The sequence below is a fragment of the Cyclopterus lumpus genome, chromosome 17 (genome assembly GCF_009769545.1).
Source record: "Cyclopterus lumpus isolate fCycLum1 chromosome 17, fCycLum1.pri, whole genome shotgun sequence".
Lineage (NCBI taxonomy): Eukaryota > Metazoa > Chordata > Actinopteri > Perciformes > Cyclopteridae > Cyclopterus > Cyclopterus lumpus.
Window position 1 is genome coordinate 15,132,084 of NC_046982.1, and position 70,789 is coordinate 15,202,872.

Consider the following 70,789-nt stretch of genomic DNA (forward strand, 5'->3'; position numbering starts at 1 on the left):
CTCATTTAATGGAAGGTCAATATTAGTGTAGCGTTTGCAGTGTGTCCTTTTCATTTTTACACCTCGAAGAATGAATGTAATTGCAGTGGTGCACTTAAGAATTAATGCTGCGTTATTGTGTTTCCTCACATTTTCAATCCAGTCGGGCAGGATCCTAAACTGTGGAACGTCGAGGAGCAAATGCAAGACCTAAAGGACTGTATATCTCTACTTGACTGTTCCGTGACTCATGAGGGCTTTGACTTGTGGTTTACTTTGTGCAGTCAGACATGATACGCAGCTTTCTGATTCTTTATTAACTTAATGGTTAACTTCTATAATGTAAACATCTTCTTACATTTTTTGTTTAGCCATGTTAGCTGTGTGGCTCTCAGGATAGCAATGTTGGCCACTCCAACACTTTGATCCAAACTAAAATACCTCAACAATTGACAAATGACGTTCATGGTCCCCAGAGGATAATTCCTAATGACTTTGGTGCAACTTTTCCAATAGCGACACCAGAAGCTCAATCTTTTAAGTCATTCAGTACGATATCTGAAGCCCTAAAAAATGGTTTGGTCACAAATGATTGCACAGACATTCATGGTGCCCAGACAGTAAATCCTAATGTTAGTGATCCCCTGATCTTTCCTGTAGCTGCGCCGTGAAATTTACATTTGTGTGAAAACCTGCAAAACAATTTGCTTCTATAGTGCTAATAAGCCAAGTTAGCATGCTAACACACTGAACTACAATAGTGAAAATGGTGACTATTAGCCGGTGTCACTGTGTGTTGACATTGAGGTTCTGCAGTTCAGAGTCAAGCCAAGAGAGGATCTCTTGAGCCCTGTGTTTATACTGTTGGTTTCCTGTATGGCTGTTTGGGAGCCTGTGAGGGAAGAAACACTACAGTCAGAGACCACTCAAACATAAACATTGAACAATGGATGATGGACGGGGGAGAATTTTGCTCCAAAGACACAGTTATCCATGCTATCTGTGTGCGTGCTATCGGCTCAACTCAACTGTCGAGCTTTGCCACAAACATACACAGTGAGAACAAATCATTGCATCAGATCCTTCTCTACTACTTTATCTAAATGAGCTCTGCCTTTTCCGGGTGAATTAAAGTCATTACGAAATGTGGTGATAGCCTCCAGCCATATCTGGAGTGAAAGTGACTTTCATGACACAGCTCTCTGAGTCTCTGGGGGTAATTTCACTAAGTTGTATGTTTATGTTGACTAATAGGCCCCATGATGTTTGCCAATTGGCATCAGCTGAAGCAGTGATCAACCAACAGGCACATGAGTTCAACCTGAATGCCAGGGAGTCTTTCGGACTTTGATCTGGTAGCTATCAGGGCAACCTGGCTACACTATCAAAGCACCATCCCTCCATAGAGAACGCTTTCTTATCTCAACAACAACCCTGCCTCTGCCTCACACAACTGGACCCCAGCTCCTGGGTGGTCTCAGGGCTTAGCTGGGTAATAACGCTGCCTAGCTGTTCCAAGAAAACGTGAGATACAGCGGGAATGCTTCATTTCAGCCAGATAAGAATCACATGATAACCTTGATGGAACTGATAAGGCAAGCTGGTGTAAAGCTTAGTTTCTAAAAATGAAATACATTTAATGCTTGTGAGGTGAAGACATGTGAACCCGGAAAAAAAATCCTATGTATTATCAAGATTATAGTGATTTCATAGGTATAAGCATCAAATCCCACACATTCTTTCCATGTCCATGTCTGAATTGAGTGGAAGACTGTGAGAGTTCCATCCTTGAGAGGTAATGAAGAGGAGCACAGTAGAGCTGGAGGGAGATGTGCAAAAACAGCTTTGAGTGGGATGTTGAATGCTAAGTTCCACTCTCTACTGCTTTTGTCCCGTGACCCGTATCCCCGACCTGGACCTGGATTCTGGACCTGAACGTGGACTCTTTGCAGGAGTGAGAGAACGGGGTGTGGTCTCTTCTTGTCTACCCCATTTCCTGCCTTCCACACCAGCTCTAATTGGAAATTTGGGTGGCCCTGTTTATTTACATGGTTGAAATGCGGCGAGGTTGTATTTATATTTTCATGGCGCGTTCTCAGCAGTGCTGCATTACACGGCCTTCCCTTGAGAACGCTGTGGGAGAGGGAGAAGAGTGTAGAGTCGCCCAATGGCTGAATGTATGTGTGCAGGAGGGAAGCGTGATGGAGGTTGTATGAGGTCTATTGTCCTTCGCTGTGAATCTGCACTTTATGATATTTAAGGCAAGATTTTTTAAATATTCTGTGTTGCCATGTTTTTTTTAATTGGGTTTGTCTGTAGACCTAATAAAAAAGAAATACGACACTATAAAAAAAAAAATATATATTTGATTTTGTAATAAACAACCATACACATAACACTCAAGAAAAAAACAAAAACAAAAAAAACTAGATTCATCCCAAAAAATAATCTGAGCTGTACAATTTTAGAGTATCAGAAAGCCCATAAAAACACTATGCATAGTGCTGAGTCATCAAACCCACATTTATGCAAGTTTTAGCATAAATGACAGAAATAATCTGGTCATCAACTAGGATTCAAGGGTTCAAAGGCATAAGTAATGTGTTATGTGAAATGGATTCTGATGTTTTTCTAAAAGACTAAGGATTAGTGCAATATAATTATAGAGGACAAAAAGTTAGAAGACATGATAATTAATATGTTAGTTAGTTAAATAGTTAATTGACACCTATCACAAGTGCAAATATGATCAAAATCTATGAATACACTTTGTAGGTAAGATTAAGGAATTGTGTCAATTTCTAATCCAATAATATTCTGAAAAGGCAGTCAAACAATTATATACAAGGCTATCGTTTCAGAAAACACACTAGACTAAGACCCTCCAACCTAAAGGTCTCTCAGGTCTCATATGTATACATGGATAAGAATGATCCTTAGATGAGCCATGTCAGAGCAGTGGCAGTATGTGTTTATCTTTCAGACCGGGGCTGCTGAGTGGCGGAAGGCAGAGCTTTCTAGTCAAGCCATGGCTACAGAGAGCCCGGACACATACACACACACACACACGCACACACACACACACACACACACACGCACACACATACACTCAGAGGGTTCTCCCGTCCACCTCCCTGCCTGTCAGCTGGAGACCACACACCCAGACCACACAGAGTCTGAGAACAGCCCGAGTCACTCTCACGCAACACAGCCCACGAGCTGTCACTCTCTCCGTCAGCACTGGTTCTGCCCGTCACTTGACACACGGAACAAAGCAACTGTGTTTAGAAAGAGGGAAAATGAAAGAAGTGGAGTCACAAACTCTTTATTTTGAAAGGAAAGTGTTAAGAGGAGACCTGGAGAGCATTTATGTTCATGAATACAAATCAATTGAGGGAATTCAAAATACATTTGTATGTGCGTGTGTTTGTCTTTGTGTGCACGTATGCATGTGTGGATGTGTGTTTGTATGACATGGGTGTTACAGAGAGTCACGTCCCTGCATCATCAAGAGTGATCAAAGGGTTCGTGAATGTACTGATTACTGCGACCAAATCGCCCAAATGTGTGAGCATCATTGTTTTGTATGTGGAGAATTCATATTTCCACTCTCTCCAGCTCAAGTACAGCAACCAACTAATGATACATCACTCCCTGCTGGTCATTTATTTCACTGCATATATCCATGCACAGTGCCTTATTTTAGCTGGTTGGTAACATTGTACCTCTGTTGTGTATCTCTGGAGGAAATCTCGACTATGTTGAAAATGCAGCATTTCCTACTTTGTCCAATGACGTTATTGTGTAACATCCTTTATCTCCAAAACCTCTGCGAGTTCCAAGCCAAACTACACAAGCAGCCCTGTCCTTGCATCAGTGCCGGTAGACCACCATATTGTTCTGCTTATCACCCTCATCTGTTTACACTGATGTCCCGAGTCATCCGATTGTTTTCCATTACTTTGCCGCTCCTTATCCGACAACTGTTATTGCTTTCCTGACATCATAATGTATTCGGTCAAGTGCGCTGTTATCTGAAGAGTCTCAGATAAACAAAGGCATCTGAAAACAATTGAAGCTGATTAATTGTGGCGATAACAGTTATATTTACTGGTGAAGGAGAGCGATTATCAGGGCTTATGGGTCATATCCTGAGAGTTCATAATAATAATAATAATAATAATATAATGATAGTCCATCCATCCATTATCACCCGCTTATCCGGGGTCGGGTCGCGGTGGCAGCAGGTTCAGCAGGCCGACCCAGGCCTCCCTCTCACCCGCAACACTTTCCAGCTCATTCTGGGGGATCTCGAGGCGTTCCAAGGCCAGCCGGGAGATATAATCCCTCCAGCGTGTCCTCGGTCTTCCCCGGGGCCTCCTACCAGTTGGACGTTCCCGGAAAACCTCTAATGGGAGGCGTCCAGGAGGCATCCTGACTAGATGCCCGAACCACCTCAGCTGACTCCTTTCGACACGAAGGAGCAGCGACTCGACTCCAAGCTCCCCCCTGATGTCCGAGCTCCTTACCCTATCTCTAAGGCTGAGCCCGGCCACCCTACGGAGGAAGCTCATTTCGGCCGCTTGTATCCGAGATCTCGTTCTTTCGGTCACGACCCAGAGTTCGTGACCATAGGTGAGGGTTGGAACGTAGACCGACCAGTAAATGGAGAGCTTTGCCTTCCGGCTCAGCTCCCTCTTCACCAAGACGGACCGGTACAGCGCCAGTTTTACTGCTGCAGCCGCACCGATCCGCCTGTCGATCTCCCGCTCCACCTTACCCTCACTCGTGAACAAGACCCCGAGATACTTGAACTCCTTCACTTGGGGTAGGCAGTTTGCCCCCACCTGGTGGAAGCAATCCGCCGGTTTCCGGCAGAGCACCATGGCCTCAGATTTGGAGGTGCTAACTCTCATCCCTGCCGCTTCGCACTCGGCTGCAAAACGCCCCAGTGAATGCTGGAGGTCACGGTCCGAGGAGGCAAACAGGACCACATCATCCGCAAACAGCAGAGAGGCGATCCCGAGACTCCCGAACCGGATCCTCTCCGCCCCCTGGCTGCGCCTAGATATCCTGTCCATGAAGGTCACAAACAGGACCGGTGATAAAGGGCAGCCCTGGCGGAGGCCAACACCCACCGGGAACGTGTCTGACTTACTACCGAGGAGACGAACACAGCTCCTACTGCAGGCGTACAGAGACCGGATGGCCCGTGCCAACGGGTCCGGCACCCCATACTCCCGCAGCACCCCCCACAAAAACCCCAGAGGGACCCGGTCGAAAGCCTTCTCCAGGTCTACAAAGCACATGTAAACTGGTTGGGCAAACTCCCAGGACCCCTCCAGTAATCTTGCGAGGGTAAAGAGCTGGTCCACTGTTCCACGACCGGGACGGAATCCGCACTGTTCGTCTTGAATCTGAGGTTCGACAAGCGGTCGGAGCCTCCTCTCCATATAATATATAGTGACAGACATTATAATAGGAGGATAATTGAGAGTAATGATATGTGCTCAGCCACACCTCCACAAGTCAGTTGTATTGTCCTCTGTGCTGCCGTTACAAAAGTCTTAACATAATCATCTGTCAGCAGTTCATATCAGTCACTGCTTCATGATGACACAGGATCTGCAGTGGGCCCGAGAGTGATGATTGGTGGATTTGCAGCATCATTTTCAGGGGTCAAAATTTGTAGAAAAAGGAGAATGAGCTCAACACCTTCTTTACCACGGGGTCAACAAGCAGGAGTTGACTCGAGTTAAACAGGACTGTCATCAAATCCAGGGCGAAGGTCTGACCCTAAACAAACTGGGGTCATGGACTCTGAGTCTAGTGTAGAATTACCAGGTATGTTCTCAGTCAGCAGGGAATCTAACCAGCAAGCAGAGCAAACAGATTGTTTAATTTATTTTATATTACATTTTTAGTTTTAGTGTTAACCGCTCAACTCCCCTTTTTATGTCTGACACCATGCGAGAACCAAAGATGACTATAAAGTATTCTCATGTCCAGAGTTCTTAAAAACTATTATGACCAGTACTGTATATGTAACACTTAATGACACCTAATGACACCTATGACCGGACAATCCAGAACGATAAGGGAGGTTTTTATTAACAGGAACGTAGGTGTGGAGTAGACAACTTTATGTGGGGATAATTCAGCCCAGTGTCCCAGTGGTTCCCGACAGTACTCATCATTCAAGATTACATAATTGTTAGAGGCCTGACATTTTTGGGGGAAATAAACTGTATTTTTTGCATCGGAAACATCTATTGGATTTTTTTCTGTTCATTTGTTAATTATCTTGCCACCATTCAAATTCAGAGCTTCTTGTTTAGATACAACTCCACTAACCAGCAGGTGTCAGCAAAACATTGCTACAGTTTCACTGCGATACACCCTTGATGCATTATTCATCAAGCATTAATAGATAAACAAATCAACAATGATTTCTGAATCTGTCGCTTTCAACAGAATCATTTTTAAAATGAACATCAGAGAATCTCAGACCAAAAGTATGAACAACCTTTGTGTGAACAGTAACGATGCCGCTGTAGTTGCAGTGAAACCACCAAAGGATAAGATGATCCATGTGTGAAGGCTACTAAAAGTAGCATTAACGGAATAAGATAGAGATACGTGTACAACAGATTTTCATTACTTTTTGTAATTGACTAAGATGTAAAATAAAATAAAGATTGACACAGTGCACATTAATAATGCATCAATATTTTGCCAAGAGTCAAGATGTAACTTGTAACTGTTCGCTGTAGTTTCATTTCTGTGTAAAACCTTTTTTTGTGGTGATGTTTGCGGCATTAGAGAACTAAACTGTCCATTTCAAGGCTACGACTGAAGGACTGAGGCGCTGTCACTTGGAGTAACGGCTCATACAGGCGGAAAACTGAAGCCTGACTACAAATGATGTGGCTTCCTGCAAAGGGGGAAACACCATGATGTGTGAATGTTTTTTTCTTTTTTACCAAATAGTAGTCATCTTAGTAGTCATCTCATTCTCCCTCCCTTTGTTTGACATTTAAAAAGCTCAAAGACAAAACAGCAGATCAGACATAAGAAGTAGAAGATTAATACGTGTATTTAAAAATAAATCATATATCCATTTATTAATCCATCTCCTTATAATCTCAATTCCTTGTGATTATTCATATGTTCTACAAGATATGGAACAACTTTCAGCAAAACTCTCTATTATGCCAATGTCTATAATGCTTAATAATCATACATACATAATTATAACAAAAAGATGTGTGACCAGCAATTATGAAGAATTATGATACTTGAGCTAACAAGTCATTTGCTAAATGCTTTATGTTTTTATAAAACATTGTGAATATTTGCAGTTTATAAAACATTAGAAGAATGTTCATAACACATTACAGACATGGGCTCCAAAGAAAGTATTTTCTAATTTTCTATTCATACATAATATCCCATATTTTGTGATTTCCTGTGTAGCTTGCCTTGAAGGTTTTACTCTAACTGTAAAGTATGATGTGACATGGGTGTGCGTGTCCGTGTTTGAGTCACTGAGGTTGTAGGCGGAGGAGTCACATGCATCCTGAGTCCATAAATGTACATTCCTGATAACAGTAATAGTGCAACTGTACCCACCTACACACACACACACACACACACACACACACACACACACACACACACATGGCCCTTCACTACACACATAGACACACAGTGTGTGCCACAGCACACTGTACATGGAGTTAGTAACATTTTCATTATCAGGTTTTTAATTTGAACCTTATTTTGAGTCAAACATCTGACTGTGTGTGAAGAAACACAATTTCACCCAGCACAGAATCAGACTGACTAAGATGTTTGAGGGAAATGATTTATGGTTCAGACACACACACACACACACACACACACACACACACACACACACACACATACACACACACACAAAACCATTCCCGCCTGTGATTTTGGTCAGACTTTGTGAAAGTGATGTGGTTTAAGTGAGAAGGAAGTAAATGCAGAGATCGAAACTCTGGACCACAGAAGGGAAAACGTAAAAAAAACATTTATCCCTGCTGCTGCAGCATCAGCCTTTATTACCTCAGCAGCTTGAGGAATTACATTATCCTCTGCACTATTTATGTACTATTGGACATATACATCCTATGGTACGTACAAACTCCTGGGTAGGTTGTTAGGGTCTTAGTTTCGTGAAGACGTTACATCCAGTATGTGAACCTCTACAGTATCAGCATGGGAACCAGAGAGCTCAACTTGCTCGATGACCACAAAGGTAGTTTTTCTTCCCATTTGGGAGGCCCGAAGTTTCAGGTCAAGAGGAACAGGTAGGGTTTCCTTGCAAGTTACAGGATGAGTGTGATTTTTAGTCAACCTACTTCAGTCCAGTCGGTTTGAGGCAACCCACTCTTTCTGGTGACACAGACCTTCAGGCCAAAGCTTCTCTCTGATCATGAGTTGTAAGTCAGTGGTCCCCAACCTTTTCTTGCTTGTGAGCATCTAATACGAAGCCAAGTCAAATTTCTTTCTGACACCTGAAGAAATAAAACTATACAGTGTTTTGCAAGACAAAGCAAGAAAGAAACAATGAATCGAGAAGATTAATGTGTACAACGTCTGTAATCATCTTAGATTATCGTGTGACCCTTTGTAGGTGTTTTATTCAGTTTGATGTAATTAAAGGAATCACATATTTCTAAAAGCGGACCAGATTCAGTAGATCGATAGATTTCCCTAAGTGCATCCTGTAACATACAGTCAAAGGATAAACCATTTGTACAACAGCTTCCTTTACTACACCATCAGAACAGATTGCGGTCTACAATGGGCTCAGATATTGTAGACACTTGCTCACCAAGAAAATGTTGTTATTCTGCTCGTCAAGAACTGTATTCAAGAAAAGTTTTGAATCACAGAAGCAGCTGTGTCAACTGAGTTTAAAAAGCAGAGTTTGTATTTGTGCCACTTTAGTGTGTGAGTACACCAATCATACTAAATATTCATTAAGACTCAGTTTTGTCATAGGGGCCATTCTTCCTGTGCACATGTGCTCGTACTTCCTGTCTCACTCGCCCTCCGCTCCCCTCATCCCCTCACCCCCTCACCCTCAGACCGCATCCTTCACACTGTCACAATAATACTTGCAGAAAAAAAAAAAGAACATAACTCCACAGTCACAGACACAAAGACTACGACGCATAGGTGTGCAAGTGAAAACAACAGGGTCTTCCCCATCTCTACCCCTCAGTTCCATGACATCTTCAATTATTTACAGTACACCCTCACGCATATGTGTCTGTGCACGCACGCGCGTGTGTGTGTATGTGTGTGTGTGTGTGTGTGTTTGTGTGTGTGTGTGTGTGTGTGTGTGTGTGAGATCGTCACTCCTGAATATGCTGTAGCGGTCTCTGGGAAGGATAGTCGCTTGTTGTCGATGTGTTCTGTTCCTGGATGTGATCAAGAGCCCGCAGGTAGTGGCCATTGTTCTGCTGGTAATAGTACACCAGTTTTCTGGCAAACACTGGCTCCACCTAAAAATGAAATTAGGTCATGTATGAAACATGTCTGTGACTGATGAATTACAGTATGTTATCCTATTGATACATATGAAGGAAGAATCTGTGAATTTGAGTGTTAGAAGTGCATGTTCTGGTTGGCTAGCATACTGCACACCAACGATGCCTTCATGTAATGTCTTTTCAGTTTTATTATGTTGGATATAAAGACAGGGTTATTACCATACAGGGGAACCTACATAATACTTAAAATGTGCATGTACTGCACATATAGACTCTATATATAAGAAGGGGAATAACAAACATGTCAGTCCATGTTAAATGAATATCTTCAATTACAGGAACAAGAAATTAGGGACAAGAAATTAGAACAAATGTTTGCCACCTGAGAATGTGATAGCGAGTGGATGGGTACCTGTGCTGTGATCATCTTCCTCGTGCGCTGTGGGTCGGGGTACTCGTCTCCAAAACACAGCACCACCTGGTGCCTCGGTAAATGTCGGCCATTATGGGCAAACTCTTGGAGCTCTGAGAGAAGAGAAGCAAGAAAAGAAAGGGGGATGAGCTGCAGAACAAATCCCTTTCGTGCTACTTATCACACACTCCAGTACAACACTTTTAAATATACAGTAAAGAAACTATAAAAAAAAAACTATATGCTCACACAACACTTGTCCCTTATCATTGTAACTTTTCTGGAAACCACTGATCTTGATGATGGAAATATCAGTCTGAAATGGTTCAGAAAACACCATCTTGTCACAGGAGGTGGGTGGTGACTTCACACACTTTGCCCCCAGACTTTTAGCGCTATCCTGCAACACTGTGTGGGATTTACCTAAAGCAACTGCAGACTGTCCTTCATCATTTTCATGAACATCACAGCCATCATCAACATGACCGCAACCATCGCCATACTGCAAATGGCTGAAGTAGCATGGTTATAATGCATTAGTTATTTTATATATATATATATATATATTATATTATTGTGATCGCTGAAAGAGTAGAGGCTGGTGTATGAACAGATAATGAATGACAATGAACGATAGCATCACTTTCTGCACGACGTTGCACATGTGTTCCTTCAATTTCTTCCAAAGATGCAGGTGTGAACAGAACACAACAGAAACATCTTTGCTTACCAATCAGGAATTGCTGGGTGTCAAACAGTTTGCATGGCTGCTCCTTCTCCAGCTTGTTGGGTTTATCCATATGAGGAGCCAGAGGTCCTTCCCAGTAAACCCGTCCCTGGCAGAGGCGCTTAGCATACAACCCATCAGGTGTCATCCACAGCAGCACCCCCCTCTCCAGTACATTAGGAAGCATCTCAGCACCCTGCCTCTGAGACTCAGGGTACGGGAATGGAAAAAGGATGATTTCTGCACCGCTGTGAAGCTTGTCCTCTAGGCATGGGGAAGAGGAGGAAGAAGAGGATGGAGAGGAGGAGGAATGAGAAGTGATCCGACAACCTTCTGGGCTGGTGGTGGTGACCTCCTTCACCAATGACTCTCTGTAGTATAGGGACACATGCAAGCTCAAATCTGGAAGAAAGAGACAAGCATTTAGCAGATACATCCTTGTAGCAAACAATTTGAGCTTCACAGACAGATCTGATGGCAACACTGAAATAACAAGCTGAATACAACTCAATAATCTTGGCATGCAGAGAATTGCTCGCTTCTCTCTTATCATTTAAAGCATCTTTTAAACCCTTTTTTTTAGAATATCATCATGTGATAGATTGAAAAAACTCACAATTCACTATCATGGCCTGAAGCCTTTCAAAATAGGGAAGTAAGTAAGTGTTGTACAAAGTAAACAAGCATGTGAGTGAACGACTGTGTGCACGTGTCTCTAAATGAGCCCCAGCTGTTTCTTTACCTGTTATGCCATTGTTTTGGTTGATTGAATACACAGGTGGTTGGGACTCTGAAAAGTAGGTGTGGAAGGAGAGCTGAAAACCTGTGCAGAATAAATAAAAAAAATAATGGTCATAATTTGAGAATGTCATTACGTCGCTTTGCAAGGGTGAGTGTGTTTTGTATTATTATTGAAGTCAAATATATATATATATATATACACAGTATATGGCGTTGAATCATTTATATTGGCCAATTTACCTTATCCAACAACTTTACACAGAGTATATTAAATAATGGTTGATAAAAAATACTTTTTAGTGTATGGCTGTGAGGATTAACACCTGAAAGCAACCACAGGCATTCAGGGGCTCATACCGTCTTCTTCTTAAAGCATAAAAATGTTAAGAACAAATGTGTGGTTGTGGAGTTTATTTCCACCTGAAAGATTAAAGTTACATTTCACTTTAAACTAAAAATAGTGATAACTGTTGACATTGACCGGCCTCCAAGTCACTGATACTACCCGAAAGCTATCAGAGTTAATTATTACATCCATCTATTCCCTTCTATCTCTAGTTTTGTAATCCTGGACATAACTTACCATTTTCTGTGTGTGCCCCGGGCCAAGCCCGGCTGAACGGTGACGGATAGTGGAGCTGACCGTACTGCAGCTCTGCATGGGGCCCGTGCTGATGTGGAGGAGGAACAGGTTGCTGTTCTGTGGGTGAGTAATCTCTCCAGTCCCTTCTCTCCTGAGAAACCATATAGCCTGATACCTGAAAAAGAACCACTTGGATGGTCAATCAGATAACTTGCATTTGCAAGATATTTGCTTGCTACGGATTAATGTATGTGCTCATGACCAGCATGCTGACCTGGTCATGTGAAGACGTATATGGAGGAATATAGCCGAGGGAATTTACATGTGATGTTGTCTCCTCCATACTTGTCTTCATTCCTGTAAATGTACAAAATCAGAAATGCAGATAATTGGTCCACAATATTGTCCATGCTTTGTTTTGAGAGAGAAAAAACAGAACTAACATATTTAACCATAATCCATGCCCATTTCATTATCCAAACTGCTTATCCTATTTATTAATGTTAGCAGGTTAAAACTGTGAATATGTGTTGTGCACTTTTTGCATTTGAGTGACAGGGTGTTTTGCAAAGTGAGAGCAACAGACAACTGAAGCTGAATCCTGTTGATTTCGACTTGTTAGCTCAGAGACCAGAAACTGCTCTAGTGTGACGATAACTGTTGTATGATGGGAGAGACTTAGTTATGCAAGACTGGAGGTCGCCTGCTTGTGTTATGTGCACCCTACACTCAGTAACCGAAGCCCTCTAAAAAAAGCACTTTGGCCTTTTTGGTACATGCTTTGGCTTCCTTTGTGCTTCCTGCCTCATCAGAAACAACTGCAGTGGTGCATGCACGTGAGCAAATTGCCAATAGTCTGCAAACAACGTGAGAATCTGTGTTAAAGGGAGCAGTGTTCTGTATATAATTGACCCATTGCAATTTGCTTTACATTTGACATTTTTTAAATTTCAAATTTCAACCATAAACTATTTTACTCACCATATTCCATCCGACGCCTCATACACTGGTGGCTGAATGTCATTTTTCACAAACACTGCAGTTTTATTGGATGATATTTCCATGCACTTACCTCTTTTGGCAGCTTCTGGAATGATTCTGTAGACTTTATAGGGGTCTGAGATGTCCAGTTGGCTTCTTTCCACTAACTCATCAAAATCATTGCTTTTATTAAGAGCACAGCGCAGTCTGGTTTTCCATGTGGGGGGATCCAGCTTGTCCACTCCCTCCTTATATTTCCCCTTAAACATTGCCCATGCCTGAAATAATCATTGATTAGATTAATTTACACTTCCTCTTTAATCTTGCCTTTATATTAAAAAAATTAAAATGTTAGGGTTCTGAGAATGGAGTATTTCATGAAAATTCAAGTAAGTAAAAAGAAAAAATAGTCAACAAAATCGAAAAATATAAATACATTACAATAGTTTCCGGTAATTCATATTCAATAGTGTGTTGAAAATGGAATTGTAAGAGGATTCAGGTGCAGTGTGAGAAGATGTAGGTGGGATGGTCGGACCTTGAAGAGCGCCGCATCCTCGTCTCTGTTATAGTCTTGTTTTCCTGCATGTTTCCACGGAATCCTAAAGATGCTCTTTCCATCATTTTCCCAAACCAGGCCGGGATATAGACTGCTGTCAATCTGATCTATCAGCCACTGTCTCAATTTTCCATTGCCACAGCTGACTGGCAGCCCACTGTCCTCATCAAGGTTCATCTCTGCAAAGCCAAATAGAACAAAAGCAGAACCGTGAAGGCACAGTTAGCTGACACAGTTCATTTTTACTTTTTATAATGTAAGATTCATTCATTGAAATTAACCTGAGAAAGACTAAAATATTTAAGGTTCATCTTTTCAGATATTACAATTAGTTACAATTCCACGTCTTTTAGTGATAACATAGATGGGTTTGTGCTCCCCAACTTCTCCTCAGCAGCCCTATCGTTGTAATATTATAAGTCACTTTTAATACATTTCATGCATGCTTCTGACACTTTTAATCTTGCTGATTTATAAAGGAAGGCTATATGGTCAAGGTTCAAGGGGTACTTCAGTGAAAAGAGATGTGACTAGTTTGAATTGCAAGACAATTAAAGAAATAATGTTCACAACAATACATGGTGGAATATAGGCTGATAAGACGTATCATATGTTTCTTACAATAATTCAACTTCAATAAGATTTTACATTTATGTAAATGCAAGAATTATAAAGCTATTTTCTCCTGAATAAAACTATTCTGTTCAATCGGTACATTACAAGTTTTTATTAAATTCAAAATGTAGTCTTTCATTTAAAAAGGGGCTGCTGCCGCTTACCGTCAATCATGCGAGCTATCCCCACTGAAATCTGTTCTGAAGCTTCTCGGTGTCCTTTATCTCATATTGATTTGTTACAGGGAGGAGGAGCTCCTCGGGCTCTGAGAAGTTCAAGAGGAGATGCGCTCAGTTCTGTGAAACTCATCGCGGCGCAGCACTTCGGTGGGGAATCCCTCCAGTGACACCCTGAGCAGCCCCACGGTGCAATGGAGCAGTTACCTGTTCACAATGCATAATGCATAATAGGAAAATGTCCCACCCACATATTTTGCTTTTCAAAAAAAGCCTAAAAGTGGTCTAGAACCTAATTTCCAGTGACAACAATGTAATCATTTTGTTATTGGGGAAAGATTGACTCTTTAAAATGAGGAAGCAATGTCAGAATGGTTGCTCATAATCATAATCACATGGCTACTTTAGTAAGACTGCCCTCCAGTGGCCTTCCATGCACGTGCCCAGCTATCTGCTACTGGATGCGATAGTCATGCTGAAATTCATGTTTTTTTTTAATGCTCTATACTCTTAAGCCACTGTTGAAGAAAGCGTGATAAAAGAACATGATCTTGGTGTTTTGGATATCACATGCATGACCTCCCTCGCACATAAGACACACAGGAAGACAACCAGGAAACGGTGACGTAAACACGGCACACAGTGTGTTCTCATCCCCTTCAATGCGACAAACAACCCCACGTAACACTTGACTTTTCTCCTTTTATTTTTTGCAATTTGAAATCATCATGACACAATACAAAAAGAAAAAAACATAACATTCATAAATTAGAAGAAGAAAATTCCATAAACATCAACCAAAGCTAAAACGGTATCTGTGCGTCACATGTTAATTGTCTCTTTCAGTGTTCATGTCCATGATATTTTAGAGGATCACTCCAGCTGTGATAAACATCCTGACAGTCCACTTCTAATCAAATTAGACTTCCAGACAGGTCACTGTAATCCTCCAGGCTGAGCAGCAAAATATATCATCAAGAGATCCGATCAGATGCCTCCAGGTGGGGTAGCGGCCTGTTTATCCACCCCCTCACCATTGACTTTAGACGTCCTGGCAAGCAAGTCACGTAGATCAGCCTCATCACTGAAGGAGTTGTCCTTATATTCCTTCTGTAGCCATTCTCTGAACTACGGGAAAATAATAAGAAAAAAAACAGCTTTTATTTTGATGACAATGTTAATCAATTGACAAAATGCTAACTGCTGATGGTGCATTCTCTCCATGTCATAATCATGTCTATTCAGTAACGCATTGATGTCTCAGGACTGACCTGGTCAGCGTGAGTGGCCTCAAACTCCTGGAGTTGGCGTTGGAAGCCCAGGTTGGGGCCAGCACAGGGCCGGACCACCCTCACTGCAGCCAGCGCCTCCTGCCAGCCCAGTCCCGTCACCGTCATGATGTAAGCCACCACCAGGGTGACACTGCGGGACACACCTGCCAAACTGGAAGAAGAGAGGGATGGACAAATAGTACGATGCATGAACTTAAACTTGTAAGCATCATTTGTTTTCTCAACACTTGAAGATAAAGGAGTAGAGTGCTTTCCATTTAAATGGATGAATACAGTAATCAATAAGTGTGTCAGCATGCAGGTTATAGTCAGGTTTTACACTAGTCTATTCTGGTTATGTTTTGCACATATAAGTAATGTTGGGGAACGAGTTACATATAACAGTTACGTAATTAGATTACCAAATAAATGTAATTGTAATCAGTTACTGGAGATCTGATTATAATATTTTCAGTAAAAGTACCTATATGTAAAATATAACATTGATACAGTACTTCTGTTTCATTCTTAATTTATATTTAGTTATATAGAATAACTTTTAATACAAGTTTCACAGTAATCATTGTGGAGGACTGCTGTGAGGTTTACAATGCCTGGTTAAAGTTGATGTGTTTAGTACTTTTCAGCTTAATCGCCCAGTTTGAAATATTTGATAGAAAAGTCACTTTAAAAAAGTAATCAAATATACTCATGAGTTACATTACTTTGATCAAGTAATTAAAATGGTTAGATTCCTTGTCAAATTGTATCAGGATAACTAGTCACTGTAATCTATTACATTCCTAAAGTAACCTTCCACTGCATGTAACACATCATTTCCTGGTTTTAGAAATATGTATAAGTCCCTATCCCGGGTTTGAGAAACCTAAAATAGACTTTTGTCAGAAAGCAGGAGACATTAGCATTTCCTGAATACGTGTAAAACTAAACTCAATCCCAGAATACAAATGTGCTTGTAAAATACAGTATGACAACTAGAGGCGGAAACCAGGTCACCACCTAATTGAGGATTCTGCAAAATAGCCCAAAGATTCCTAGTAACGCTTATCATATTAAAAATCTACAGGATGCAAATACCATCCACACTGCAGACAGCGACAGATATACAGAGGATTAAATACAAGACTTGTTCGGTAAACATCGGAATTGAGATGTAGAAACTGATGAGACACACTTTCATCTCTGAAAGAAATACTGTAAATAAAACCTGTAGCAGTACAGCGCTTATAAATAGCCTTTTGTTCCCCTGCATTTCTGAGAAGACCCCCTCTGTCTAACCAAATATAACTTTCCCCTGTGAACACATGTTTAGGTACCCAACGACACAAACACAATGTGGGTCAGACCTTTTACTGTTCTCGCTTTTAGGATGTTCAAGAATAGGCTTTTGCTTATCATTTAATCCCTTTTGCGCAGCAGTTACACACAAGTTCACTTTTTGACTTGGTTGATCTCAGGTAGTTTTTTTTCTATTCAACACATCTAGATTGTATTATAAGATAGACGGAGGAAAACTATCTCGTTCAGCTACTTGTAGTATCTATCGTTTGTGTGAGTGAACCTCGATTCTTAGCTTCGCGGTAAAGATACAACAAGATGTCTCGCTCTCACCAGTGAACAAGGCAGCCTTCTCCTTTCAGGCGGGACTCGTGCATGAACATTATACTTTGTTTAAAGTGCTGAGTCCTGTGGAGCATAAAGCATAAAGTATGTTCGTTATAATAGGCCACATTAAACCATTATGAGATCACAGCTAGATCTGCTAGACGAGCTGAGACGATATGCTGTTATTCTGTCCTCACTGGCACTTCAGAGCCCCTGCATGCATCTAAAGCTACATTGGTGGTGTACAAAACCTTTTTTGTAGATGCCGTTGTGTATGTTTTTAGCACCCGGCCTGTCAAATAATTTTATTTCTCATCTATAGGGGTGAGCTCATGTCAAGTTTGAGAGAGATGGTGTCATATATCGCATAACAGGTTTCAAACACCTCGCAGTCTGAACCAAAGCGGTATGAGGCAACCGGGGCAGTAATGGTGACAAGGGCTTTAGTGTGCATATGTGTGTGTATATATACATGTGCATGTCCATGCGCAAATGTGTGGAGGGTAGGGTGGGGGGTTGCGTATAAATAGAGGCACAGCACCAACCACAGATGTTAAAACTGAGCTGCGAGACTTCCTTCCTGCTACAAGGCCGCCTGATATATGAATGTGGCCATAGAAGATGTGTGTGTGTGTGTGTGTGTGTGTGTGTGTGTGTGTGTGTGTGTGTGTCTAAAGCCGGGTGTCATTTGGTGATACATGCTCAACCCATGATTTTTCTTCCCCATCTCCCACGTTACCCAAACTCAACTGCATGGGTTTGTGCACGTCATGTGCTCATGTCAAAAACACAACCATGCACCAAGAGCGGGATCCAGCTGTGTTACTGTGATCAGGTTCACAGTTAAAATGTTGAGCTTGTGAAAGCATATCATTCACACGTTAGCGTGAAGAAAATGAACCTCAGACGCCCACACAGCGCGGCCTCAAATGGATGTGTTCCTCTCTCTCTGCCTCGGCCTGTTAGCATTGTGCTGTGTTGCTGCGCTGCTTCTTGGTACTTACAGGTTCTGTGTGGGCAGGTCAGCTGCTGAAATGCAGAGATAGGTCATCTCCTGAGGGACAAAGTACGGCTAGTTACCTGTCAGCAGTCACTTGCTCTGAGAACACAAATCAATAACCAGCAGCTGGTGAACAGCACTGAACATCAATGCTCTCAAGGTGTCACGTGCGTGTTGCTGATGGGGAACACATGCTGTGCCGTATGTGGAAGAATGAAGGTGCACCTGTGCATCCCTCCTTCATTTTCTTTGAGCTGATTTTATACTTGCAGCAATACGAGAATATTTTACATCAAAATAAATAACCTTGAGAAATAAATAATGAAGCGAGACAGCACAGTCCACACTGGCTGAAGCAAGAACAACCGCCTACTCTCAAACCCACGCAGGCACACAACTCTGCACACTGACCCAACCGACTGTTTACTGACTTGCATTTCGTCATGGTGCTTCAACTATCACATGAGAATAAAACTCTCCTGCTTATTGTGTATTCATTCACCCGGGAAAGACGACTGTTTGTTCAAGAAGCACGGCGCCTCTTCCCGACCGACCTGACAGACCAGTTCACGGTCTGAGAGCTCAAGTCATGTGCACTGGACTAACACACACGGAGAAGGCCCAATCAGATCCGCCTCATTCGCTTGAACTTTTTGCTTCAAATATGAATACGAAATGTAAGATGCACACAAGGGCAAAGGTGTTGAGTCTATATATAACAACAGAGAGCTTCTCACCTGGAGTATGGGAGCAGCACTGTCATGAATGGACAGGATGTGTGTGATGTTGTTTTTGGCTAATTGTTCTCGGTCTTTGGCATCTGACACAAACAAATGACACCACAAAACAAATATAACGGGTTTGTGTTGTCATATGCAAGAACCAAATAAAAATGCAAAACAAAAAAAACACTGAGACAAACCTTTGAAATTCCCCAAGTACAAGTCAGGGAGGACCTATAAGGGCAGAGATGAACATGTACATGTAGAAGACATGGTAAAAGCACTATCAACATCATTGGGTTTTTTTTAATTTTCTTTATGTATTTAACATTTTCATCTGTAGTCCCTGGGTAGGAAACAGAAAACAACATATCTGTTATGAAGAGAGTATTAAAAAAAGAATGTGTTCAAGTGTAAACTTGAGCTGATGTGATACACAAATAACCAACATACAAGGTAAAACAATCACCATTGCGTTACATATTCATAGTTTGACTACTTAAGTTGATATGGTGTATGTTTGAGTCTGTTAAAGGTCAGGTAACACTTTCTAACAGAATCCTGTCAAAAACAATCAGCACAACTTCTCTTCATAAACATCGAAAAGACTCTCCCGAAGGGGACACGTCCTTAATAGTTGCACTCGAAACACCGAGGACCGCTCGTGAGTGTGAACTCACCACAGTCGCGTGCAACAGATGGGGGATCCTACCTTATTGATGCCATTCCCCATGCTGAGAGATCCCGTCTGAAGATCAACCGTGAGAAGAAATGCCCCGCTGTGTGTTCTCTGCTTGTTTCAACCCGCTGTGGAGGAGCAAATGCAGCTCCGCCCGAGCCTGGTCCGAGCGAGCCGAGCACCGCTTTCCTAGCTCCCGCCGCGTTGAATGCTGGGAGTCGTAGTTTGAGCGACTTATTAGTCAGAACAAAGGTGAGGTCCAAATCCAGCCCTGGATCTTATGTGAGATATGATGATAATATGAATAGCCGGTCCCCCAGGCTCGATGACAGCACATTATTAACCCTGAAATGCAGACTGTTAGACTACATACCAGAGCAACATTAGCCAAAACCCCTTGTGGAAATATTATAGGAATGCAATAGACCACCATGAAGTATAAACGCAAAGAATGAGGGTTTTCACTTTCGAGATTTTGAGAAAATAACCAAGGCTGAATTGTATGTATTCTATATTAAATCAGACACTGATGGAACAGTGCTGTGTATTAAATATTTATTTCATTTATTTATTTTCCCTGGTCAGAGGATATACTCATCACCACAACCAGATCGATACATCAGGACGAATACTTCCATCGAGAAACATGTCAAACCTCACCGGAAAAAACTGGGACTACAGATGAACAATAGCCTCTTGGCTAACTCTGGCACATTTACAGAAATGTTTATATTAATGTGCACTGTCCATTATTAAATAATAAAATAATTAAAAAAACACAGACAATGGTGCCTTTGGACACGACTGTCCCCTCGTCTTTTAAAACTACGGAGCATAACTCGGAAGATGGATGGTGTTACATTACCCTCTCCTGTGGAAACAGACAATTCTGGAGAGGAACATTGGATCAGTAATCTCTCCTGAGTTGTGGCAGGTAATCTAAGACCTGTGGATCTGTGGCAGGGGACCAATAACGTTCCCCTGTGCCAGTTCCTGTGGACCCTGCTAGTTGCCAAGAACACAAAGGTCACCCAGACCAGCTTATTGCAGCAATGTCACCTTTTGGAGAGGCACTATTCATCCACCTTCATCATAAACATTAACACACTATGTGCACGACAGGCGTTAAGAAGCCAATTGACAGGAAGCTCCTGTAGTGCTAAAACAGATGAAGAATGGCACCTGGCAGTTCTGTAGTGCATCAACACATTAAAAACATCAACAGGAAGTACTGCTACCTACTGCCCCACATTGGCAGCACATTTACACTGCAGACACCAGTTGTTTTATTTCATGGTGACCTGCTGTTGTTCTATATGGGGCAGTGTGTGACTACCAAACAGCAGCTTGTGAGAGGAGTGCTTCACATGGTAAATAGGCCTCTTTCACCATGAATGGAGCTGGTTATCAGTCCACTTCCTGCTGAAACCCTGTTCCTCCAAGACAATACTCCTGTTATTCTGGCCTTGGTTATTCTAAAACAGCCATTGTCTCTTAGTTGAATACTTGAAATAACTCATGCTGTCAGTAATAGTTGAGTTCATGGAGATTTTATTTTGTGACTGCAAGACCCATCATTTGCCAAATATTTGTAGACAACTATTGCCAACGCGGCCTGATAATGCACCCTTAATGAAAATGGGTCTGGCCACCATTAATCAAACCATTTTAAATGTAGATGGAAAGTAGTTTTCACGCAAATGAGGCAGGTTTATTCACACTGTGCTCAATTTACTGCAAACTGTCACAGCTGGGAAGTTTTACCAGCAATAAACGTGAATAAGAAAAAAAGAAAAAACATGTTAACCAGAAAACCGAGACAATACAAGACAAATACAATCACATTGTTGTGGCTTTAGTGTGCAAAGGAAGAATTGATAGTGTGGGCGTTCATAGGCAGCCCGAAATATGGATTTACATGTCATACATCGCCCACGCTGTCAGAGCCTACAACTCCTTCTCTAGTTTCACATGAACACTTGTTTTATCAATGAACATATTTGTTTGTTTTAATTGGAGAAGGGGATGATTCTATCTATTATTGTTATTGTAATTGTGTGTGTTGCTTTATGGACTCATGAGTCTGGAATATAAGAAATATATATATATATATATATATATATATATACTGTATATTAATGAATATGACATTTTTCAAATTATGATTTGTCTCTCTTATTCTCTTTGGTTCTGTTAAAGTTTTGATTTCTTAGAGACAGATATTGTTCAGATACAGCTGAATGGAGATGGTTGTGGATTACAGGAAGAATGCAGCCCCACCCGCCCCTCTCATCCTGTGTGACTCCCCCGTCGACGCTGTGGAGTCCTTCCGCTTCCTAGGATCCATCATTACCCAGGACCTCAAGTGGGAGCTGAACATCAGCTCCATCACCAAGAAGGCCCAGCAGAGGATGTTCTTCCTGAGGCAGCTGAGAAAATTCAACATGCCAGGGAAAATGATGGTGCACTTCTACACTGCCATCGTTGAGTCCATCATCTGCTCCTCCATCACCGTCTGGCACCCTGCAGCCACGGCCAAAGACAAGTGCAGGCTGCAGCGCATCATCCGCTCGGCCGAGAGGGTTATTGGCTGCAATCTGCCATCCCTCCAGGTCCTGTTCACTTCTAGGTCACTGAAGCGGGCCAGAAAGATTGTCACTGACCCCTCCCACCCTGGACACAACCTGTTTGAGTCCCTCCCCTCTGGTAGGAGGCTGCGGTCCATCAGTACAAAGACCTCACGCCACACCAAAAGTTTTTTCCCGTCGGCAGTCGGGCTGATCAATGGAGCCCGGGTCCCCCACTGACTGACTCTGTCACCCCCAGGACTACCTCCTCTTCTTCCTCCTTCCTCTCTCCTCCTTCTTCCCCTTCCTCCTCCTCCTCCTCCTCCTCCTTCTCCTCCTCTCTCCTCCTTCTTCTTCCCTCCTCAGGCTCCTCCTCCACACACGTCACTTTAACATGCACTTTAACTTAAACACACATGTCACTTGAAACACACACCTAAACACTTTAGCGTTATTTGTTGTCTGAGCACTTTATCTGTATCTTTATCTTATACTTAATACATTGCACTGTTGCTGTCACGTTGATTGTTGTTTGTCATGTCTATTGTTGCACCTTCTGCCAAAAAAAATTCCTCGTTTGTGTAAACATTCCTGGCAATAAACGGTTTCTGATTCTGATTCTGATTCTGAATATTGTCTCAAGGCAAAGACAACAGTGTGTCAGAGTCAGCATACATTCTCAAATTGACAAGCTAAAGTCCGACAAGGTGATGCAGGTCGCAATAATTACTTTCACCAGTAGGTGGCGACAACACCATACGATTTACAATAGCCCTGTTTCCGAGGAATTATGTCTCTAAAAAAAGATTTAAAATAAAAATGGTATGAATTATAAATTGTTATGGAATGTGTATTTCCACCACAACAATCTGAGGTTACTAGCATTGTGTGTTTTTATGAGTGTAGGCTACTTATTGTTAGTACATTTGAAACACTGTGACTCAGTACACACATAACGCTGTCACTGATGGAACATATTATTTGAGATTGCATGGAATTATATTTCTGAGTGAGCAAGATCACGGTGCAGCTGCAGAATGTAGTTTGGCATGAGTTGTTTAAAGATGTGCTCAGTCTGAAAGTGCAAGTGTTTACAACATTTCAGTGTTGAAGTATACTTTTTTCGAGTTCTCTTCCACTTCCTCTGCATCCATCCATCAGCTCGATTTATTTCTCAATGGCAGACACATCTTGGAAGCGCTGACTGAATTATGTCACGAGAGACGTGATGAAAGACACATATTTCCCCTTTTTAGCAGAAAGGTTGACCTCTGATTTCAGGCAGCGTGTAGGGAAGTGCGCAACATTGAAGTTGCGTAAAGTTGTGTCTCATAGAGACGGCGCATGGCACAGCATGCTTTCGTGTGTGCGTAAAGTTGTGGGATGGAGAGGTCCGCCCTTCTCTGTCAAAACATTTTCAATTTCTGATTTCAGGGAATAAATGACCGCCAGGAGCCAGCCAGGTCAGCATCAACATCAGAGAGGAAAAGCGTAATACTCTCCGTGGTGGAGCCCTCGTGCTAGAATTATGTTCACAGTTTTCACAACTGTGTTCATCACATGGCCACGCTGGCCTGCGTTGGCACAGGGGGCGTCTTGGTGGATGATGCGGTGCATTTGGACAGCCTCGCCTCCACTGTCCCGCACCTTGGCGCACGTGACCATTGCGGCCATTCCTTTGCGCTCGGCTGTCACAGACGGAGCCCCGTCGGTTGTGACCGCACACAGCTCGTCCCATTTAAGTCCGACACAGCTTCAAACATGTCGTCGTCCCCAAGCAGCTCCTCCGAAATGCAAAAGTGATCAACTCCTTCGCAACAATAAAAAAGAGAAGTGAGTCTGTATCCTCGTCCCATGCAATGGAGCACAAATAAATGATCTGACACTCGGATGTGTTAATTAGCTGACAAGTCTTCGTGTGTCTGGACATGCTCACGTGGTTGAATCCCTGCACCTGGAATGTGTTATGAAGTCGCCGTCTGAGTTGATGCTATAAGGCATTTTCTTGTGTTTTGTTCGGACGGCGACGAGCCAGGAGTCGAGCTGCCATTTGCTTCACCGAGTCCTCGCTGAGCGCGTGGACGACGTGCAGGTCGATGCTCGGTTGGTTTGTCGTCGTGCATTAAAATCTTTCATTGCAAACAGACCCGCTTCCCCTTCACTTTTATGACAACATATTCGTTTCCCCACCGTGTCTGAGATATTCCATTATATTTTTGTCAAAGTTAAGACACCCATGTGCTAAAATATTACCCCCCCCCCCCACACACACACACACACACACACACAAAAATAATGTAATTTGGCTGCTGCAGTTCCCAGCAGTGTACAGACGGTAACCTTCAGGACAACCTTTACCTTTAAAGTAAAGATATACAACAACAAAAAAATGCACTTTTATGGAATTTATAGTTATATTTATAGTTAGGCATTAAGACGTTTACAAAGTGATAAAGATGTGCCAACATGCTCTCACTCATTTTGTTTTTGGGAGAAAGAAATGTGGGCGGCTGGTTGATTGAATGGCAAAAGGTGAACGAAGGCGCAGTCGAAAAGGGGACTGGAAGCTGGAGCAGGAGCTTCTTTTTTTATTAATTAACTGTAAAAAGTGGAGGGGTCCATGACCCCACACAGATATCACCTTACTGTGCGCCATCTTTTATGAAACATTCTCGTGACATTGCATAACCCTCCACAGGATACATGGGTCACAGAGCATGATTATTAAGACTTTATTGCATCTGAATACCAGGGCCTAGTGTTGCACCCCGCTGCTAATGTGATTGGACAAGTGCACTTGATGCTCGCAAATGTTGCCGGGGGGAGGGGGAGTTTGTTTTAGGCCTTATTGCACCTAAGTGGAAAAGATTAGTTTATTAAACCGGACACAGACATTTTTCATTGCACTTCATGTCTTGCTTTCATTTGGGAGAAGCAAGCCGTAAGCAGGTACTTCCTGCGGTTTAATCCGCCTGTCATGTTTTAGAAACGACATCCCGGTTTGGGTTTTTCTGTTCATCTAAAAACATAGAAAAATAAATACAAATTAAAATTTAAAAAAAACTAAACTAAAACTTAAAGGAGCAAAGCGAGAAGATGAGACACCCACAAGTTACTGTTAACTACTCCCACGTGTCCTTTATCTGACAGATGTGCTTTGCAGAGTCCAGGTTGCCTGTATTTCAGAGGGTTTATAATGTCACAACAACGTACAGGTAAGTGTTATATTTACAGGACGACAACATTTGGATATATCCACTTGATTTCTAGCCGCAGTAACTCATGCTGCAACACCTCCAACTTGGGAGCGTGCCCACCTCGACATGGCAGAAACAGGTGCGACCATTCCTCACTACACAGCATACTGGGCCTTTGCTCCATATAATGTGTTGGATTTGTAAATAAACAAAAACCTATGTAGCCATGAATGTTGGTGGCACAAGAACATGTTGCACACCCCAAATAGCACAGTGTGGTGTGGTGTGTGTGTGTGTGGGGGGGGGGCTGTTTCAGAAGAGGGGCTATGGAGAGTGTTCCTCTTAACACAGTTCAAGTATGCACATATTCAAGGCAAAAACCATTCACACATTACAAACTAAAAGCAAAATTTATAGCAGCAAACTGAGAACAGCTTTCAGGAGGAAACACAAATTGACAGTGCAAAGTGAGACACTGGGAAGCAAGGATAAGCCTCATTATGTATTTGCGAGTGAGTGACTATATTCTGAGTCCCGAGTCTTTGCAGTACAGTAACAGCTGATCCAGTCACTCAGTTCATGAAGTCCAACTCTCTCCAGGCAGGTAGCTGAGGACATCGATGAAAACATGGTACTGTAATACTTTAGACTCTTACCTGAATAACAAAGATGATTAAGACCGATTCACAGACCCACTTCCTGTAAACCCAGCAGTTGCTCTGAATTGCTTTGTAACAAAAGAGAAAATCTGAACGGAGGACTTGGCGATTGATAAGTTCAGAATTCGCCCGCTCTGTAGTACTTCATGCCAAATGTGCGAGACCAGATCACCACAACCTGGACCGGAAGTGCAAATCAAGCCCAGAAATGTTATCTGGAACTTTTTTTAAATTTTTTTACTTTCTTTTATTTAAATGGAGTCCCATTAAGGTTATGTCACTTTCAAGTGAACCCCATCATGTACAGAAGGATTATATGGGTAAACTCATTCAGATGTAACCATCATGTTGTGCCTTATAACAATGGAGTGCAGAGTTTACTTGAGTAGGTAGCCCTTCTCTGCAATGCACACCTGTTTGCCCTTTTTTAATTCAGTTTCCCATCAGTCAATGCCACCCTCAAATCAACATCTACAACAGCGGCTTTAGGTTGAACAAATCCTGAGCCATCTTGTGAGATGTACTATGGAATAGAGATGAGCGATGTGGGCTTGAACACGGCATCTAGGAGCTCCTATAGCTGTTGAAATGTCTCCTAAAGGGTTGTTTTAATAAAGTCCAAAAATAAATCCAATAAATCTAAACAAGGATGAGTCGCTTTCAATTCTTGCCCTGCTCTCTCTCCCTTCCATTCTATTTTCCAGTGATGTTCTTTCCCCCATCTCACACGGTTGAGTTCTAGGGCACAACTTTGGACAACATGTGCAAAGGGAGTTTCACTCTTCCATCTTGTGTTTTATTCTGCTCTGTTGCTTATTCATCCATTTGGGAACAGCTCGGGTAAAAAAAACGGCTGCATCCATTATCTTCAGATTCCAACAATCCTGCCTCGAGAGTGGCCAAAGGGTCCTGTCAATCATGCAAGCCAGTCAGTAGGACGGGAGAGACGAGGAGGCGGGCTGCAGGGTGCCGGAGGAGTTTGAACGTCTCATGTGAGGGAGGAGGTAGGAGTCCGAGCACAGTTGGTGAACATCAAACCGGTCCTCCTTGCGGTAAGCCAGACAGCGCCTGATAAATGCCTGCAGATCAGAACATATATCATAAAGTGTGCTTTTGTAGACTCAATATATTTACTTTGAAAAACTGAACATTTTGTCTACTTGGAGGCAAAGACTGTACTTTGAACTGTTATTTGTATAGCAATACATTATTGACGATAAGAGATGTTCCAGCATGTTTACATGTTATTAAATAGCCAACATGTTCCAAAGTTCTGGTTGACATTAAAACTAAAATTATGGTAGAATTGCATAACACCAATGTCTCAACTCGGTTAAGAAAGGGTTGGGCCGAATGATGATAAATACCCTGAGACGATTCATTTGCCAACTGTCACTGTGCTTTGATGTTACCATCCCTTTATTATCCCCGCTTTATACTTTATAGAAGGACTCATACAGGGCTGCTTTGTGGAGGTTTTGGATTTGTTAATATATACACCTTGATGTTTCGAGTATTTAAATCACAGCTTAATATCATATAACCATGTGACAAAATGTACGTGCTATGTGCTTCACTAAATAAGAAATAGCCAGCTGCTGTTTACCTTCAAATAACAGTTTACTTGTATCTGCCTGACAAGAAACCATGAACTATGATAGGGAACACATTTTTCGGATTATTCCGACACTACAGCACAAATGTCATTACCTAATGTCATTGACATTTCTGTAACATCGTATTGAGATCACATATACATAGGTGTGTGTGTGTGTGTGTGTGTTACCTTGGCCTCTGTGCTGGCCTGTGGTTTAGCAGGGAACTGGACCTCTGTGGCTTTGAGGATGGTGTTTTCCTGGAGAATATCCTGCTGTGACTGGTTGTGACCAAACGGCTGGGAAAACAAAACATAAAATCACAAATAATGCGATGTCTTTACCATTGTCCCAACTCTTGTGAGTGGAAACTGAAAAAATAATTTACTAAGAAAAAATTGCCTCTCAGAATTGGCCCAATTGGCCCGTCATGGTCATTGAATCCATTTTCAACAATCTACTGCAGGTGTGTATGGTCTTCTGAGTTTGTTTGCTTTCTCCAGTGTAGCAGGTGATGTGCAGTGTTGTACCTTGCGTCCGTAGAGGCACTGGAAGAAGATCACTCCCACAGACCAGACATCCACCTTGTTGGAGATTTTAGGTGGCTCCTTCCCCACCACAAAACACTCTGGAGGAAGGTACCTGAAAACACACAGAATGCAATCAATTTAAAAAATGTAAAATAATAATCAGACTCCTTGACTTTTATAACATAAAAGTAGTGAGAATTTGCGTAATTCTTTGAAAAATACTGTCACAACCCACAGTTCATAAGATAATGAATAAGGTTGTGCTACAAGAAAATGGCCAAGAATACAAGACGGATAACGTGTGTTGAACATTTCACATTGACCATAAAAGGAGGCTTTAACACATGTTACCATGAGGGGCGTTGCTCTGTGTGTGTGTGTGTGTGTGTGTCTTACCAGTAGGTGCCTGCCCCCTGGGACGTGAGGTCCATTCCGTCCACACCATAGTTATCATCATCCATAATCTTAGACAGGCCAAAGTCTGTGATTTTGATCTCTCCACATGCAGTACCATCCACCAATAAGATGTTACCTGCGCACCACACAAGACTATGAGACTCAGGAAAGTGTGCGAGACAGAATGATTGACACCAGATCAGGTTCACATACAGGGAAGGATTTGTTTGAACTACAGCATTATCAAGAAATGCCCTGCATTGCAAACGAAGCAGTGTAATTATTCATCAGATTATTATTTATTTATCTACATCTAATGACATGTTCGAATCATCCAAAACAGTTTTGAACACATGACCCACCGGGTTTGAGGTCGTAGTGGATGATGGGGGGTTTGATTTCGTTGAGGTAGCGCAGGGCGCTGACAATCTGCATGACAATGGAGCGGGCCTCCTTCTCTGACATCAGCTTGTTTTTGCTTCAGGTAGAAGTCCAGTTCGTTGCCTTCACAGAACTCTAGAACTGTACAGAACCTGGGAGGGCAGAGGATGGAGAGTGTATTCTAAGAGCTGGAAAGACTGAAGGTTAAGAGGAAAAATTGCACTTTCTCCTCCTCTGCATGGAGGTCAGGGGTCAGAGTCAGGACTTTCTGCTACCGGGTGAGAATGACTTAGTTTCCAGCAGGGAATGTGAGCTGAAAAGTCTTTGCGAACATGGTACAATAGGAGCGGGGCCCACGCTCAACCTTTGTACATATAGGTGTTTTCATCTGTTTATCTGACAGATATACAGTATCGTAACATTAGCTAGGAGGAGTTTTTATGTCTCTTTGAGTGCAGGTGACTAAAGTTCACCTGCTTAGTTAACAATTAAACCTTCAAAAATAACTTCCATTGTCCGGGCATGTTAATGTTGAATCATACGGTTGGTAAAGTGCTTTTACCACATTTAGTATTTCCCAATCTGATAACACCCCTGTGATGTTTGCTCTTACACGTAGCACCCACTGACGTAGAGCCCTGAGGCAGAATACAAACAACTCCTGTATTATTTCAATACTTACTGGGTAGGGCCTTTTCAAAGGTTTGGATCTTACTGAAGCGCACCATGTTGTTTTAAAGCCACTGTACAAATGCTTTTAACCCAGTGCCGAGTAATAAAGAAACCTCAGGATATGTCAAACAGTGCTGCAGCTGTCAGAGGTCAGAGGTCAGAGGTGACTCACGTGTCAGTATCCAGGGAGAAGTAGTCATACAGCTTGACTATTCTGGGATGGTCCAGCTGTTTGTGTATCCGGTACTCCCTGCATGCATGCCTGGAAGGAAATAAATGTCAAAGTAATGAGCAAGTTACTGAAGAAATATTTTGTCTTTGATTATCTTGTGTGTGTGTGTGTGTGCGTGTGTGTGTGTGTGTGTGTGTGTGTGTGCGACCTACTTGTGGTAGTTCTCCTTTTTCTCCTCTCTCCCAGTTTTTGTGAGCTGGTGGATTTTAACAGCTGCGTAGCGCTGCTCAAACAGGTCAAAAGCCTGCGTGACAAGAATACACGCACACATTTTGTCTGCCTAAACATATTTTACAGGGAGAGGGAATAGAAAACCAAGTCCCAACCACACAGACATTACCTTATAGACTTCACTGAAGCCACCCCTGCCCAGCAATGTGCAGCAGCAGGTACCTCTCATTCAAGGTGGGATGGTCTTTAAACCTTTGAGGAGGCACAACATTGTTAAGTTGCTTCTACCTGATTCTTGCGTCACCTTTAAAACAAGCGCTTCTCAAATGGATTTTATCGCACTTCCATATTCAAAAAGTCTTTTAACTACAAAAGGCTTTCTCTAATAAATGTTTGAATTGACAAAATAAGCAAACACATTTTGAAAAGCGGATTTATGATTTACATTCATAAAGCAGATTTGTAGTCCAAGTCTTAACCATTAGGCTACTTGGCCTGTTATGGTGCTGTATGTAGAACAGACTTACGCTGAGCTGTCCTCGTTGTTTATCCTCTTCAGCTCTCGGATGTGGAGGTTCCTTACCCGCTCCAACCGCTCCAGCTCTGCCTGGATCTCTGCTTCCTCCTGTAAAATTATGTGAAATTGTTTCTTTCCCTGTTTGAAATTTCATGGACTTAAAACCCATGTATGTAATCGAACAATGTAATATTACAGCTGCCATTTAGCAGAATTAATAATCTTCTATGCATTGTTTTAATTACAGTCTAAATGTTTCAATGTACATTTCAATAGATAAACATGTCTTATGGTCCAAATATGTTAAGTCAATTGCAAAATAATTCGACCAACCTTCTTCAGATGTCCTAGGCGAAGCTTGAAGATTTCTTCCTGCTCGTGGTACTCAGCGAGTGTCAGTCTGAACAAATATGTACTATTAGAAATCTCAAACTAAAGAGGATTTGTGAAGATCTAAAAAGGGGCCTATGATGTATGGCCACTAAGTTCTACAGACAAAACAATACAAACAGGGGACAATCATCCCTCATTATTTATGGCCCAACATCTACGAGTGTTACACTGACAGTATGGAGATATTTGTACTCACAGCTGGGGCAAGGAGGGCTTGAGAAACGGGTCAGAGTCGTTGCCGTTGACCACCTTAGTTTTCCGCTGCTTGGCTTCAGAAGTGGAGGCAACCGAGAGGGAGGGAGATGCAGGGTTAGGAGGCTTCCTCTTGGCCAGCAGCTTCCTCTGTCGCTCTATGTCCTCCCTCTGCTGGTTGATGCCCTCCTGTTGCCTGTATAGTGTGGTATAGGGAAAGAGTCATGTGGGAAATACTGTAGCAGGCAATAGACAATCTTTCATATGCTTTGCTCCTGGCTGTGAAGTGAAGCTTGCATAATAATTCCATTTAACAGCCACTTCATGTCTGACCTTATAACATGGTTTAGCGCTGCAACACTTGTCGAAATCTAAAACGTTTAGTCTGTTAAAATGTGTGAAAACTGTGCATGCGTTTGCCGTCACTCACTTGATCAGGTTCTGGAATGCGTATCCGTCCGTCCACTGCTCTGTGTAGGACGCTCCGTGTCTGACAGTGTGAAGTGACCGAGACGGGAGACGGTCCTGCATGCTTTTCTCACGACATGACTGCTTCTCCTGGGTGCTCTGTTCACAAAACAGGCAAACATTAGACAAACATGTGACAAATGACACAAAGCCCTCCCCTAGAACTTCTCTCCACCCAGACTAAATGTGTCAACACCAACTCCAACGCACAACCTTCTTTAAATACCTTTAAGCATACGTTAAATTAAATGGTGCAAATGTAAACTGGTTCACGTATGAACTACACTGCGGACTGAAATCTCTACTAACAGAGTGACGGCTGACTAATCAGACGGATCCAACGCAGGTTGTCCTCGCTGCACTGCAATCATATAGAAACTATGATAATTTGGTCTCTCTCCAGTGTACAGGTGCTGTCTGACTCCGTCCTGCTCTCCTTGCAGTTCTCATACCCAACACCACAACAGAGGTTACATATTACAATTTTGCCCTCAGGAGTTGGACCAAAGCAGAGCTAAAACACCAGAGAATATCAAACTTATTATCGGAAAAGCTGTTTCTCTATGCAAGTAGCAGGTGCAAGTTGCGAGTTAAGAATATGAGACAATAGTCTCCGTTAGGCTTATACAGTGGGATGCGTCTGTCAGGTTGTTTTTCCTTTCTGCCCATGAGGGAACAAAAATGTCTCAATACAGATGGTTTTCTTTCAACCAAGTGTATGATGGATACACAAAAGGGTGTGCATGCATGCAAAGACAGATACCTTCTCTATAAGCAGTTTCTTGCTCATGGTGATGCACTTATTGAGCCTCTCCTTGTATTTCTCCAGGAGTTTCTGCTGTTCATCTATCTGCCTCCGCAAGTCACAGTTAGCCTGATAAGGAAAAACAGCAGGACTGCATTAAGTTTGGATGTGTAGTTATGAACACAGTACAAACCTGCTGTACATTAGAAAGTTGTCCTTTCATGCACTCTCCATCAAAACTCAGTTTATGGATGCTGAACCTACTCTGAGCAGGTCATCGATACGTCCCTCTTTTTTTTCCAGGTCCAGACTCTTGTTGCTCTCCAGAGCGGCAAGTTTCAGGCCTGTTAGCTCTGTCTAAAGGATTCAGACAAAGATGAACCAGTCAGAGGTGTATTAATAAATATACAATAAAGTATCTCATGTGAGTGTTTAATGTATGCATGACATTACCTGGACACACTTGCTGGAGGAGGCTTTGGGATTGTGTTCTCCAAAACACAGACTCGTAGGAGAGGAGCTATTTTGCCGGATCTATAGACAAAGAGGGATTTTTAAACCTTGTAATGAAACACAGAAAATCACATCCACCTCATGTGCAACTACCTCAACCAATAAACCATGTGTAAGCCATTCTATTGTTTGTGAAAAACTCACGATTGAGCCCGGGGCAGAGTGAGAGTTCTGTGGAGAGCGGCGAGCTGATGGGAGGCCTCTGACTGGACTGGAACCATTCCCACCCTGAAACTTTGCAGCAAAAATTGTCAGACTTAAAAACCCATTGAAAGAAAATAATACGGACTGACTTTTTGGAATGAGAGTTGCTTTCATACTCACATCAAAGTAGTCACTGATCTTGGGCCCACGTGTGGAGGTCTTCCCTGCATAGAAAAAATTAACAAAGATTTACTTTCCTTGAAGCCATGGATGTCTACGTCATACCAATTTATTGCATGCAGGTGTCAGTCATACCTTGACTGCTCTCTGAATAGGTGTCAGCTTTCCTTTTCCTCCCCCTGGACGATTCCGAGTGTTTTTTCTCTGGGGTCTGTGAATCGATATGAAATAAGAGAGAGAGAGAATAAAAAAGGCATGAATCCCTTGTGTTTTACCTAACAAAGCTGGTTCGAGTGGCGGTGTTCAGCAGGAAAGTGCACCAGGAAGAAAGAGTACATACTGAGTAGGCAGGGGAGCTCCCTCTTTTCAAATCAGAGTTCTAGGAAGAGAAGAGAAGGAGAGGTTGAGGTAGTGGGAGGGACAGAAAGATGAGTGGGCAGAGCAAGGATGTACTGAGAACATGCAACTTTGTCTAACCAGACTGCATTCTTGTTATCTGTGTAATAAAGTAAATATTAAATTGCAATGTCTTTTGTTCCGTCTTATCAAAATAAAGTCATCTACACCCATTGCAAAAATGACTGTGTGCGTGCGTGCGTGCGTATGTGTCTTTTACCTCGGATTCCTTGTCGCTAGATGAGCCCAAACTACCATAGCTGTGGTTAGAAGACTCATTGGCCAGACCCTGCACATAGTGAGAATTCAAACAAGTGAGCACATATAATAAGAACATATTGTCCACAAGTCTGTGGTGCTATCAAAAGTTCAAACTAAGACTGAGGCAGGCCCATAGTATGACACGTCTAATAGGAATCCAGATCTTCAGTTATTAGGTGCGTCACTCGGCTCTTTTCCACCACATAAATATTGATGAGATCCTGCATCCTTTTTTAAGTTACACAGGAGCTTTTACCTGCTTTTCCATCACGAGACAAGGTTGGGTTTTATTATTTCCTGCCTACGAAAGGTCTCTGTTGCTGAGGCAGTACGTTCTGACGGCCTAGGAACTATCACTGACTAACACAAGCTTCAAGGCTGCTACAACTTGTCTACAGCATTCTTTCTGCTGCAAGCAAGCACTGGTTTTTGCTAGTGTTGATATTAGAACTCACGGTTGGAGATTTTTTGTTATTGATGTCTAAACGATGCATCCGATATCTGAGTAGTCTCAAATAAGTGTTGTCTTTTGGACAAAGAGTGGGAGGTTTTCAATCCATCACTGGTCAAACAGGAATGCACAAAATCAACATTTAGCTTATGAGGCTCTTTAGATCCTGTGCAGACTGTGTTTGTGTGTGGTGTGCAACGTATCTCAAAATCAAGGTTTCAGTTTTTCTGTATCGCGGTTACCTTAGCACCTCCACTGGTACTCCCAGTGCTGCCTCCTGTGTTGCCACTGACTGCTCCTGTGAACCTGGCCTCCAGCAACTCCTGTCTCCTGGGGTCCAGGCTGTGCAGCTCCTCCATGGGGCCTGACATAAGGGGATCAACAGCGTACGGTTAGACACTTACTTTATTGCCAGTAGAAGGAAACAGGGATGATGCAATTGAGCCCAGAACATGTTTCCATGACCAAATAACGAGAAAGAAATACAAATGGGCACTAAGAGAAGGAGCAGAGGACAATTCCTTAGGCAGGATTAGAGAAAATCAAGTGATCAGACAATGGATTTAATTCAGTGGGCAGTAGAGGTAGCTCATTTTCATGCTATGATGGAAGATACTGCAGATGAGTGACACTGCATTTCTAACATAAGCAGGAAGGTCATTCTACCACTGAGAAGTCAGGAGGGAGAAGTCGAGGCTGGGCTGAGCGAGCCTCCTAGTTTGTCATTACAAAATCTTCAACCAGCCCTTCTATAAGTTAGACCGTCACAATGGCCTCATTGCACGGAGCTAAATTACTTTGGGATATTTAGGGATCCCAATACCTCAGACACATTGTAAATAGAGCCCGACACCGGCTGAGAAGATGTATAGAGCTCCAGAGGCAGTGAGGAATAGAGTTTGGCCATTTAAAATACTACATATCTGCATCAATGTTCCTGACGCTATTGAGACAGGAATTAGCTTTAGTTTAACAGCCTGAACAGACTTTTGCAGAGTTTACATTTCCTCACTATAGCCAGATGTTCAGACGCCTGAGTGTTATACCTTAGCACTGCAAATCTGAACCACAATGTTCATACAATGATTATCACATAAGCATGAGGCTAACACATATATGCTGCCTGACTGGGCCTTGTTCTATGACAACCAGTTTCCAGGGAGAGACACACAGGGGTCCTCTGCTCCCTGCTGACTACTGCTGCAAGTGTTTGTTTCCTTATTGGATATTTCCTGGCTGTCATCTTTACATAGCTTCTGGCACAGGGGCAAGCCCTAAAAAGGCATTATGGACATTATGAAACCCCTGAGCAGGGAGACAGAGAGCACATAACAACGCCCGTGTGAGGTTATCTAAGGACAGGGGGGGGGGGGGGGGGGTGATTGAGCGTATTTTATCTATATAACCTTAGCTAGAGTTTCATATTACAGCAGTATTACGATGTCTTAGGTGGGAAACTAATGATTACACGATGACCTCCGTAACGGTACAGTCCATACAACGCAGATCTTCTTTCTCAGCGACGTATTCGCTGTCTCAACATTTGCAGTATGTCCTGTAAGCAACATACGTAACTGGAAGAGTAAAACTAATAGCTCCCACTTGTGATCACTGTTTTGTCACATCACATCCAGCAACTCGGCGAAATGGAGTAAATAGTCTCAACAACACGTCGAAAACAATGTGGAAAAACAGATGGATCCAAACTGACCAAAACATGCAAAATCCTGGGCCTGTTCTCAAGTTTGTAGCAGTAGGATCGTGCATTTCAATGCATTAATGGATGCATGCATAGCCATGTTGTTGCATATCCAACTAGATGCTATTGATAGGGGGCGAATGTTACCAACTGCTACACAAACAGTGACCGCATCAACAGCTACAAGTAACAAGAAACCATGTAAGCTGACAAACAAACCAGCTAGCGCTTCCTTTGTGCAAAAAGGATAGCTTGCTGCTCCTTAGACTGGCCATCAACTGAACTGACAGCTGACGTTTGGCTTCCAATTCACGGCATCACTGAACTTGTCATCCATTTTTACTTCAACAAACGTTAGCTCGACAGCGCCATACAAATCCTCTTCTCCTGTTAAGGACACACTTTAAACGAGGATACGAGTCAGTTGTGCACTTGGCGAGCTAATATACCTTCCTTGCTCTTTGCGGTCGCCGTTATATGTTGTTGAGAAATCGTTGGGGACGAGGAGAGCTGCGACCAAGATGGCGTCGCCTCCAAACTTCCACCACCACTTCCACTGTTACTTTGGACACTCATGAAGCCACTTTACCGCTGATAGGAGCCAGCGTACACACTGCCGTTTGCGGAAATCCCAAACTTTCGTCCATCGTTTGGCACCTGCTGGAGCCAAACGGTCCAGTTAACGTGAGTCCGAGCGTGTTTGTGTTGCTAGACGTCTCGCATGTTGCGCTCCGTGCGGGGTCCGGCGGAGAGAAGCAGCTTCTTTAGAGACTCGCTGAAACGGATCCAATGTAACCTTTGCATGACGACCGACCGCACCGCGCGCCTGTCAGCATCCAGTTCGCCAACGAAGCTTTGATTCTAGTAGGCGAGGCTATCGCGAGGCTGCCGTGCACCTAGCAGCGCGATAGGGGACGGCATGACACTGAAACAGACACTGATCTGGGATCATTTTACCCTCCTCCAAACCAGCAATAGGTTGACTTGTAGGCACGTCTCAGCGTCGACCTGAGAACAGCCTCTTGTTTGGGTGAAAACAACAAACACCCCGAAAAAATGGCCGAAAGTTCTTGTCTGCTTCTGCTTGAAGAGAAGAGAGCCACAAAAATAGGAACACACACATGCGTGCGCACATTGTGGTGTGTATGTGTCTGCGTGTGCGTGTGTGTGTATATATCTATATATATATATATATATATATATATATATATATATACATATGATGTATACATATATATATATGTATATATGTATATATATATATGTGTATGTATATATATATATATATATATATATATATATATATATATATATATGTATGTATATGCATATGTTGTATGTATGAGTAAGTAGATGTGTATGGGCCTGATCTTGATATGCTGTTTTTCAGTCTGTTTTCAGTCTTAAAATACAATGGGGGCTAGGGGGAGGAGTGTGTGTGTGTGTGTGTGGGGGGGGGGTCGATGCAGGTGGGAGGATAGTGATGTGGTCTGGGCAATAAGGTCTTTTGTTCCAAATTTGGTGCAGTGCATCAAAATGCCTTTGCCTTCTTGTAGGGCAGCATACTCAAAACATACAGACTTTGACATTCAACTGATTGACCTACACCTTATTCTTACATTCCTTTCTAATTTAATGTAACCGCCTACATTTACTTTAACCCAGACCGTGAGCTGAGAGTGAGCCAATGTGTCTTTCCTACAGAAAGACTGTTTAACCTTTTTATTGTCTGAATAGTAAATTGTATCTTAATTACATTGCTTCAGATGAAGAGTTTAAAATGATAGTAATTACACTGTTAAAGGGTCTTGCGTCTGTCTATCCCCTGCTCCACTTGCGATCGGATTGCATCAGGAAATAAATGTGAGGCATGGATGATAATACTGCACCTCATATGCACCTGCCCATGGTAACCTGTTTTTTGGTCACATGGTTTCCATGGTAACAGAGCAATATTCTTGACAGGCAATGAGGAGGGTTGTTTAAGTAGTCTACTACATTACACTACTTTGTGCTACACCACACACACACATAGAGTTTGTGATTTCATTTCAGGTATGACATTTGAGTTGTGTTACAGCAAAAGAGTGAGCATCAAATGTTTGATGGAAAACTGCGAGTGTTGGCTGATTTTGTCTCCAGCTTGTGTATAAGTCACACAACTGTGGCCTACAACAACGATAGACCTTCAAGTATGAATACATGTTTGGAAATACAAACTAATTCAAGAGGAAAAGAAGAAGACGCACATTTACAGAAGGTATGATATTTCATAACTGTCTAAAACACATATTCTGTTAATAAACATTGAACCAGCGTTCAGCTAAGAACACTTAAGCTATTCAAACTTCAGAAATGCAATACAAAAATAAAACAAAAACTGAGACAATGTTTTCTGTTGAAAAAGTTTCATCTGTATTTTGCGGGCATCAGTTAATAACCTTGTCATTTTGAACAATGTTTGTCTGTCGTTCTGGATTTCAAAGAAAAGCTTTTCTCAACATTTATGGATGCTATTTACTGTTTTGTAATAGCCCCTTTCCTCTTATATATTTTCAATGGATATGAATAAACAAGATAATTAAATGTGGTGAATTTAGATGATAACCAAACATTTAATGAAAATGTCTTCATGCAGGATTTTCAGATAAAATCCTATATTTTGGCATATTTTAGGCTGCATGTATGTACAGAAAGCTGTGAGTCTATAAAACAGGAAAGTATGTTGAGTATCATGGTATGTTAATATAATTTTATTTCTCTAAGTAAAATTTTAAATGGGGGTCGTATTGTACTGCAGATACAAAAAATAGGGAATATATTCCAGTGTAAAGGGCACTTTGGGATGAATGGTGAAAAGGAAAGCTCACCACCACTTCATGCATTTATGTCTTGAAAACAATGCAAAATGGTAATTATCGTCATTGAGTGTGGAATTTTAAACATATAATACAAACCATATGAGTGAAATTAGATGTAATTCAGTCTAACAAAATATATGAAAACATCAAATTAATGCTACTAATCTACTGTAATCTAATTTATCTAGATGTGACTGCAATAGTTATTAATAAATCACAAAAAAGTCAATCGTATTAATCTAAAGGACACAGATTGATACCATTCATTTTACATGAACTCTCATCGACTCTCCGCAGTTCTCACAATGGCACGCTAGGAATTGTAGTCAAGACAAAATAAATTATAATGTGACAAATTTGAATAAAACTATCTTGTTTAGTAGAAGCAATCTGTATTCGTGCCAATTATGTCATTGTCATTTGTCATCACTGAAAGATGCAAATACATGAACGTAAAGGTATTGATCAAAGTGCATATAAATCACAGCTTCTCAGTCTATGCGTTTGCTCTTGAAGCCTCAGGAAAACATCTGGTTCCTCGGACGAACGTTCTGCCTCTGCCTCTCGTACATGGTGATGTACGATCTAAGAAGGTCCTCCATAGTGTGGGCCTAATAAAGGAGGAAATGTATTTGTCAGAAAATGTTTGAATTCAAAATAACCTGAACAGATTTATAGAATACTGTGTACTGGCGTGTGCACTGTGTATTTGGAGATTATGAAATTAAATTGAAAAGACAGCCATTTTACCTGTAAGGTTTCACAGACAAAGATGTTTCCCAAGGTGCCGATGGTCATCTCGAAGTAGCCGCCTTCGCTTTGGTACTCTGTGATGCGGCTGAATGGGTGCATGACAAGCAGCTCCTAAAAGGTTTAAAGTATGATTAAGATACATTAAGATGTAATCCTCCACTCCCCCTAATCGGTTATTATAAATATATTATATACTGAGATTACAAGTCACACACTAGATTTGATTCACAGTGAAATAAAATACTAAGAACAAACATAGACTGCACCTATATTATTACTGGTAAGGAAGAGGAAACATATTAGTACACATCATTTAAAACGTACCTTTGTATTTGGGTCTATTAAGCCAACCCCTTGCTTGCTGATGGCGATCAAAATTGTATTTGGGTAGCTATATTCACACGTTTGCTGCAAAGTAAATGCAAATGAAATCATAATGAGACAAAACAGCTTCCTCAAATTGTTGCCTGCCAACTTTGCGGTCTTTCCATCCTGATGACTCACTTTAACTTCAAAGAAGCCACAGCCGAAGGTTGGCCAACTGGAAATGCCTTTCAGGAATGCGATTTTGGCCTCCTGCACCGTGATACCACTCTGCTTGTTATAGGCAGAGATGATGTGCTGCGAGGAGGACAAAAAGCAAAGAGAGAAATACTCAGTGCACTCCACTTAACATGGACACATTCATGTAAAAGCCAGTTCTCTCCTGGTGCTTCTCCGAAAGAGATCCCTTTTTAGAAGAGGAATTGTCATACATTTCTGCCTGCCTCTTTCCTTCCTTTACCTTCTTCCATTCTTCAGGGGACATGATTTTTAACTGGTCAGCAGGAACAAGCTCCTTCAGCATTCTGGGGATCATGACAAACTGCGACCTGTCTGAATCTACTTCGACTCTGAAGAGCAGCCCGCCCAGGTCGGCCATGTCCTCTTTGGTGCAGTTGTGGTATCCACGCAGGTACCTGGGCTGCTCCTATGTGGCAGCAAAAAAAAAGAAGATGTGTCAAGACAATTCTGCGTGTGGAAAAAGTGTAAAAGCCAGCAGAATAAAGAGAGTGTTTTGGTGGCACACCTGTGGGAAATGGAAAGTGAGGTCTGCAATCAGGTCTTTCCCCGGGCTCACATTGAACCAGAGCTTTCTCTTGAAGATCACCCTGTAGGGCGTATTGGCCTGGTGGCCTGGGACACAAAACCTCAATTATCCATATGGAAAACTACTGACTGTGAAAACACAAAGGTGTCAGTATAAAGCATTACCTTCTTTCACTTTTTTTCCTTTCTTAAGAGTCTCTGAAGTCAGCCTTAAACTGTCAAAAAAATACTTCTGCTCGTCCAAGCTTACGACCTGAGAATTAAAAACAGAATGATATCAGTATGTTATACAGGTTCGAAGCACAGCCTTGGTTGTTCCAGTCACTAACTGTGAACAATTTTAGAGCTCATTGTCTCAACGTTTTTTAATTAAAGTGAGTCATATCATCAATGCAAACCAAAGCACAAAATGTCCCCTTAGGCTGTTTAGAAATCAATATAACATCTTTTTTGGGGGGTCAAAATACAATGTAATGAATAGCAAAAAAAAAAAAAATCAAACTGCAGGAATATTCCCCAACCCCACCTTGTTTGGTGTTTTCAGGTACAGGCCGTATCCTTCAGGGGAGCTCAGTTTGAGCTGAGAGGCGATACTGTAGCACAGGTCTTTGCTTGTGGTTGTCGACTTCACCTCAAATATCTGTAAGAACAGTACACATAGAAACCTTTACTGATATCTAAATGGTCATGTGATATGTTCATTAAATCAGGAAATTGGAAGCCATTTTAGAACCTCATCATAAAAAAAATATTTGGGAGAAAACTGCCCACGAATGGATAGACCCATAATAATAGAATAACCAAAAAGTGACTGAGTTTATTTAGCTCCAACTCCCCTCCATTAGAAAACAGAACAAAATCCTGCCAGTTAATATCAGTATCATGATCAAGTGCACACTAAGGACACCTTATATCAGTGTTTAGAGGCGAGTGTCTTACATCACTTGTGTCATTTGGAAAGTGGACTTTATGGAAGATCTGGGTGCTGTTCTGTTGGATGGCGTCCACTTCTACCGGATGGGGAGGAAGCTTCCTGGGTTCCTTACTGAGGGTACAAAGCAATCCAATGATGTATTGTACACACTATTGAGATATACTCCTCACTGATAATTCCTATTTCTTATTATGTCTAATACAGTAATGAACTGACAGGAATGAATAAATTACAACAAAAATATTTTTTAACACATTTCCATCTTCACACTCTTATTTTTCATTAAAGAATATTTTTTTGCTACAAATATTTGAATCTCAGCAGTGGTAGACACAAGAAAGCTTTGCAAAACTAATTTAAACTAAAGGGACGTATTGAAAAGGTAACACTTGGAAGACACTGCCAAGTTGCATTATGGTAGTAGTAGGATTGTAAAATGTTTGGAGCTTGACAAGAAAAAAAAAGGAACATCTCGTCATCTGAATTATGAGATTTTTGGTGTACCCCTTTAAAATAATATAAAAAATACACAGTTCAATACAATTTACTGTCAGTTCAGTAGCATCATTTCCTTAATATGTACTACCAGTTTTTCAAGTTACAAAAAGTCATGATGCATTCTGGACCTACCAGTAACAAACCCCTTGTACAGGATGTTGCAAGCATCACATTACATTCTACCTCTATTATTGCTTATTTCTGTATCTAATTTCAGCCTGACCTGCCCATCCCGCGCAGCCTCTGCAGGCAGCCAGGAGCCAGCTGGTCTCTGGGCCGAGACTCCAGGAAGCGCTGAGTGTGTCTCATCAAATTCTGACTGGGCGAGAACAAGCCCAAACACAGCCACATGAGCTGCCACCCACGCTCCATACTCAACCTGAGAGTGAGGGAGAGCAAGAAAAGCAAGGGGGGGGGGGGGAGGGGAGGGGGGGTCATCGAGTATTAGATATGTAGGCTCTTGATTATGTGTGAATGCTTTAACGTAGAGAAGTGCACACGGAGGGAGCACCTGCTGCTGTTGTTGGTCATCTGTCTCATAATCTGGCAGTAAATCTCGTCCTGCAGAGCTTCGTGCTGGGTGGCAGGACCAAAGATCTGGTCCGTCAGCTCTAAAGGGCTGCGAGCATGTTTGATGGGGTAGTCGCCCATGTACTTCAGGATAGGTAGCAGCCATGGTTAAGGATTCACACAGACAATACGCAACTAGACTAACTTCTGTATCACATAGTCCTTTATGTATTCCAGACCAGGTGTGCGAAACATACGGGCCGAGGGCCAGAACCGACCCGCTAAAGAAAGTCCAATTTGGCCCACTGGATGACTTTGTGCAGTAAACAAATACAAGAAAAAACAGACCACTTCCTACTTCTTCACAGTGGTAAAGGGGGAGCAAGTGCAATCGCTATGTTCAGAGCACCTTTCAGTGCTCAAGGAATATAATATTTGGCTATCAGGCTCATCGGGCAAAAGTACAATAAATTGCAAGGACAACTGTGAGCAGAAACCATAAATTAATTGTTTGAGGTTTTTGTTTTTAGTTGTAGCAGACAGACATTTCAGGCTGTTTATCATATGTTTTGTAAATTAATTGTTCATTAATTTTGTAATTTTTCAGAATATACTTGTACCTCTTTACACTTAAATAAATAGTCAAAATAGGAGGCGTTGCTATTTATAGGTTATTTTGCAATATTTGTACTGGTCTGGCCCACATCAAAACAACATTATTATCTGACAAAGCTGTTTTCTCAACATTAGCAAAACCCAAAGAAAATCCTTGCAACAGAATACAGTTTAGAAAATCCCCTGAACCAGGTGGATAGTTTGGGGTTTTAACAAGGTCAACATTATCAAATGTTTCAGCTGTTACTGAAACAGTGATGTGTGGAACAGCCTCCAAACTGGCCCTCATCTGCAAACGGGAAGCATTAGTTTTAAGGATATCAGTGAAGGTGCTGCAGGCCAGGTTGCTGAGATCAGAGTTGTGGGCCAGGCTCCTCATTAGGGGCTGTTTGAGAGGTTCTCTGGAGCTCGCCCACAGCCTCTCCCTGTTCACCCCTTTGGAGGCACCCTGTCGACCGGCATCTCTAACTGCAGGCCTGCGACATGGAGAAAACGGTGTGAGCACCTCAGTCCTGCTTGTTTCCTGAGATTGTTTTGCTCTTTGCAACACTTAAAACAACCTGGCATTCATATAGAGTAAACATGTTGTCATGATGTCTGACATGTAGTTAGATGAATATTCATAATTTTCATTTGAAAAATAACTATATATAACTCATATGATTATTAATACCTGAAGTTGTCAAATGCAAACTCCTTTAATGAGGTAGGAGCCACTGTTTCGTTTCTCTGTGTGGCATTTTGTGTTGTTGAAGGTTTCCTCTGGCCCGGACTGAGCAGCTCCTGAGGGGTCAGAGGCAGGTAATTAGTGACACCATAAGGGGGGCTTATCCAAACCATCATACCCATGGATCCAATGCTGCATCCATAGACCTGAAAGATCACTATGCAATATTTGCATGTGCATGTAGACTTGAATACATTTAATTAATGTTTTTTTTGTAAATTTGTCTTTATTTTTTGATACGTTGTCACATTATGCAAACACAAAACAATTTTATAGGCTATTTTTATATACTGATTTAAAATGTCCTTTTTTTATATAGTGAAGTTGAATGGTGAAATATATACATTTTACAGTAAAAGATGGATAACTCTACCAGCATAACGTCAGTGGGCTTCTCGAGAGTCGGCAGAAACTGCACCGTATCCTTATGGACCGCTCCGCTGGCACTGGTCCGCTGGTTGGTAACGTTCATCCAGTCCTTACCAGGAGAACCTTTTGCATCTTTCTCTATGAACAGAAGGTCGCCTTGTTTACAAACCTGAAACGTGGGGTCATCTGTAGAAGGAAAGAAAAAAGAGAGGCAGATGTGTTTTTTGTGCATGTATGGGATATTCTGCATGCGTCCAAGTGTGTTTGAGCCTAATACTAAACACAATGTAGTCTTACCTAGTCTACTGGCATCCTGTTGAGCCAATGCGTACACTGAGCGCTGTCTAAGCCCATCCAGGTTTCTCTCAATAAGTTCGGCCATGTCCTCAGCTTCACCAGCTTTCAGGACAAACTCTCCATTGACTGTGGCCAAACTCAGGGACTCAGGGTCACGGAAATGGCTGTCACTAGACAGGTTATATACATCAAAGTATTATTTGTTTGATACTTTTACCCAGTTAGACGTTTTTGCAAGGGAGTACATTTAAAACAAAAATAATTATATCAGCAGAACAACATAAATTGTCCATACCTAATCATGTGTACTGCCTTTACTTCTAGGTAAGGAATCTCAAGGAGGCACTTGTCTCTGCCATCCATGAAGAAGATGCCACTCCCGTTTAGAGCCACAAAAAATCTGCTTTTGGTCAAAGGAGGTCCTGTGGACAGATATGGGAATGCAATGTTTCAGAAGCAGGGTTGTAAGCGGTCTGCCATTTCTTAAATTCTAACTGCTGAGTTCAGTGTGGGTGCACACACATATGAATAACAATAATTTGTGACATTCATCTGCAGTAAACCCAGCTGCAATAAAAATACTTTTTTTCAACGTTGTTTTTTTTTTTTTTTACATTAAGTCTAAACCTCTCTGGGTGTTGAGGATGTGTATTACATGTTAAATACTGCAGGTAATATACGCTGTATGATAACTGACCTGACATCAATGTAGCTTCATAAAACTTGGAGAAGTGCAGGGGCCATGTGTGTTGGGCGTTTTTGACCAGTTCTCCTTTTACGCTGTCTGTTTCATGCTTCTTGTTGACATATGGACCCTGTAGGATCAGAAGGTAAGAATGATCCCGAGGTGACTCGCCTTTATTGTACTGTGAACAAAATTAATCAGCTTTCTTTTTTAACATTGCACATGGCATACACAAATTAGTGTCATGTTTATATAATGCATTAAGTATCTCATTTTGGCCTGTTGTGTGATTGTATGCACTATACCTTTAAGTGTGCTGCGCTGATGAGCTGGACCCACTTTGTCATCGATTTGTGCTCAATAAGTGTCGTGGCGATGCATTCCTCCACCACCTTATGGACGTTGTCTTTGTTGTATGCAGACCCAAACTGGATGTAATAGTGCTGTGCTGCCAGCTGGACGTATAGATCCTCCTGAGAGATGCAATACATTTTTAATATACATAGTTTCCAGAAATCTAAACAAATTGTTGCTTATTTTAGATTGGTAATTTATATCATGTAACATGCGGCAACAGTCGCTAATTTACATATTTAGCAGATAACGAGTAACATTATGATGCTAACCTCAAAATTGTTATTGGTGCCTCGTGTAACACCAAGCAGTGGATATAATTAGCCTGTTAAAGAACTCTTACTTCACCATATAGAAAGGTGGAGAGAGGAGGACTTAGGGGTACACATGTTGTGCTTTTTCAATATTAAATAAATCCTGTGACCATACAAATGTTGGGTTCTGTCTTTTAGCTTCACACCAGAAATGAAGTTATAATAAATATGTCAAAGTAAACAGTCCTCTCACTCCTGAGCCTCACCTTCTCACTGCTGTACTCTCCCGTCTTGATTCCCTTGATAACCTGTTTGTAGATTAGATCTGTGCTGATGGGGTCTACTGAGCAGTCATGCCAAGGTGTGAACTGTTCCTTGCGGATGGAAAGTGTCCAGGGGGTGTCCTTCTCCTCCTTGCCCTGCCTCCTCATCTCCTGCTCGCACTGAGACACTGCGTCCAATACATGCTTCCCACAGCTGCCCAGAGACCACATCTGGAGAGGAAAGACGGGTTTAAGTGAGTGGGGTTCTTTACAATCTTTTGATCTGGAATTTAGCACTGATTAAACCATATTTAATCACTGGACTCGCCAGCTTATGTACACTTTTGTTTGCAAATAGAGGAGGGATAAGACGAGACAAGAGATGAGGAAGTAAAGCTCACCTTTTCATAGAGACTGATATACAGGGAGAATCCATATGTGTCTCGAAGATCAATCTTGTCAGCCACAGCTTGACAGACTTCAGCAGAGGTGGAGGCCGAGTCCACCTGTAGACGGACTGTGCGGTCGTCTATCACAGTCACAGACACATCTATGGGCTCCTTGGACATGGCAGCCTGTCAGGAGGGAGAAGAAAGATAAGACTGGATTGAAATTAGGCTTAAGTGGTATTAAGGTATGCCAGGGTATTTAGAAATCCCGACAGTATGATTGTCAATACCATCATGAATACAGAAGCTGCAAACATTCTATGATGCTGTATGGATGTGATTTATAGGAGTGCACAGCACGCGCCACCAGAGGTTAGTCTCTGCTTGTGGAACAGGCAGTTAACAGACTAGTAATATAAGAACATTTCCTCTGCTACATTTTGGTGTAATATGCAGTTCATAGCCACATGATTTTATTCAACTGCCAGTCTGCCACTGCCACCTGTGAATGAGCTCTGTCCACCGACGTGTCCGTACCCTCTGTATATGTAACGTTACTGAGTTTAACACACCGGGAAGTATTAAAAATAGATCTTCCAAATGCTAGAAATTCAAGAAAATAATACAATATTTTAAAGTGAAACTTTAAATTGATGCTGCTCAAGAAAAAAACAAAACGTGTGTTTTGAATGTCTAAAGACGATGCAGACAAAAACATGTGATTCAGTGTTTCTACCTGTTCCTCTATCCAACAGGGCAACTCTTTTCTTCCTCCGTTGGCTATGATACGACGCAGGCGCTCAGTACAGTATTCTTCGTAACCACTTGGACCTCTACGGATAAAACTCTCCAAATACTGTGGAACAGAGAAGAATATTATATGTTCAATAGAATACACCACCAAATAAATATTGATTACTATTTAAACCAAAATGATGTGAAAACATTTAAATTATTTGAGCGGACCCAGGACATTTGACTGTTGCATTAAACATTCAGGTTACAGAAGACGATAAGGATGCATGTTGAGTGAAGGTGTCCATTATTTCCATATTCAACTTGAACTTTTTCAGTTTTTTATTGTGTAATCTGAGGTTTTTAGCTGCTGTTTTACTGAATGCTTGCTGCAGACTGACCTTTATGAAGAGCTCTGTGGGGGGGAAGATCCCAAGACAGATGGAAAGAAGGATCCAACCTTGCATATGGCTCTTCCTGTTCTTATTGTTCACCAGCTGCTTACAGATCTGGCAGTAAATCTCATCCCTGCACAGGCCATGAAACATGAAAGAAACAGTGATAAACAAGACAGTATCAGAGCATCAGAAGAACTGGCCAATGAATGCAAGAAGATGCAGGAGAACCTCCAGGACTTCAGAAGGCCGTTAACATGTTAATGATGGGAAAAAAAGAAACAAATTGAAATAGTATACGTCTTATGTTATAAGTTTCTCCCAATCATGTCATCTCTACCTTATGTCTGGTCTCGATAGAGCGTATCCGAGGATAATGTGTAGTTTTTCCAAAGATGAAAGTGGCCGATCCAGTGTCGGGCCCTCTCCGATCAAAATGTCTTCGTCCTCTGCAAAGTTTTCTGGCTGGAAAAAATGATGGGCAAAAGAACAAATTAGCAAAAGACGCTCATAATGAATCAACACAGAAATAATGAGAGGGACGAGCGCCATAGCAACAGCAGTTCTGACCTCCTCTGTAATGACAGAAGCTTTTCTGTTTCCAGTGCCAAGCTTTTTCTTGTTCTTCCTCAGTATTATCTATTCAGAAAAGGCATGATAATTAGAGGGTAATGACTGTTGTTTGACATTCAAGGTGATCTCCTGTATTATACAGCAGCAGAAAACAAGCTGTTTGTAATGTGTTACCTGGTCCAGTCCCACCAGGTGGCTCAGCCTCCGGCCTTGGCTTTGAGGTTGAGGACGGATGGTGCCGGATGCTTGAGACATTGCGTCCACAGTTTTTGGTTCTGGTATGTCCCCCATGAAACGCAGTATAATCCACCATACAGTCAGACATGCCTGAAGGAAAAATGAGGAGAAACTGGAGGTGAGCTTTGGCAAAAGATGGAAATATTTGCAGCTGGCAGCAAGACAGCTGCGTCTTTGTTACTCTCAGTGCGCTCACCAGTGCATCGCCCTCGTCATCGTGGGGCAGAAGCGGCTGCTTGAGTCTCTGGTTGAAGTGCGTGTGGCCGGTGTTGCTCTGGAAGTGAAGGATGCTGAACCGGTAGAAGGAAAACAAATCACTGGCGTCATCAAACTGGTCGTCCTCCTCTTCCAGCGATGGGGTTGGGGTTGATGGGGGTGAGGCTGCGGCGATGATTTCCAACTGTGCGATGATTTCCAACGGTGTTGTCTCCACGGTGGTTTCCTCCACCGGCTCTGGCACGTTCTTCTCCTTCTCCTTCTTATTCTTATTCTTCTTCTTCTTCTTCTTCTTCTTCTTAAAAGCCATATTATAATTCACATGTATTAATGTCACATTACCGGATTACACAACTAAAATATTGTCTCACCTCAAATTCATCTGATGGTGGTGCTTCCTGTTTGACCACTTCCACAGGAGGCGTGGGCTGGAGGTCATACGCGTGGTCCTCTGAATCCTGTTCAACAGTCGGCTCAGGCTCCTCTTCAGCTGGTTGTGATTGAGCGATGACTATCAGCCGCTGCTGAAGCTCCGACGCAATCTTCTCCGAAGCAATCCTCTCCTGGTTCTCTTTCTCCAGACGCAAAAGGGAGGCCTGGGAGGCGGGTTGGGTGGAGAGAAGATACAGAAACAGGAGGTGAAAGGGTTTATTAATACCACATGCCTGTTTCATAACATTTATGTTATGTTCAAGACTTTCAACTCTTACATCATCCCTCATCTTGGTTGCTATTCTTCTGGCCAGGAGTCCTCTTCTGCAGGCTTGGAGCAGTATGACGGCCTTTCTCTTCTGCTTCCAGCCCTTCCTCACCTGGTAGCCTCGAACCTACAGTTTATCAGAAATGATTTATTATCTTATTTAATAATTCAATACATGTTTGTGTTGCAAATGTAGTGGTAAAACCACTTCTAAAAATAAAATGTTATAAAACATACATACATTATATATATATATATATATACAAATAAACCAACAAATTCAACCTGGGACACCAAAATTGGAATAAAGCTACACTGTAAGCTAATTTACAATATGTAAAGTGCATGCCTGGCTTTGTATGGTGATTGCTGCTGCTCGCTGTCTTTGGTACTGGATCCGTAGCTTCCGGCTACGGATCTTTGATGCCAGCCGGTAAATGCCGTCCAGGAGCTGGTTGAAGCAAGAGTTAAAACAAAGATCAAGGTCACTTGTTATAGCAAACATCAAAGAGAGAGCATGGCGTCAGCTATACACTCTGCGTTGTATGAAAGGTTACTAATCAGACCTTTCTTCTCATTTGCTTCTGTTTGTGAGCTCTCCACTGCTTCTGCAACACCACAGCTGCTGTCCGCTTCTTCAGGAAAGACTTTCTATCAAATAAGCAAAAATAAATAAAAAAATGAATAAGAAAGAAACTTCCCTCACCCACACATACATTTTTGTAGGTCTTTTTCTATGACACCATATTTCATCTTGAATCTCAATAAAATAACGGCGAAAATATAGTAGTACCCAGACCTTTTGAGATAAAAAAAAAAAAAAAAGACAATGTACCCATGACCTCATTCAGTTCTTCGTTCATTATCTCTATGTGATTACCAATGTCACTCTTTTTAGAAGTTTCACCTGTCTTTGTATCCCAGCATGACTCTCTGGATCACCAGAGCGATCCTGCTGAGCTGTTGTTCCCTCAGTCGTTCCAGGACGGCGTCATGTGCATCCTGAAATAAAGGGGAAAAAGACGCATTTCTACTTTTTGATTTAAAAACATTGTTGCGATCAAATGCCATAATGTTCCAAGATTACGTTATCCAAATACAAAACAACTAAATCAAGTAAACTGCAGCACACAGTAAGGATTTAATGTCAACGGTTTAGCAGCTAGTTCGTAATCCTGATACTTCTTTACCAGTTTATATTGTTACTGTTAATCTGCAGTGATTTTCTACTGTGTTGAAACAGTAAAGCTGTGGCACAGCATGGTTTGAATTATACGTTTTCCTCACCCTGAGGAAGATCTTGGTCCTGCCTATTTTCCACTCGTCGGCTTCTTCAAACACGGTCTGGCAGATGGCTTTACAACAGGCAGCAGCTGTCTCCTGGAGAGACAATAAAGATGCTGAAGAGACACTAATGACAGCCCAAATTCCTCCAGGGGAAAGACGATAAAGAAGTAAACATGTGGCCATCATAATCGCGTGAACAGTATTATCCTGAGTGACATTAAGCAATAACATTTTAGATTCCACAAAGATTTTATGAAATCATTGTAACGTAGGATCAACACGACTAACAGTTCTGGGGTCGCAGACGGTCGTCTTCAGGAGCACCCTGTAGCGCTTCAGGAATTCCTCGAAGGTGTGGCGAATTGGGTATCCCATCTTCCGGATGCGGATGGTGTCCATCATGCCCGAGTATCTCAGCTGACGGATACAGAGCTCTCTGTCAAGCATCTAGAGGAGAGCACATTAGAGGGGTTTTGTATATTCTGTCCATATGGGCCAGAGTAGCATTATTGTTTTCTTCATACACCGAACCAGCTAAATTAAGTCCACCGTTAATATTATTACATCATATATATATATATATATACTATATATACATATATAGGTTTTTATTTTTTTCTTGTAATATATGATGTAATATTATTATTATTATTATTATATCATATATAATAATAATAATAATAATAATAATAGAAAATACATATATTTTCTTCTAATATATGATGCAATAATATTTACAGTGGAATGAAGTCCACTGTTAATATTATTACATCATATATTACAAGAAAAAAAAAAATATATATATATATATATATATATATATATATATATATATATATATATATATATATATATGTTGAGATATTTCAATGGATGTACAGTATTTAAACTTGCTCATGGCACAATAAGAAAACTCAGGGGATCGAAACGCTGTAGTAGGAAGATAATTCATCCTCTGGGGACCATGAATGACTGTATAAAAGTGTGTGGCAAACCATCAATAATGTGTTCCCATCAGACCAACTTCTTTCACAACAACAATGCCACTAACATGGTGGAAAAAAAATTAATTATACTAATTTAAATGGGTGAGGAAAGCTTCCCAGTTACTACTCCACACTGTATATTAGCAGGTCATATTTTTCCGGAAATTTGGTGAATTACTTTATGGCACAAAACAGGAAGAGTTTGTTGTTTATCCAGTGCAAGGACAGATGGTAGGGGGGGCTGAATGGCAGATGGGGAAATTAATTTGATCTTCTTCAGTTAAGGGAAAGGAGAACAAAATCCAATGTAGACAGACTCAAAGCAACATCTTCATTTTTTTTTGTAGGATTTTTGTAAACACTTACACAAACACTAATGCAACTTTTCTCAACCCTCATCTCATCTGTTAATCGAACATAATTGCCCAATTATACAGTAATGTTTAAAAACTCTTGTGTCATTCACCTTGGACTGCTTTTCATTGTTGGGTTTGAAGCAGCGGATGAAGAACGGCTGACAGGCGGACAAAGCCTTCATGAGGGAGTCCAGAGACTGGCGGAACTGACCGCTCAGCGTCACCACCTGTTTGCGGTTGTCAGTCTGAGCCTGCAGACGATAGAGAGGAAAATGTGGAAAATGTGTGTTAATTGGAAATTGTCACAAAATGTCTCTGTCACTGTATACCAATATGCACCACAAAGAGTCCATCAAAACAAGTGGACTATTTTTGTAGCAATATGAAAGTATATGGCATGCTGATGAGGTTATACTTTCATACCCGTAGAGAGCTCTTTGGTGTCATGATGATTTTTTTGTTGTTACTAATCTTCCCAACATTGGTTGAAAGCTCAGTCTCAAATATCTGACGTAGCAGCTTATTGGTGGTCATTTCAACCATCTTGATTATGTCAAAAAAGACGGCATCTCTGTTCTTTTCCAGGAACCCTAAACAGAAAAACAACAACATTGCTAAGCGCCTCACATTACGCAATTAGTCTTTGGTTTTGACTTTTGTGTTGCATTTTGCCTTTGTACCTTTGGAGTCATAGTGAACCCGGCCTGCAAAGTGGCAAATGCCAAAGTGTGTGTCGTGTTCATGTTTGGAGGCGATGTATGTCTTGTTCCCTCTGTGTTGCTGGTTCATCTTGTTCAGCAAGGTCAAGTCTGAGCCCTGTGACACACCAAACAATATTTTGAATTAAAAACAAGTGGAAATGTGTTACTGTACTAGCAGGTTATAAAGAGAAAGCATAAACACTGTTTGGTGTATTGACTAAAAAAGCAATACAGTATATGGCCTCAGCACCTTTGGAAAGTGGCTTTCTTCATCAATAAGAGCCAGCAGGTTACAGGGTTTCACAGCCAGAACATCCAAGATGTTTTGATTGTCACTAAATTTGATGTTATTCCAGGGAATGTCCTCTTTACGGTACTCCTTCTGCTCCAGCTTGAAGATGTGGCCCACAAAGAACTGCTGCAGCTTTTCGTTGGCAAAATTAATGCACAGCTGCTCAAAGCTGTGAAGCGACAGGAGGACATTACGTTTTAAATAACCACAGAGTTGTGCTACGCTCGGCTTGAAGGGAGTGTGAAGAAATGTCCTGACCTGTTTGTGTTGAAGTTCTCAAAGCCAAAGATATCCAGCAGGCCAATGGACAGGAAGGAGGATTTGGGGCTGCCGGTAAACCTCTTAGAGATGACGCCGTTGATTTTCCCAACAATCCATATGAACAAATTATTGTAGATTGCCTGAGAGATCGGCCACAAATAACAGGTGAATATTAAGCAATACAATTTATTTGTGACTGGATGGTTGTTTGTTTAAATCCCTTGTTCCCCCCCCCCCCCCCCTGCAACAACCCCTTTCTCTTTTACTTAAAAATGGTCTCATGCTGCTGAATTGGCATCCAAAATCCAACATTTAGACGGTAATGTTTGTCGGAATTCGATTAATCCAGAATCAGGAATCAGGATCAAATAATCTGCAGCAATCTGATTTACTGCCAATGGCTTCATTACCTTGACAAAGGCATCTCTACAGTCAGCGGCTTGTTCGGCGCTGAGGGGTTTGGTCACCCTCTCTCTGTTGGTCATGAAGGAACGATGGGTCAAACTCGTCGCCAGGGAAGACTTGTGGACCTGAAAAGAACAAACACAGACTTTCATAATGTAATGCTGCACAATGAAGATCTGTTATGACGCAGCTGGTTCATGTTCACTCAATCTTCTATTTGCAACGCAATGTGAAAAACATACCGGATCTCGTTTTCTCACTAAATATGAGCGAAGAGAGGAAGTGCTCACCTCCAGTATTGATGCTGCGATGCTGAAGTGTTCTGACTTGCTGACGTCACTGGTTTCCAAGTTATTTTGCGTGTTTGCTGGTGGGAATCAAAAGTATTTGACAATTGGCAGTGTAGAGGCAGACTGGACATGGGGGAGAGAGAACTGTATGACATGGAATCAAAACCAGGAAGTTGCGGCGCTACCAAGTACAATTCAGAGGTACTGTACTTGAGTACTTCCAAATTATGCTACTTTATCCGTCTACTCCATCACATATCAGGGGGAAGTTTATTTACATTTATTTACCAGATGTAGTTACTTTGCAGATTAAGTTATTATACACAACACCTTTGATGATCTTATAAAATAGAATGCATTGCTTAAGGTTAATCTACCCAACAGAATATACATTTTAATTTAGAAATGTAATTCACCTCAACCAGCTGCTCTAGAAAATGCTGTTTATACATTTATGTATCACAGATGACCATCCATAACACGGACAGTGGCTGTTTATTCACATATTATACTTGTACTTTGATACATTAAGTACATTGTATTGCAGGACTTTTAATTGTAGTCGAGTATTTTTATATTGTGGTGCATTGCTTAGGATTAGAGTATGGTTGTGTTATCATGTTGAATGTATGCTCCCTCTGTTTTATCAACATTATTTAAATTTGTATTTTAAAAGAAAAACAACAGTAATCTAAAATGCACACACTCACCCTGGAAGCAGATGTTTCCCAGGTGTAATATGGCTGCCAGCAGCTTGACGATTCTCTGACACTGGCTCTCTGAGAAGGTCAGGATTTTCATGGCGGAACAAATTCTTTTGTAGTCTTTAGCATCGTTCCTGCCTTCACACGCGATACTGCCACCCTGCAGCACATGAGAGGAATGGTTTTAGATTTTAGATTAGATATTACTTTATTCATCCTAGGGGGACATTTTTTGAAGCACCAGCAAACGTGTTTACAATCATACAATACAATAACATAAAATAAAATAGCAGGGCATATTACATTTAAGAATTTAAATAATAAAGGAAATGAAAATGTAAAAATTAAATACAAATATTATGTGTTTGCTTTTGCTAAAATGAGCTGCCGGTAGCTATTGTAATACCTTAGAAAGGAATTTGTATTCCTTAGCATCTCCAAGGCTCAACGTTTTCTTCTCCTCTGCCGTGATTCCTGCCAGAATGCAGTAAAACATGTGGTAGTTTCTCTCCTCCAGGGCCTGAGTTTGTGGAGCAAAAATGCACTATTATTGCAAAAAAAAGATGAACTAACGGTGTTTGTAAGGTGTCGCTTTTCGGTCATGTGGGTGTAAATGAACACAGTCAAATGAGCTAGAAACATTTCATATGGTTTTGTGTATTTTTACTCCCCAGTACAGTGAACGAGAGAGCTGACAGGCAACATGGAATGATTTACCTATACTTTCCAGGAACATGGGAGATTGTTGACCATGATAACAGCAGTTTAATAGGTCCACAGCTTAAATCTGCCCAGATAAGAGGAGCTGGGTGTTTGGACAGAGCTAACTCACCTGATGGCAGACACGAGACTTCTCCAGAAGATACTGTTCCACACGAGCACCCTCAATCACTCCGTCCTTATTGAAAAAGATCTCCAAATACTTCCCAAAGCGACTGGAGTTGTCATTGCGGACTGTTTTTGCATTTCCAAACGCTGCATGGGACAGAACAGGGACGTTTGAGCACTGATTGTTTTCCCCTTATTCTGTGTATGCATGTGTGTCAACAGGCAGGTGTTGCCTGTCTGTTGAGTACAACTGCATGTCTTGGTGTAATTGAAGAACAGTTGTGTTGATGTAGTACCTTCCAGTATTGGGTTAGACTCCAGGATCTGCTGTTCAATCTGCTGCTCACAGAGCTCACCGCTGACTGCTGCCAAGTACTGCAGGATCAGCTTTGTGCTCTCGGTCTTCCCTGCTCCTGACTCCCCACTGAGGAAAAAACAGAAAGAATGAATTTGTAACTCTATTGAAGACTGTTTACAGTTTACAGCAGAGTGATTTATTCTGACCTGATGATGCAGCACTGGTTCCTGAGGTGACGTGTCATGTTAGAGTAGCAGGATTCAGCAATGGCAAAGATGTGCGGAGGGAGTTCCCCAAGCTTTCGACCATGGTACAACTGCACCTGAAGGACAAGAGATACACACGTGAATCACCACTGTAATCTATGATGAAGAGACTCAAAGTTAGATGATGAAGGGTGAATGCACTGTTGCACTATTAGTAGTAACTACCACCCTCACCTGGTCCTCTGAATACAAAGGGAAATCCTGATATGGATTCACTGCCACCAGCACTGAGCCGGTGTAGGTCTACAATCAGAAGAAAATGACTGCGTTAGACATTTAGTATAGAGGACAGTTAATTTATCCAGATTATTGGCAACCACGATTTAGTATGAAATGCTCATTAAAAAATGTCAAATTTGGTTTTGTTTATAGTAAAGAAATATCATTTTGTGATGAGCCCTTTAAATAATGATGTAACATAAAGCTTGAAAAAATGATTTTGCTTGTTTCTGTTGAAAGAAATCACCTTATTAAAAGAAGATACTTCAATCCAGTGTGTATTTCTACACTTTCCAGTGATCAAGCTTAATTCAAGATTCTTGCAAATCAATATTTCAGGTGAAACTGCACTTGCAAATGACAAATGAATTCCCCCCAGTGGCCGGTAGCTCACTTTCAAAGGTATACTACAGTTTGCGTGTTGCATGTGTGCCTTACATAGATGATGCTTTGTTTGTGTCGGAGAAGGAGGTTCCTGAGGACGCCGGCCTCTGTCATATCTCCAAGTTTGATCATGTCATCCACACCCTCCACTGATGTAGGGTGCATGATCCTGAGAGAGGCTTCCAGCTCCTGGGAAAGACTCTGCTCCTGGGAGGTCAAAGTAAGAAACTCGAATTACCGCCTTGTGGTTGCATCCCTCCGCCAAATAGTCAAGTTACAGTTTCCGTTCATGTCTGTCCAAAATGTCATCACTTTATAATTTGATCATATTAGACATTGAAGTGAAACTGGCGCATGCACTCCGCTGCTACTTCCTCAAGCTGTCAGAGCTAATGATACTATGAAGCTCACACTGTCACTAACTGCACTCGCTCAATAAATAGCAAATCCTCTGAAAAAAACTAAAAAGCAATTTCAGAGATAAGCAGACAGAAGGATTTACAACAGTCCAGGATGTCAAACTGATTCATCAGCAACAACTGGTTAAAAAGATAAAAGCTAAAACCTACAGATCACTGTAGAAGTGAATGAAATTAAGGAGCAGCAATGTGCCTGTAAAGCTCTTGTGTTCACTGTGACAATCATTAAACAGCAAAAAGCAGCTTCAGTCGCTTGTTTAGCACAGATGTGCTAACGCTAGTTAAAGATGTGCTAACGTTCGCTGCTAACGTTAGCTCCGCAGTTTAAGAAACGTATATCTCCTTCCAACGAATATCTTTATTACACAACGTTTCACTGTGACTAACAAAACCTTCCCGAAAATTAAAGAAAATCTGGAGCAATTGATGAGAATCTATAGAGCAGAGCCGGTTTGTTGACTAACCCGGTCCGAGCTGGCCGACGCAACGCTATCATTGGCCAGTCTGGATTTTATTGTGGGGCTTAGCGAAGGATCAATTGGCATAATTATCATCAATTATTGAGCTTTGGCCAAAAATATGTTTGTAATGTTACAGTGACCTTGACATTTCACATTTAACCACAACAGAAATCAAATTAGTTCCTTCTCAAATCCAAATGGACATTTGAGCCAATTTTTAGAAGGTCCTTCAATTGGCGTTCATGAGATATCGCATTTGTGAGAATGATCCGGACAAATGGACAACCCGAGGAGGCGTAATAAAAGGTGGATCCCAGCTGAAACTGTTTTTATGATGCTTCAACATATTAATTTAGCTGTTTAATTAGCCAGCAAGGAGTGTTTACCTTTCCCCCATCGTCCACCAGTAACCGTTGGCCAGATGGTGTTACTTTGACCCTCGCTCCAATGGGGACCCCGATATCAGAGTCCACCCAGACCCACTCCCCCTGAAAATACAGAGCACATATGTTAATATAATTATACGGCATTTATGATGTGACTAACTTTATCAGTTTCCTTGAATGAATGACTGCAGGGAAGTCTTTTCTGGTAAGCAGTAATCTCATCTATAAAATCCATGCTCGTAACCAATTTTTTCAGCTTACCTTTCTCAGCATCGCCACTTCTCAGTGTTCCCACTCCCTACATAAAGAAATGTATATATTGAGTTGCAAAGTTTTATAGAAATGGCAAAAGTGATTACAAAAAATCATGTTCAGCTAAAATTAGTATTACAGAAAACTTAACTCGTGGTAAACAGTATTTAATTTAAAGCCCTTTGTTGTGCTCAATGCCCATGTAGTGGTTACAGTTAGAACAAAACATGAAATGTAACATAATAATTAGGAGATCTACCTTTCAGTCCTTTTATATGTGATCTTCATTGATTCCCACTCTTCGAAGGTGCTGTAGAGCTGCTGTTTGTCACGACGACCTCCTGAATCAGTCTCAATATGAAGGAGGAAGAGGTGCAGCTCTCCTCTGACTGACAGATTGATTTTTATGGCACTTTGACTTTGAACCTGCTGAGGCAGAAAGGAAGAGGAAGATAAACTGATCTTACACACAGAGGTTATATCATATCAGTCTTGTCTTCACATGGCCACTCTGATCACATTTTCTTCTTTTTTTTATCTAATGGGGAAATCTGCAACGTAGTCTGATGCCAACAAATCCATGGCTGTCATGTAAAAATACAAATCAGATGTTTTTTTAGAACAAGCTCATTCATATATTGTTATTAAACAACTCTTTATATGAATGGCCATGACGTAGAATGACGAGTCATACGAGTGTTGTAATGAATTTATGTACAGCCTTTGGACCGTGGCGCTGTAAATCCAAGGAGGCATCTCAAGAACTGTCATGGCAATAATTAATTGATTAAACAAACTATTCCTCCTATACTTTTGAATTGAAGGAGGACCAACTTTAGGCATATTTGTCTGGTGGTACAATTGTAATACAATGATATCAGTTATCTGTGTCAGGTTAGAAGTTGGACTTTATACCATAAGGGTAACTTACCTCTTATAGGAAAATGTGAGTTATCTGCATACTATTAAAATAAAGTAATATAGTTGTGTGGGTTTAAAGTCAAACAGATGGGGAGTCACTGGCATCAGTGTGTTTAGCTCTAAAAAGGAATTCTCCTCAATCTTTAGAAAGGAAAATAAATCATAAACAACACTTTACTGCCATTTGCCCGTGCTACTGTTCCAAAGGTAAGTCCCTTCAACACTGCCTGTTGACTTGGTGATGCTAAACATCTGCCTGATCTTTAAATTCATTTTTTTCTTCAGTTCAGAATTAAATCAGTTTTCCTGTGTCCCCCACTACAGATGGCCTTTTCATATACAAGTAATTTGATGCATTGTTAAGAACAAGTGTCTTGTATAGGAGCCTTAAGCAGACATGAACATTAAGGAGGATGGGGGTGGATTTATACAATACCTGTTTCTTATAAAGGCGCGGTCATTAACAGTGCCACAAGTCTCTTCCTCATTAGTTTATATGCTGGTGCAGTGGGTTTATGGTAGTTTAATTACAAACACTCGGTGGCAATAAAGAACAGAGAGAGATTATCTATGTATTCCCAATATAAACAGAAAGCCAGAAGAGGGCCGTGCCATAGTTCATTAGAAGCATCGGTGTGTCACTGGCAGCAGAGATGACGCACTCCTCTTCAGTGACTTTAGCGTCGTCACCACCAACATGTAGCTATCTTTGAACTGATTTAAAGAAGAAAAGAACAAAAAACAGTTCACGTATGTATTTATTTTCCATTGTGACAAGGACAACCATATAGTGCTCCTTATGGTGGTTTAGCAGACACATTAACTTTGGATACAGACCAGAATCAAAGTTACATGTCACAATATCACTTGTCAAAAGACACAGAAATTGTACTTGAATTTTCTTTTGACTTAAGAATTATTCTTTTTAACCCTAATCAAGAAACACATCCTACTAAGTCAGGACAGTTGTTTTGAACGAACACTTAACTTGCTGGTTTAAAATACATTTAGAGTTCACAAACTAACAGTCCATGTGAGCAAAAATAACTTAAAAACATTAGTTAAATGGCATTAAAAAAAAATAAAAACCTTGAAGTCAAAGAAAAGAGATTTGAAATCCAAAAATAAAACAACTGTGGAGAGGTAGCTGCTGATGTATGACACTACATGGCACTGAGAACTAAAGAGAGGCACATTCACTTCGTTAAAGCAAAATGGGAGGCCCACAAACATTTTAAAATGTGCAGCTTTGCAAAAAAATAAATTCTGCTTGATAAAGGCTGAAATTTTACAATTGATATTAATGAGGTCCAATACAGAATTTTTGCTGCACAAATCAAGTCCAACTGACTGACTCCGAGCATAAATAAATCCCACAAACAATCTCGAGACCACCAACCACTTTCAGCAGCAATTAAAGTCGTTCCTATGTTTTCTATTAAAAACAATTACAACTAATTACAGAACACTTGCCTTAGTTTAGACAAGAACAATGTTTAAGAATTCAAATCAAAAGTCCTATGAGCTGTTCTTCATGAAAGACAGAAGCCCTTCGGCCTCTTTATTCCCACAAAGAAGACTCTGAAAAGTCTCCCTGTAAAAAAAACTAACAAAAAAACTATAATACATACGACGATGTAAAAATCCTGGATGGCATGTGGTAGCTGTTATTTTGTCTATATGCAGATGTGAATATATACCCATTCTGTCAATCGATTTTGCAACATTTTCCACTCGATTGATGTAGCTTCACTCGGGCCACAATAAGTTATTTTACAGCCAGCAGAGCAGGTCAAGAGAGCAAAATAAGTAAACTTCAGTAGTGTGTAACAAACAAACCCAAATATATTGTTGGTAAACTGAAAATCAGCTTTCGCACATTAGATCGTGTAAAAGTTATCACATCAACACCGTCCTTATAAAAAGCCAATAAATCAACAGCAAAATCAAACTAAAGCCACTTAGGATCTTTTCCTGTCAGACCCGGGTCACAATTCAATTTGAAATCCAGCCACTGAATTACATAAAATAGTGTCAGAGTTTACACGTTTTAAAACACTTACTAAAAGTCGGCACAATTGTCAACCATTTTCAAAAGCATATTTCTACTTTAATTTCTAAAGAGTGAAAGCCAACTTTTCTTTTATGCCTGGGATGGGTACATGTTGCATGCAACCTTATGTCTTGTGGAAATTATTGGAAAGCAAAGAAAAGCTGGAGGCAAAGTTCCTTTCACAGCAAATCAAAAGACACAAAAACCACAATGGAATGGGAATTCAAGTTAAATCTGAAATGCAGTGGGAACTTCAATTGAAATCTGACTCGGACCTGTTCAGTAATGCCCCTGCTTACCAAAGCAACACTGCTTCTAAGCCAATACTATTTATACCAATCAACAAAAGAAAATGTGCAATTCAAAATTCCCATTCAAGTGTTTGAGTGCTCTTCAGCACATTTCAGTGTGACTCGATCTCCTCGGGCCTCTTGAGCACTGCACTGTATTTCATGGGTGCCCCGTCAGCTTTGAGCTGCACCTCCACTAACGTGAAGAGTGCAATTTCCTGCAAGTGGAAAGAAGAATTTGTGATTAGTGCAATATGTATTCTGTCAAACTTGCTTTGTCCAAGAGACTTTCTAACCATCTTAACCTCAGCTTGCTGCTCCGTCTCTTTGAGTAATTAGTTCGTAATCTTGTTTTCTACCGTTTTAAAATAATCTTCATGCTGTCAATTGTTTTAACCAAGAGGATATTGTATTCGATATAATGGTAGCTTTCCTGTGTGAAATAATGTATATATTACCTATTAACAGGCTATACCATGACACAAGCATGTTCCACGTTTGCAGCTCTCACCTGCTCTACTGGAGCTTTCTCCGGGTCCTCCGATGACCAGACCAGAGTCAGCTCGGATTTCTTCCCCACTTTATGATGGTGGAATGATTTCAGGCCCGGAACAGACTGAGGGAGGAAACAAGTGGTTTCTGTTACAGATTAAACATTCACATTACCATGACAGTCCATTACTTTCTGGACATTCATTTGTCTCTCCTGGATGAGCGTGATTTGGGGTAAATACCAGTGAAATACACTTCGTGAATGCAATAGTTTCCAAGAAGGCAGATTAGTTGTTGCTTTGACTAAATAACCGTGGTTATAAATGGAGGTATTTTACCGGTGATATTTAAGTTAGTATGGTAAAAACATAAACAACTTTATGCAGTGGCAGAGTTGTGCTCTTCCTGTGGGCCATCCACTTGTGCTAGTTGACTTTAGGAGGTGAGAAAGAGTTCAGTATTTCCAGCCTCCAGCAGCAAAGTAAGCTGCAGTCAATGAGCAGTGACCTCCAACGGCCCTCTGTGGACCACATTCTGGACACTGTCCGAAGAGCCCTGCTCAATTGTATATTCAAAGTTATTAATATTGAACGTGTTGCATGGTCAAATTGAACCAAATTTGACAATGCACGTCCTTGGGTCCCCAGCAATACAAGGTTCTTAAAATATCTGAAGGACATACAGAGATTCCTTGCTTTTATAGTTAGATGAAATAGCTGATCCATCTCCAGAGTAACATAAATCTAAAAAGATTGAATGTCAACAACAATTAAAGTCTATAGAGGTTTTAAAGTGGAAATCCTTATGCTGCATTCACACCAAAAGCATTGCAAATATTCACAAGTCTTTACTCGCGTGCGTTTACTGGCCCGACTATTTGACTACACTTCTACTATATTGTTCTCTTTAAATTGAGTGTATTGGAGCTCACCTTGCAGTAGACACGTTTCTGCACTGCATATTGGAGAACCAGCACATCAAAGGACTGATCCAGCACCCCCATCACCATGGCCTTAGATTCCAGAGGGCCACAGTCCTGTGACGCACAGATCAAGAAAATACTTCCAATATATTGAGGTTATGGTTTTACACCTGATATGTCATAGAAAATATCTATATAAAAAGGGAGTCATTAAATGTGTTTAAAACCACATTTATGATGTGGTTGATTACATATTTAAAGTAATTTGGCAACCCACCTTTACATACACTCCAAAGAAGAGCTCAGAGCTGAGCTCCTGGACTCTCTTGGACACAGTCTTCTTGTCATTACAGTGTGATGCCTGTTTTTGGACATCTTCCTTTGACAGCCCCAAACTAGGCCCACAATCTGATTGTAAACATTCAAATGGACAGACATGCACATAATGAGTACTGAAAAAAAACAACTAAAACTGTCATACATGCACAGCAGGAACAGAGAGAATCAGGAAGGGCAGAAACAATGGCAGAGCAAACAATGCATCAACTCAATGTGAGCTCTGAGGCTGCTTTTTAAATGTGTGTGTATGTTTGTGTGTCTAAAAGAGACATCAGTAGAAAAGGTACTCACCCAGTGAAGCCGCCAGCAGCCGGTGGACAATGAGGTCAGCGTAGCGTCTGATAGGTGACGTAAAGTGAGTGTAGAGACCAACGTTAAGGGCGTAGTGGCTAAACAACGGCTCGTCCCCAAGTACACCTGAACAGAAGTACAACGCCATCTGCAAAAGAACAATAAACCACATTAAATACTGAAAATTACAGAAATATCACTGGAAAGGTTTCGTGTTAAAATAGTACATACTCAATGTACTTTGAATCTGACAAACTTAAGTAGGGATGGTCATGAATTCTTTAAGTTATGAATAATCATTAAATTATTCTTAAAGAAATGCAACTTTTACCTTTAAAGAATAATCAAATAGTTACCAACAATTATTTTTGCTTGAAATGCCCATCCCTATTATTAAGAAACTGTCTTTAAGCAGTTTACAAAAGCAAAACGTATTCCACACAAGCTTGATGAATCAATGCAAACGGCCGGTGACCTTCAGCAGCGCCCCGTAGCTCTAACCTGCATCGGCTTGGAGCACATGTGGGTAAGGACTTCTTTTCTGTAATCGGCATTCTCAACATCATCAAAAGCAGTGTTGAGACTGTTCTGCATGTCGGAAAAGCAGAATAAAAATATATTATTACATCCTTTTGAGTAAATAAAATGACTCAAAAGCTTTTTCAAATCACTTATTGAGCTTCAGATCCTCTGTGAAATACCTACATACAATACAATAAAAATCATTCAAATGGACAATAAATATAATTCTTTTAATGCTGCAATTATAAACTTGATCACTAAAAGAACATCTAAACTGCAGGACAAAATATTATTTCTAGTTTTTCTGAGATATTAGAAACTGGACTACATTTGCTGTATTGCGAGTACTGACATGCAACGATCCTGCAGAGGAGAGATCTATGTTGATTCCCAACTGGTCACAAAGTTCCTGCAGCTCATCCGCCATTTTGGCCTTCGGTGGAGGGTGGCGTCTGAGCAGGGACAGCTGGGGGAAACTCTTGTGGATGTGTATGGCTGCAGCAGTGTTAGCCAGTAACATGAACTCCTCCACCAACCTAGGGAACACAGATTTGAATGATACTGTGGTTAAATGACCAGAGCAGTAGAAAAAAGAAACACGACCAAAAAGAAGACTGATATTCAAGCACTCCAGAATGATTGAAGTGAATATCTCGCTTCAAATAACGTTTCATTTTGGAAGGGAAAAAAAACCAGAAGGGATACAGGCATATAGAGATGTATCCGAGGAAGGTTTGTTACTCACTTGTTACTGTCTTTGTACTCGTAAATGTAGCAGCCTTGAGGCATCATGGTCTCTTTGTCCAGGGCGAAGGCTAGTTTCAACTGAAACAAAAACACGGGCATGTCCATAAGTACATGTGAAAATAATCTATTTCTATTAAATAATTTCGCCAGCTCAAATATTCTTTGTTAAATCTCTTCCAACAAACTATTCAATTATCTTTGATGAACTCTTATTTTGAAATAAAAAGCTGACACCATGACTACCAGTTAAAAAGACAACGAAAGGAAACCCTATAATAGAGACAAGAGCCCAACACAAGGGAAAGAGGGCTAACCTGGTCCAGTCTGAGGGATCCTGCTGTGAAGCGAGAAGTCCGCATGTTCTTTGCAATGGAGTGCAGGTTGAGCACAGCCTGATGGATCTCATCAATGGGGTGCTCAGGGTCCGAAGGTGGCAGTTCCTCTGCCGTGAAAATCTTTTCAGGGGCATCGATCATGGACTGAGCATCGTCGTAACTGAGTTTCACGCAGGAGCAGATAACTGAGCGGCCAAACCACTGAGTCAGGATCTGGGGGGAGGAGTTAGGTTGAGTGGAACCCGTGAGACAAACAGCAAATGCCATCACAATATCAGCCTAATTAATCAACCTGTGAAGTTAAATTATCATTGTTTGGTCCATGAAGTTGAAATAGTCATACCTCCCCCTGCGGTGTCAATATCCAAATGACAGAGAAAGTGAGTCTGTCAGTGAGCGGATTGAGACTGCACAGCTCCTCACACAGCATCCTGGGCAACATGGGGATCACCTGGACAAGAACACAAAATATGTTTTCCATATGTTTATTATCATTCATCACTGTGGATTATGTTGAAAACAATATCCAAAAAGACATTAAAAGCGACACAATGTTGTCAGATCAACTACTAATTTCAATTATAACACTGATGCCGATCAAGGAACATTCACCTTTTGAACCATGTAAACACTAGTTGCTCTTTGGCCGGCGATGGTATCCAGAGCGTTGTTCTCTCCCACAAAATAACTCACATCAGCAATGTGAACTCCCACCTCAAAGTTACCTGTGTTTAAAAAGGACAGTCTATGACACAACCTCATATCTACAGGAAAAACAGTATCTAGATCTATAATCGGAAATCCATTGTCATTACTAAGCTCTTCAGTTAATATAGTTTACCATCAGGGAGTAGTTTACAGGACAGAGCATCGTCCAGGTCTCTGGCGGTAGCAGGGTCAATGGTGAAAATACACTCCTTCCTATACATTAGAAAACAGTGATTTGTGAATCATATACATATGAATCCAAAAATAAAACTAAATACATGTTTTCTCGGTAGCGCAGTTATTAGCTAAATTAAAACAGCAGACTAGCGTTAGCAGTGTGAATCTACAACTCTCACGTCTCCTTTTATGCAATGCTGGATCTGGCTCATGAAGCATGTTCCCACTCAGAGAACATATTCATAAAAACAGAAAATAATGTAGAGCTACCTCAAGTCTTTCCTCAGTCTCATCTGCTCAGCAGGGATGGTCCAGGGCAGGTTCTTGGGTAGACAGTTCAACACCTCATCTGAGAATTCAGAAAAATCCACTTCGTACTCTATGAGGATGCCCTCTGTCTCTGGCTCGATTTCTCCAGCCTGACCCAGTGTCTTAGCAAGTTGACTGGAGAACACATTAGAAGAAAATCAGCTTGGTTGTTAAAATGGTTCGCTGCATCAAGCTTTGAATATTACACTCACCCTTCTGCAAAGTTGCTGTCAGCTGCCCAGTTGGTGATTCGACATATGAACAAGGTGACGGCAAAGTCGACCGGGCGGGAAATGAAGTCTTGGGGACAGTCAGCAAGAAGAATGTTAATTCGTGGCACCCGGTGGTCCACAGGAGAGAACATGGCAAAAGGCTTATCTGGCAGGAATTTCAGGAAGCCCGTCACAGCTCTTGAGTGTTTCTTTTCAACAATGTACACAACCTGGAAGACAAATAAAGTTTATTTTTATATATATATATATATATATATATTATTTATTTATTTTTTTGTGGCAATTTAGCATAACTCATTGGGCAAAGGTGCTGAAGGGTTAGGCAATCAAGTCACATAGAACCTTCTTGTCATGCCCATACTGTTGCTTTATGAGCTGGGACATAAACCCTTCTTCTTGTGGTCATTTTTATCGGGAAGATTATTGGGGGGGGGGGGGGGGGGGGGGAAGGGTTGCGTATGAAATACAGCAGAATTGATAGGCGAGACTCACTTTAGCAGTCTTTTGGAGTATTTCCCCATTGGGCCGGGGGGGTGAGGGGTCTTCCAGATGTTCCCCTATTTCCATCGGATGAAAGGAAAAATGTAGATGCATTACCTGAACCTATTGCCTTTATTTGTTTTTGCTTTTGTGTATCGATACTCTCTCCAGACCATTAAATCAACATTCAAACACAGTTTACTGACCATTACCAAATACCAACTGAATTATTATAATTTGATACCCCTTATTAAATTGTGATTGGCAACAGCTGCAATCACAAGTCTATCACAGTACCTTTGTCAGTGCAGGTGATATTCTGCAATTTGCGGAGAAGTTCATCCTGGTCGCTAGACTGGTCTTCCACAACACCACGAGGCCGGGGCATGCGATCTGTCTTCTTCTGCGCTGTTTGCACAATATTTTCTTTCTGGGTATCTGACTCACTGGCACCTTCACCCTCAGTATCGGACCTCACAACCTAAACATACATACATTCATCATCCTCTGACACACTCTGCAATGTGTGTTGCTTTCCTGTGCAGCTAAAATAGAGCCTGTAATCAAACTGATGTCAACGTTTAAGACATGCGGCTTACAAACAAAAAATATATTGTACATAGATTGGTAAGTGTCATCTACCTTCCACTGCTCCCGAGGGAGGAGTCGCACCACCACTATGTCCCCATTCAATGCTCTGTTGCGAGTTACAATCCCATCCAGAAATATATCTCGTGCGTCATCCTGCAAAGATAAAAAGAGATTGCTTGACATCTCCTGCCTGCCTTGAACTTTGTAAACCTTTCAAGACAGATGTTTATGTACAATAAAATGACGTGCAAAGTTCTATCTTTCATACAGTATACTGCAGATAATAGCTATACGGTGATTGTATAGAACCCATTAAACACGTTGTTGAGGCAGCAAAACATTAATTGTGAAATTAATTTTGGGTTGAACTTACAGGAGATGGAATGAAAGCTTCATGGTATTTCTTTGGGTTGATTCTTAACTGTCCCTGCAGAGAAAGTATGTAGAATTTAGAAATTGATCCATCAGTATATTGTGATATTCACTGCTTTAATAGTTTGAACACCGTATAACAGTAATACTACCCATACTCAATATGGATAATAATACAGTCTCAGGTCAGGAAGAGTAACTCTAGGTTTCTACCTGAATAAGTTCTCCTCTTTTAAGGCCATGGGAAACTTCCTCAAATGTCATGTAGGATTCGAAAATGTGTTTCTTTGCTCCTCTGGGTCCTTTGTTCTTATTCTTGTCAACAGGAGAATTGGCAATTGGAACTGAAAAATATTGAACTAATTGATTTCATCTATCATAAACCATCAAATATCATAACAAATGCAATGTGTATACTGCTGATAATTAACATCTCAAAAGCATATCCTACAATTTACCTCTGGGCTGCTGCAGTTTTTTATCTTTACCAAAAGGGGACTTGGGCCTTGACATCTGAGTGTCAACCCCAGGTTGGAATGTTGCATCCCCGCTTTTCTCCTCTTCTGGGTGCCTTGAAAGTTTTTTTTTCTTTGCCTTCTTCAGCTTCTCTTGTTCCTGTACACTTGTACCGGCTGTATTTGGGGACTGGGGACGTCCAACAAATGAGTCTGTCTCTTTTGAGGTAACATCCTTGTTAGAGTCCTTGGTTTTCTTTTGCTGCTTCAGGTGTTTTTTCGATTCATTGGGATTTAAAGAGCCAAGTTCCTCACCAGACTCAACGTCGCCATCATGGCTGGTGGCTGTGTCTCTTCTCTGTCCCCATCGCTGTCTGTCAGACACACCCTGCTTCCTTTCGAAGTCCTGCTGAGCACTGCGGGTGCCTAGTTTCTCCATATACAATGACAGGGAACTCTCCTCTCCTTTACTTTTCTCTGAAGAGGGGGAGAAGTCACTTGAAACAGATAAATCATTGGCCAGTTGATCCCTTTGTCGCTGTGGTATGTTCTGCCTTTCACTCTGGGCTTTGAGCAGGGTGCTTGGCCCATTTCCTTCCCTTTGAAATGTTGTGTCCTTGGCATATTGCTCTAAATACAGACTAAACTTGCTGCTGCAGTGCTGGTTGAGGAGCCTGGCATAGGCATCTTTCTGAGGAGGATTGGTTGACCGATTCTGACTGCGCTTTGGCTCTCGATTCAGGTTCTTCACCTGCCGAGGAGAATCCATATGGCAATCCTTAAAGACAATGTCCCTGAAAAGGCAAATTACATTAATTATGTGTGTGCCCTTCTATTACGAGTCACAGTATGCATCACTTTCATTCAGGGAGCTTTACTTGGGGAAACAAATCGTGTTACACTCACAAAGTATATTGAAAATAGGAGATGGTCATCTAAAATTAATTGGAAGGAAATGTAAGCTCTAGCGTAAATCCTCCCGTTGTCTTTGGCGTTAACGTTATTATGAACATTTCCTCCGGAGCAGCTGACGTCACCGTTCACGAACGTTAGCTAACAGTTATTAGCCCAACTAGCATCAGCTATGCTAAAAGCTAAGGCAGGTTTTTGTTTTAACGTTACGTTATCTAACCAGTTGTACGTCAGAAAGACCGCAACGCTTCCCACAACTAACGACTTAATCTGGATGAAAATATTATTAAACTTAAATATGAAACGTTACCTTCTTCAATGCGTGTACGTTGTGTAACGTAGTTAACTGCCGTACGGAGCTAACCGCTAACTGATGCGTTCACTTCCTCCGTCGTTATGAAAGGCTACTGTCATGCTACCTTTGAGTGCTGTCGGAAATATCAGAATTCACCGAACGCACAAAAACGCCGTCAAGATTTTGTTTGCAAAACAAATATGTACTAATATTCTGCTGTACACATTTGGTGTGTCCTATCAAATATTAGTCAGTAACAATCCTTTTGCCATGTAACGTTAGATTATGGAATTTGACTTATTACCCTAAATTAATTAGGCTACTTAATTAATCAAGCGGTATTATTTTTGTTATGTGCTAAATGACAGTGAATTCCTCGGTGGCTACGCGGGCTCATTTATTTATTTTATTTTGTTTAAAACACCAAAATGAGACCATTATATGCTCCCGACAAGAAGCATAAGAGGGACACAGACAACCTCTAGAGGGCAGCAAAGACTCAATAGTAAACATTTTTGACGATACAGTGTTGATACACGTTGTTTTGCAAAGAAGCTCACTTTGTCAGATTAAAACAATAGGAATAAAGTAAACTTAACAATCAGTCAGATATAGATGTATGTGTGTGATGTCTGGTAGTGTGAAAGCATGTGTTGTTCTACAGGATGAATATAGTTCTTAGTTATCCCCTATATTCGCTCCCTCCTGACAAAGCTGATGTCACACCTGTCTGTTCACACTTGCATAGTACAAGACAGCTTATGAAGCCTCTTTTAAGAACACACCAGCACACACGCACACACACATTCCACAGTATAATTCTCGGGGGATAATATGGAGGTGATTTCTAGCTAGGTGCGTGTGATGTGTGCAGTCAGATGGGGCTTTCAGACATCTGAGGATGTAACGTAGACAAGGTTGTCGTATCTCACCTTGATAGATGTCTTTAAAAACTCATGCACAGACACTGATGCATGCCTTCAGTAGTGGTTGGGATTACGTTATTGGGAGTAAGAGCTTTACAATATTGTATCTTATCTGTTGCTCATAACAACAGTTATATAACACCCAGGAAGTAGTGTTAAACCAGAAAGGCAAATATTTATTCTATTTGTTATAGTGCAACAGCAGACTTA

General features: G+C 41.3%; 5 protein-coding genes across 7 annotated transcripts; all 5 read right to left on the bottom strand.

The window, feature by feature from the left end:
* Positions 1-7,997: 7,997 nt before the first annotated feature.
* irf4a (interferon regulatory factor 4a) lies at positions 7,998-14,614 on the bottom strand. Its single transcript, XM_034554744.1, has 9 exons — positions 14,292-14,614; positions 13,492-13,691; positions 13,045-13,231; positions 12,247-12,329; positions 11,973-12,147; positions 11,391-11,471; positions 10,652-11,050; positions 9,922-10,034; positions 7,998-9,521 (listed from the first exon to the last, which is right to left on the bottom strand). Exons 1-9 carry the CDS (start codon positions 14,299-14,301, stop codon positions 9,372-9,374), a joined length of 1,398 nt encoding a protein of 465 aa, XP_034410635.1. The 5' UTR covers positions 14,302-14,614; the 3' UTR covers positions 7,998-9,371.
* Positions 14,615-14,991: 377 nt separating this feature from the next.
* Positions 14,992-20,761, bottom strand: dusp22b (dual specificity phosphatase 22b). Of its 2 annotated transcripts, none has more exons than XM_034554745.1 (8): positions 20,467-20,761; positions 19,635-19,878; positions 19,123-19,156; positions 18,938-19,020; positions 18,205-18,254; positions 17,207-17,281; positions 15,575-15,746; positions 14,992-15,431 (listed from the first exon to the last, which is right to left on the bottom strand). In XM_034554745.1, the coding sequence occupies exons 2-8, from the start codon at positions 19,653-19,655 to the stop codon at positions 15,291-15,293; spliced, it is 576 nt and encodes a 191-aa protein (XP_034410636.1). In that variant the 5' UTR covers positions 19,656-19,878; positions 20,467-20,761; the 3' UTR covers positions 14,992-15,290. The 2 variants fall into 2 exon arrangements, with proteins under 2 accessions (XP_034410636.1, XP_034410637.1); XM_034554746.1 differs by having other exon boundaries at positions 20,661-20,750.
* Positions 20,762-25,284: 4,523 nt separating this feature from the next.
* LOC117746247 (serine/threonine-protein kinase tousled-like 1-B) lies at positions 25,285-37,064 on the bottom strand. The gene is given in 24 exon segments (XM_034555271.1): positions 25,285-27,103; positions 27,811-27,918; positions 28,150-28,261; positions 28,546-28,681; positions 28,908-29,019; positions 29,021-29,078; positions 29,771-29,860; positions 29,983-30,074; positions 30,171-30,206; positions 30,208-30,253; positions 30,529-30,626; positions 30,852-30,918; positions 31,108-31,299; positions 31,534-31,670; positions 32,335-32,445; positions 32,581-32,673; positions 32,770-32,850; positions 32,974-33,057; positions 33,154-33,197; positions 33,289-33,364; positions 33,494-33,532; positions 33,770-33,838; positions 34,504-34,625; positions 36,410-37,064. Coding segments are annotated over 24 exon segments (2,280 nt in total). The 5' UTR covers positions 36,537-37,064; the 3' UTR covers positions 25,285-26,953.
* Positions 37,065-38,389: 1,325 nt separating this feature from the next.
* LOC117746360 (unconventional myosin-VIIa-like) lies at positions 38,390-58,230 on the bottom strand. The gene is made up of 49 exons (XM_034555439.1): positions 58,219-58,230; positions 57,958-58,059; positions 56,746-56,898; positions 56,263-56,331; positions 56,029-56,144; positions 55,821-55,948; positions 55,529-55,671; positions 55,103-55,216; positions 54,703-54,856; positions 53,993-54,069; positions 53,708-53,827; positions 53,295-53,437; positions 52,995-53,205; positions 52,724-52,859; positions 52,467-52,633; positions 52,154-52,294; positions 50,990-51,148; positions 50,702-50,794; positions 50,322-50,416; positions 49,981-50,065; positions 49,764-49,865; positions 49,425-49,541; positions 49,086-49,310; positions 48,695-48,973; positions 48,436-48,588; positions 48,259-48,327; positions 48,029-48,153; positions 47,695-47,821; positions 47,295-47,414; positions 46,571-46,744; positions 46,173-46,400; positions 45,604-45,771; positions 45,311-45,428; positions 44,909-45,035; positions 44,614-44,783; positions 44,321-44,502; positions 43,894-44,003; positions 43,542-43,696; positions 42,607-42,760; positions 42,319-42,474; positions 41,603-41,708; positions 41,190-41,303; positions 40,829-40,916; positions 40,644-40,750; positions 40,359-40,544; positions 40,079-40,195; positions 39,899-39,982; positions 39,572-39,685; positions 38,390-39,432 (listed from the first exon to the last, which is right to left on the bottom strand). Exons 1-49 carry the CDS (start codon positions 58,228-58,230, stop codon positions 39,340-39,342), a joined length of 6,486 nt encoding a protein of 2,161 aa, XP_034411330.1. The 3' UTR covers positions 38,390-39,339.
* A 1,640-nt stretch (positions 58,231-59,870) lies between these two features.
* Positions 59,871-69,770, bottom strand: dis3l2 (DIS3 like 3'-5' exoribonuclease 2). Of its 2 annotated transcripts, XM_034555343.1 has the most exons (21): positions 69,669-69,770; positions 68,450-69,240; positions 68,205-68,335; positions 67,993-68,046; positions 67,671-67,772; positions 67,326-67,509; positions 67,041-67,105; positions 66,528-66,757; positions 66,277-66,450; positions 65,963-66,042; positions 65,734-65,846; positions 65,465-65,572; positions 65,101-65,334; positions 64,785-64,864; positions 64,392-64,575; positions 64,019-64,105; positions 63,518-63,665; positions 63,165-63,295; positions 62,897-63,001; positions 61,985-62,089; positions 59,871-61,691 (listed from the first exon to the last, which is right to left on the bottom strand). In XM_034555343.1, exons 2-21 carry the CDS (start codon positions 69,213-69,215, stop codon positions 61,587-61,589), a joined length of 3,186 nt encoding a protein of 1,061 aa, XP_034411234.1. In that variant the 5' UTR covers positions 69,216-69,240; positions 69,669-69,770; the 3' UTR covers positions 59,871-61,586. The 2 variants fall into 2 exon arrangements, with proteins under 2 accessions (XP_034411234.1, XP_034411235.1); XM_034555344.1 differs by lacking the exons at positions 59,871-61,691; positions 61,985-62,089; positions 62,897-63,001; positions 63,165-63,295 and having other exon boundaries at positions 63,552-63,665; positions 63,993-64,105.
* Positions 69,771-70,789: the final 1,019 nt, after the last annotated feature.

Bases quoted from the DNA above. Each gene is read 5' to 3' on its own strand.
- irf4a (XM_034554744.1), bottom strand. The intron at 11,472-11,972 runs GTAAGTTATGTC...TATTCTGCACAG, and splicing joins CGGGGCACACACAGAAAATG to GTTTTCAGCTCTCCTTCCAC. The intron at 9,522-9,921 runs GTACCCATCCAC...TTTCATTTTTAG, and splicing joins GGAAGATGATCACAGCACAG to GTGGAGCCAGTGTTTGCCAG.
- dusp22b (XM_034554745.1), bottom strand. From the start codon at position 19,655: ATGGGGAATGGCATCAATAAG. The intron at 18,255-18,937 runs GTGAGAAGCTCT...TTTGTCCCTCAG, and splicing joins GTGCTGCTCCCATACTCCAG to GAGATGACCTATCTCTGCAT. The intron at 15,432-15,574 runs GTCAGTCCTGAG...ATTTTCCCGTAG, and splicing joins AGGCCACTCACGCTGACCAG to TTCAGAGAATGGCTACAGAA.
- LOC117746360 (XM_034555439.1), bottom strand. The intron at 48,974-49,085 runs GTGAGACAATAT...AAGAATAAGAAG, and splicing joins CACCATCAGATGAATTTGAG to GAGAAGGAGAAGAACGTGCC. The intron at 45,772-46,172 runs GTGAGGCTCAGG...TGCATCTCTCAG, and splicing joins GAGAGTACAGCAGTGAGAAG to GAGGATCTATACGTCCAGCT.
- dis3l2 (XM_034555343.1), bottom strand. From the start codon at position 69,215: ATGGATTCTCCTCGGCAGGTGAAGAACCTGAATCGAGAGCCAAAGCGC. The intron at 67,106-67,325 runs GTACTGTGATAG...CGATGGAAATAG, and splicing joins TATCACCTGCACTGACAAAG to GGGAACATCTGGAAGACCCC. The intron at 63,296-63,517 runs GTGAGTACCTTT...GTTTACAATCAG, and splicing joins GCTGCTGGCGGCTTCACTGG to ATTGTGGGCCTAGTTTGGGG.